The sequence below is a fragment of the Leuresthes tenuis genome, unplaced genomic scaffold (genome assembly GCF_036924035.1).
Source record: "Leuresthes tenuis unplaced genomic scaffold, fLeuTen1.0.hap1 SCAF_50, whole genome shotgun sequence".
NCBI lineage: Eukaryota > Metazoa > Chordata > Actinopteri > Atheriniformes > Atherinopsidae > Leuresthes > Leuresthes tenuis.
In genome coordinates this window covers 446,608-507,555 of record NW_027325404.1, presented here as the reverse complement: position 1 = coordinate 507,555, position 60,948 = coordinate 446,608, and the positions used below count along the sequence as shown (strand labels likewise).

Sequence of the window (60,948 nt, the reverse complement as noted above, 5' to 3'; positions counted from 1 at the left end):
CAGGCTGATGTTTTACAGATAAAGTTATTATTTTCCTTGTTTCTTTTGGGTTGATTAATATAATGGTATTATTATAATCAAAAGGGAGGAATGTAATGGAAAATAATTCTTATATGCATTGTATTGAGTGTTACTGTGTATAACCTGCAAATGACCGAGCTGCAAGGTACCACCCTGCCCTGTTTTCTTAAATTCCTCTTTACAATGGTGGGCTTGTTATTATGAGATAGCTGCACTTTAGGGGGGACAGGGTTAGGCTGGTATTTACGAGTGTGTCTGGGTAACCTCAACTAATGGTTGGGGAGGAAAGTTAGAAGAACAATCAATTATACCCAAAAACAGATGACGTGATGAGTGGGCAATATAACTGTGTGTTTTTGCTTCAGTGGTCAGAGCAACTCTGTATTCTGTACTGTGTTGTTCTCTCTTGCAAGATATTATTATTAAAGCCTCTTATCTCCTCAAAAGAAAATAACTGACTCCCCAAGTGCAAGTGTCAGGACAAATGATCAAACTTCTCCAAGCTTCAGTCTGCAGAGAGGTACAAGACAGGGTTGCCCACTTTCGCCCTCACTTTTTGCTATTTTCATCGAACCTTTAGCAGCTGCTATCAGACAAGATAGAAATATTAAAGGCATCCAACCCCAAAATATTGAGCATAAAATAAGTCTTTATGCTGATGATGTATTACTTTTCCTTCAGAACTCACAGACGTCTCTCACTCACACGATCACACTCATAAATAAATTCTCAGCACTTTCTGACTACTCTATCAATTGGTCTAAGACCACAGTTCTGCCCATTAACTATAGGGACCAGAATATACCTTCGATCACTTTACAGTCAGGAAATATTAGATATTTAGGCATAAACATTTCCTCCAGGCTCTCAGGGCTAACAAAGCTAAATTATGTGCAATTATTAAAGACAGTAGAGGACGATCTCTCTCGTTTGAAGTCCTTACCTATATCACTTATGGGGAGAGTTACAACCATTAAAATGATGATACTACCAAAAGTTAACTATTTGTTCTCAATGATCCCCATAAAACCATCTGCTACTTGGTTTAAGTCACTAGGTTCATGCATCTCCAAATTTCTGTGGAAAAACAAACCACCACGTATTAGTTTAAAAACCCTACAGAAGACCAAGGACAGTGGTGGATTAGATTTACCTAATTTTCAGCACTATTCCTTAGCCAATAGGTTACAGTATATATCAAAATGGTTTAAACCTAGCCCAATAGATGAACCATGGATAAATATAGAACAAGCATTGTGTGATAATCTGGAAATCTCTGACCTGCCACTTATTAGTCAAAACGTAAAAAATCACAAATGTTTCAAAAGCATTAACATCAGCACCTCTCTGACAGCCTGGTGGGAATTTCTTAAAATAACAAAGTCTTCACTTGTCCCGTGTAAGCTTACACCCATCTGGAACAATCCTGACATCCTGCAAAACAAAAAAATGCTAAACTTTACTCTGTGGAAGATCAAAGGAATCAAACATCTGGAACATATAATCCAAAATGGACATTTTATTTCATTTGATGAGCTCATATCACAACATGAGATAGGCAGCAATAAATTCCTAGAATATCAACAACTTAAGTCTATAATAACAAAGAAATATATCCTCCACCAACCAGACTTACAACTCCTGATTAGGGTAGTAGAATTTCTAAGCATCTGCACCCCAAAACTACTATCAAAAATATATAAATTATTGTCTAAGATAGATGACACAATGTCTCTACCGTCCTCAAAATGGGAGGCAGATTTATCCATCAGTTCTAGTCATAGCTTCTGGCCACATATATGTTTGAACACCTTCAGAATGACTCGAAATCCTAATTTACAGCTCATACAATACAAAATTCTTCATAGAACACACTATACAGGACAAAGGATGTTCAGGATGGGTCTAACACACTCAAACATCTGCTCACATTGCACAGATAACACACCTGATGATTATGCACACGCTTTGTGGTTTTGTGCGCCTGTCCAGAGGTTCTGGCTTGAAGTCTTTGCGGACCTATCAACATGACTAAAGTGTAGCATTCCTGCATGCCCCACACTGTGCATACTGGGTGACTTAGACAACATCAATGTGGAATTTAGCTTAGCACACATGATCCTCACAGTGTTATGTATAGCAAAGAAAACTATTCTCATGAACTGGAAAGCGAAGAACAATCTGTGTATTAACCAGTTTAGAAATTTTCTTTTAGATTATATTAGCATGGAAACAATGTTTGCTTCCTCAAAACATCAATTGGCTGAATTTAATTCTCTCTGGTCCCTTCTGATTAGCTTGATCACATAGTGGTGGTGGTGGGTTGCTGTCCCGTCGCTCTGGGCGGTTGGGTGTGTGCTGGGGGGGGCTGTGTGGCTTCGGGCGTCTGGTGGTCTCTCGGGTCGTGGGGAAATACAGCAGCCCTGTATTATTGCTTCCTGTGAAATCAAGATACAATGTGCACATGCTGGTTACAAATAAGAAAATACAAACAACAAACAGTTTCTTCCATGGTTCACAGCATGTGTATGATCATCTTCATCGCTGGTCTCAGTAAGGATGTTTCAATCTTCGGTGTCAGAGGTTACTAGCACTTAACACACCGGTGGAGTACAGCTTTTACTGCTGACTCTTATCTTTGTCCTTCCGGGCGTGTTGGTTAGGCTGATGTATGTCAGGGTGGAAGTCATCTACTGGTTCTGGTACCTTCTTACAGTGACTGGCATGAATCCAGGTTGCTCTCTCTGCAACTTTAACAGCTGTGTGAGTGACCAGTAGCACCTGGAACGGGCCTTGCCAACGTTTGGACTTCCAATGTTTCCTGCGAAGTTCCTTCACCACCTGTCATCTGGTTGGAGTGGTGTGTTTTCTGTGGCTGGAAGGGCTGCTTTTACTGCCTGTGAAACTTGAGATAGAACAGTGGAAAGGTTTCGACAGTAAGACAACATAGCATCATCACAAACAGTTGTGGAAGGGAGGGGTCTGGTTACAGGTCCCAATCCCAGGTTAGGAGGTCTGCCAAATAAAATTTCAAATGGGCTGAGATTCACTTGAGCTCTGATTCTCATTCTCATGTAGATAAGCACAATAGGTAATGCTTTTGTCCATGGCAGACCTGTTTCTTCACAACATTTGGCTAACTTGGACTTTAATGTACCATTTTCTCTTTCCACAGCACCTCCACTCTGTGGATGATAAGCACAATGTGTGCGCAAGGTTATTCCCAGGAATTTACCAACCTCAGTCAATGCAGTGTTTTTAAAATGTGTGCCATTATCACTGCTGATCTTCTCTGGAATGCCCCATCTAGGAATGATTTCTGTTTAGCAGTGCTTTAGTCACTGCATTACTGTTTGCATGTTTTGCAGGGAAAACTTCAACCCATTTACTAAACACGTCCACTATTACTAGTGCATATTTCTTTCCTTCAGCTGGTGTGAGTTCAACAAAATCCATCATCAAATGTTCAAAAGGTTTCTCTGGTGGAGGGTGTGCAACTTGCGATGTGTGTAATGCCTTTCCTACATTATGTGTGGCACAAACCATACATGACTGACAGTATTTTTGCGCATATGAACTGAACCCTTTTGTGAACCACTGAGCAGTGAGTGCATTCAGCATCCCCCCTTTTGACACATGGTTCAACCCATGTGTCAATTTTGAAAAATGAGGAAAAAAATGTTTAGGTAGACAGGGTTTACCATCAGGTCCCATCCAAACACCATCCGTATGAGTTGCACCCACAGAGGACCAAATGCGTCCAGAGGACCAAATTTCATCTGCAGAGGCAAAAGTTTGCAAAGCATGGAGATCTGTGAGGGAGTCTTCTGCCTGCAAAGAGAGGGAAGCGAAAACAGGAAAAAAATTAGCTGCTTGCTTAGCTGCAGCATCAGCTCTGGCATTGCCACAAGCAACAGGATCGTCTGAGTTAGTGTGAGCCGTACACTTACAGACCGAGATTGCTGTAGGCAAAAGGATCGCATCAAGAAGATCAGAAACCTGCTTGGAGTTCAGAATAGTTTTACCATCTGATTTAAGGAAATGCCTGTGTTTCCACAGCGCACCAAAGTCATGAACAACACCAAAAGCATATCTGGAATCTGTGTAAATAGTGACAGACTTACCAGCTGCCAACTTACAAGCTTCAGTAAGTGCAATAAGCTCAGTAGTTTGAGCAGAGAAATGTTTAGGAAGAGAACCAGACAACAAAGTGTCATGTGAAGAACATACTGCAAACCAAACACAGTTTGTACCTGTGGCTGGATCACGCAAAGCTGATCCATCTACAAAAAGAATCATGTCAGAGTTTGGAAGAGGAGTCTCTAAAAGATCAGGTCGGGGTGTACAAACTTGTTCCAAAACAGCTTCACAGTCATGAGGCTCCCCATCCTCAGGAGTCGGAAGCAAAGTAGCAGGATTCAGAACAGTACAACGTTTAACAGTGACATTTGGCATATCACGGAGCACAGAGGTGTATCTGAGCCAACAAGCAGTTGAAAGATGTGAAGTTTTCTGCTCGAGAAGAATAATGGCAACAGCATGAGGAACCAAAACAGTCAAATTAGGGTAGCCCACAATATCTTGGGAGGCCAGGACAGCTTTCTCTGCAGCTGCAACAGCACGAAGACAACCAGGCAGGCCTGCAGCCACAGAGTCCAGTTTTGCTGAGAAATGAGCCACTGGCCTTTGCCTGCCCCATGTTCCTGCATAAGAACAGATGTCATACAACCATGCTTCTCATCAACTGCCTGTATGAAAGGTTTATGAGGATCTGGAATGCCAAGTGTTGGTGCTGTTTGAAGAGCCAGCTTAAGCTGACTAAAGGCTGATTCAGCCTCAGGAGTCCATGGAACACGATCAGCTGACTGGAGCTGCATGTCAGAACTGCAGCTGCCTTTACCATGGATAAGAGCACCTAAGAGAGCTTCGAGAAAAGAGTAGTTAGGAATAAAGTTCCTGCAGTAAGATGTTATACCTAAGAATGACATAAGCTGTTTTTTAGTAACCGGTTTAGGAATGATCTGAACTGCAGCAACATGTTTAGGAGAAAGTGAGCGCCCATCCTTAGAAATCACATGACCCAAAAAGGTGACTTCGTCCTGTACAAACTGTAACTTAGAAAGGCTGGCTTTATGGCCATAAGAAGGAAGATGTTTCAACAGATTCACTGTCTTTTTCACACTGTTGTTTAGATGGACCACATAAAAGGATGTCATCCGCATACTGCAAAAGAGCAGAGCCTGTGGTTGATTGAAGTTAATCCAGACTAGCTTTGAGGGCAGCATTGTAAATAGTGGGACTTTCACAGTACCCCTGGCATAACCGGGTAAAAGTCCAAGATCTCCCTTCAAACTAAAAAGCAAACCAAAATGGGCTATGAGGGTGCACTGGCGACAAGTCAACCACTGAGAAAAACTGTGCATCTGATGTAATTTGAGACAAAATAGTGTGTGGGTTGGGCACAGTAGGAGCATGTGGCTGAACTGCAGCATTCACCGCTTGGAGGTCCTGTACAAAACGCCATTCATCTGGCTGGCCAGCATCTTTAATCTTTTTAACAGGAAACAATGGAGTAAGCACAGGTGAATTTTCAAAAGGAACAATAACGCCTGTTTTCTGAAAAGATTGAAAAACAGGTTTAATCCCTTTAATTGCTTCAGGCTTAAAAGGGTATTGTTTTTTACATGGACAAAAGTCTGATTTAGGGGTGACAATTACTGGTTCACAGCCTTTTATCAACCCCACATCATATTTGCTCTTAGCCCAAAGATCATTGGGCACTTCAGCCAACATGGGTATCGAAGACAAATCTGTTTCAGATAAAAAACATGCTTCAAAATGTGATTCTGTGGTAGGAATTAAGTCCACAGTTCTTTGACAATGCATTGTACTCAAAAATGTTTTTTTGTATGCTGACAATCGTTCAGAAAACATCAAATTTGGATCAGCAGGTGAAACAGTCCACTCCATTTCTTTTTGACATGTAGCAACAAACTCTCCCACACCTTGTCACTGCCAGTGTGTACGTTTGGCCAAGGAAATGTGAGGGCGAGTACCACAAACATTAAAAAAATCAAAGTGCTCTGGAGTCAATAAAGTAGGCGCACATATTTTTTCACTTCTTCTCATAGTCATTGTCAGGCCCCAAAGAAATGTGTGATGTGCAGTGCAAATCAGTAGGTTGCATGAAATCAGAAAGGGGTGAAACTAACGCTTTTTCTTCTTCCACTAGTTGTTGTGAAAAAGGAGAGCTGGGAAGTTTCCACTCATAAGCATATGTAAGTGCCGATGAATCAAACTGCACTGCTGTGAAAAAAGGCTGTAACATAACCTTAACACCCTCTGGTGTAGAAGTTAAAATAATGCCTAATTTACACATGAGATCACAGCCCATCAGGTTAATGGGACACAACTCTGATAACAAAAATGAGTGTTTGAAGGAGAGCTCATCGGGAGTGACAACACGCAATGGGCATTGTCATTTTTTCCTTCACAACCTGGCCTGATGCAGACATACAGTAAACGTGGTTTCCACTTAACTTTGGAGGACAATCAAACTCCCCTGACGTCACTACTGATGAACATAAGTTCCTATATTCTGAGAGAAATATCTTTGCTCTAGGACGGAAATAGCATGCAAAACTTTACTACGTGAATCACAGTCGGCAAGCGTTGCTTCACTACACAGAGCAGGAAGAATGTGTGAGTGTGTTTGTGCTATCACCCATTAGTGGAGGCTCCGCTGCCGCGTGACGTCCAGAACCTGCCTCCCACCCTCAGTCAGCCTTTTGCCCAATTTCATCACTGTTTAGCTGTGGACAGTCCTTCTTCCAGTGTCCAGTCTGGCCACAGTAAAAACAAATATTCGGATCATAGCTCTGGCGTGGCCCATTTCGACCTCCTCTCCCACACGTCCACGTCTTCGACTTCGGCCTCGTCCTCTGTTTACACCAACTGCGTAATACATGGTCATGGTTGCCAAATGCAGCTCCTTTTCACACTTGTCCCTTTTGGTTGTCTTACGCGTCTCAACTTGGTTCTGAGCATGGCGAGCATATCGGCGAACGTCAGCCAAACGAGGACCCTCACACCATCCCACGTAAATGTTCTTTACTTCAGTGGCGACATCTATATAATATTGTCTGGGTCCCGTTAAAACATGTATTTTTCCCATCTAATTCCTTGTTTGCTTTAAAAAGAGTATTCCCCATTTTCTATCCCTTCAGTTGCCAACCAGTTTGTATGGAGTACACTGGAGCAACTTGACTGATCAGTAAAACACTGCTTTTGTTGTCACCGCAAGGCTTCCCCCGTCGGTTGGACACTACTGAGTAACTACAACTCAACACAGTTTATACACATAACATTCATATACATACTAACAAACAAACAAACAATAATTTATCGCAATTTTCTCATCTCTGTTTGAACGTACACCCAGGTAAATATTCCTGTAGTCTTCTCATACCGACTATGGACCCATTCATTGTTTAACTTCACTGTTTTGCAAATCCTAATTGAATATTACACATTGACATTGAACTTTACTGGATAAGCAGGTCTTCATTGCATTCAGCAGCCTATATGTGAGCATCTATGTGTAAGCTGTTCTTCTTTGCATTTATCAGCAGCAAGCAATTCTTCACTGCACATGCATATGTAAATAGTAAAACAATTCCAATGTGTTAGCGAAACCTCCTATATCACAGTGGTTTCTAAGATCTATTTTAAGTTCTTTGCCATCAGTGAGATGACATAGTTTACAAAGTGTGTCAAATTATCACTGAAGATCTTTTCAGGAATTTCAAATCTAGAAATGAGTTATTTTACGCGTGATTTTGCTACTGAGAGTGCATCTGCTTGTGCACATGGAAATATTTCAGACCATTTGGTAAAAACCTCTGTTGTCACTGAGCAGAATCGTTTCCCTTAACATTAATTTAGTTCAATGAAATCTACACAATAATGAAATAATGAAATACAAACAAATATGTTGAAAAAGATACACTGGCTTAGGGAATTATCTTCGTTTTGGTCTTAGATTGCCCTGTGGAATGTATTTTGCACATATTTGACCTGCTAGACAAAACTTTATTAATTTATTTATTCTAAAAAAAAAAATTCAATAATTAGTAAAACCATATGCTGTAAAAACCTTGTTCATTATTGCTTCCATCCCTCCTGTTGAGACATGACATGGTCCGTGGCTCAATACTGCAGCATATTTAAACAAATTCTTTGGCAGTATGGTTTTCCTTCCGGTCATTCATACGAGTCTATTATAGATGGCAATTGAATAACATCTAATAATGCTAAAATATTTGTAGTTTATACATTTAGCTGTGGATGTCAACATACCTGTTTTTCCAATGCTGTGTTAACACATGTACAGTTGAGAAGGCATACTGACTGTCAGTGTAAACGTTAACAACCTTTTTGTTATTTAATTTACAAGCTTCAGTTAAAGCTACCAATTCGACTGCTTGAACAGAGTAATTTTTTGGTAGTGGTTGTTTTAAGAAAACTTCAGTTTCTGTTACTACTGCAAATCCTGTAGCATTTGTGCCATCAGGGTTTTTTGCTTGACCTGTTGAATAAATATAGTTATTTCTGCATTTTCATAACGTATATCAGTTAAGTCTGGCCTGGGTAAAACACTGATGGTTATTTCTGACATGCAATCATGAGGCTTTCCATCTGTGGGGTAGGTAGCAGTGTGGATGGATTAAGTGTAGCACATCTCTCGACAACAAGGTGTGGCTGTGAAAGAAGAACTGTTATGTAGGAGAGATGTCTGGTAAAGATATTTTGTTAAGTAACCATATCACAGCCACTGCATGAGGTACCTTAAGTGTTAATGGGTGAAATAACACCATTATTGTTGATGCCTGCACTGCCAATGGCTTCTGGCCATTGATTCAAAAGTACGATCTCGTCCCTGTTTCCCCCTTTCAGTGGACACTGGCCCCTAATTACCGCAATTCAGCAGGGGGTCTTTCATTAGGAGTACTGGACTCCCCCGTGCACGGTTTCAGCTCCGACCCTGGAAAGCGGAAAAAACGTTGAGATCTGGTTTGAGGACCCAATTGTTGAGAAAAGTCTCTCAATGAGACTCAGAGTTGCTGGAGTCAGTTAATGCAAATGTTTAATCTTGCAGCAAGTTCAAGAATGTGTGTGTGTATGGGTGTATGTGTGCGAACGTGTGTGAGTTTGTGTGTGTGAGAGTTTAAAGAACCTGTTATCCACAGGCAGGTCTTAACTAGTATGGCACAGGTCCAGCCTGTCTCATCTTTTTTGGAAGGTCCAGCGCTCGGCCGTAACCCTTCTGTCTGTTTGGACTCTCACATACATTCGGTTAATCATAGAAAAACGAGAACAAAACTTTTTAGCCCCTTAAATTCATAAAACAGACATGGTGCAGTTATTTCCATTCTAGAAAATAAGAGTAATCACCACCATTCCTATAAATTCTGGATATTCTAACAATCTGAATCTTTTTTAAATGTTCGATGAAGCCCTTTGCTGTTCTGTTTAGAGACTCAGCTGATCATAAACCAAGTTTTGCTCTTGAACCAAGCTTCTAAACTCTTCACCTTTTTCATTTCTCAGTTAGTATTCACTTTAAAACTGATTAAAAGAAAAATTAAATGAATGCCTATCAACAAATGTGGGATCTAAACTCTAGTGCTTTCTCTAAAATAATTTCCTTTCTCAATTCAGAAATGTGTGTGTGTAAGTCGCAACACCCGTGACACCAAAACGGCTTTCTTTTCTCTCTTTTCTCTACACTCTGCACTGTGAGCACACACACCAAATCAGAAAGGCTTTTTTCTCTCTTTTCTACATTATGGACTGTGGGGACAGTCCATAATGTGTGCCAGGGCGTTGTCTCACGTATTAGATTATGCTTAAGATACGAATGGGTTTATCAGTCACATCAGAATCCATACATACTGATCCTCCCGTAATAAAATGGTCGGATCTTATCAAACACACTTTGTTTCTTGTGACAAGTCAGCGAAACAGCGTATACACGTCAAGACACTGAATCAAGTTTGCCACAAGAACTCATAAGTTTGGCAGTATTGCTCTGCCGTCAGCAATCATACACCCATTTTATTTTCATGAGACATGTGCAGGCACCTGTTCATCTACTGTTCTATCACTATGAATTAGTTTATCTATTATCAATAAGGATACTTCTACAACTACTATCAAAGTATGTCCAGACTTCTTATGTTGTCAGTTGCTATATATGAATAAGTGGGTTGCTACTGAAAAGCATTAAGCATGTCACACAGCCCAAACATATAACATTTCAGGACACACCACACAGTTAACAACCACAGTGAAGCGTGTCAAAGCCCAAACATGTAACATTCAACAGGACACTTACACAACACATTCAAATCAAACAGTCAGACAACATACAAGAACATATACCCCAGCCGGCATTGCTCCCTGCCTATTTTCCTACAACTCACTATGTGTGCGCACACCTTTATTCACAAACTCTTCAACTTATACTCTTTTACCGAAGCTGCTACAGCTCGATTGGCCAAATACCCTTAGATCCTATTTCGGTGAATTTGACATCTGCCTTGTATGTAACAGATTAGCGGTTTAGCAGTTTTAATTTAGTTTGAGTGAAGGAATTCATTTTATAGCAAAATCCGAAATCGTGAAGAACTCATGAAAGTAAGCTTATTCTCGGATTCCTGAAACTTTAGATTTGCTCTTTCTTTTACTGCAAAGTACAACGTTGAGCAGCACTAATGAGTTGTTTCTATTTTTGGCAGGCTTTACCTTTGCGGATGAAGCCCTTTCTGTCTGTGCAAAAGAAATCTTGTTACTGTGCAGAGTGACTTCTCTGAGTAGAGTCGCCTTACTTGTTGCGACTGTGCCGATGTTCGAAGCTGGAGTGCAAAGTTGTTGCTTGAATGGTGCTCGCTGGAGCGTGTGGTAGTGTAAAGTTATACCATTTAAAAGGGCTGAAGAGTGCTCAGTGCAGCGGGTGGGCGGAGGTGCAAAGTGACACTATGGCCATAAAAAGAACACCGCTACAAGTGCGCATTGTGCCAGGAAGGGCCCTCGGACGTGAACCAGTGGACAGTTATCGCTTCTCGGCCTTTTGGCTAAGATCAAGTGTAGTATCTGTTCTTATCAGTTTAATGTCTGATATGTCCTCTATGCGAGGACTACATATTAAATGGATTTTTATCAATAGGAGTTGAAAAAGGAGCTTGCTCCGTTCACTCCAAGCATCGACCCGGTACTGCAGTGCCGCTGGGAACGGTGCGCTCTCCTCTGCTCTTGTGAAAAAGCAAACAGCGGTGCAGGATGGAAGTTTCTTTTAATCTGCTGAGAAAAGAGAGTGAATGCGAAGCAGACTTTAACACGGCTCTGGGAGCGAGCCGAGTGCGGGCTAACCGGGACAATTGCTTGAAAGAAACGCGACACAAAATGAGCAGTCAGAACAAAGCCTCAATACGGTGTTCCTGTGTTGTTTGTGGCTGCCTTGTCTTTTGCACAGAGTAAAAGACAAGGCAGCCATCGAATAGGGCCCGATTGTTCCTACTTGGTCAGCCGAGGAGCAAGGGGGGGAGCAAGCGTCTCAACCAAGCAAAGCTCACCATGGGGAAGGTGGCTATGCCAACTAGCCTGATGCCATGCTCCCGCAGTGATGGATAATCGTACACTGGTTTCTCTTCATAATGTACAAGTCTTTCGCCTTTTACTAAAGACTTCCGTGGAGAGCAGCACTAATGAATTGTTTCTATTTTTGGCAGGCTTTACCTTTGCGGGTGAAGCCCTTTCTGTCTGTGCAAAAGAAATCTTGTTACTGTGCAGAGTGACTTCTCTGAGTAGAGTCGCCTTACTTGTTGCGACTGTGCCGATGTTGCTTGAATGGTGCTCGCTGGAGCGTGCGGTAGTGTAAAGTTATACCATTTAAAAGGGTTGAAGAGTGCTCAGTGCAGCGGGTGGGCGGAGGTGCAAAGTGACACTATGGCCATAAAACGAACACCGCTACAAGTGCGCATTGTGCCAGGAAGGGCCCTCGGACGTGAACCAGTGGACAGATATCGCTTCTCGGCCTTTTGGCTAAGATCAAGTGTAGTATCTGTACTTATCAGTTTAATATGTGATATGTCTATGCAAGGACTACATATTAAATGGATTTTTATCAATAGGATTTGAAAAAGGAACGGTGCGCTCTCCTCTGCTCTTGTGAAAAAGCAAACAGCGGTGCAGGATGGAAGTTTCTTTTAATCTGCTGAGAAAAGAGAGTGAATGCAAAGCAGACTTTAACACGGCTCTGGTAGCGAGCCGAGTGCGGGCTAACCAGGAGAATTGCTTGAAAGATACGCGACACCGAATGAGCGGTCAGAACAAAATCTCAATACGGTGTTCTTGTGGTGTTTTTATAAAATGCGGTGTAAAAAAAGGTGTGAATGCCCCATAGAAAACTAAAAGGTGGAGCGGAAGTGTTCGGCTGCAAGAAGGTGTGAATGTCCGACTATATTTGGTGAAAAGCAGGTGAAGCAAGGTCTGAATGCCCAACCTTACATCATCAAAAGCGAGATAAGAGGTTTTTGGCTGCAAGAAGGCCATAGTTTGCCAAAAGCGGGTAAGGTGCGAATGATCGGCTAAATATCAACAAAAGTGGGGGCGGAGGTCTTCGGATGCAAGTGGGTGTGAATATCCCACCATACAAGTATGGTGGAGAGGAAGCTGTGAATGGCCGACCATAGTTTGCAAAAAGCGGGTGAGAAAAGGTGCGAATGTCCAACCATACATGATCAAAACAGGGAGCGGAGGTGTTTTGCTGCGACAAGGTGTGAATGTCCACCCATAATTAATGAAAAGCGGGCAACAAGTAGGTTCGAATGCCCAACCATACATCATCAAAAGCAGGAGTGGATGTGTTCGGCTACAAGAAGGTTTGAATGTCCGAGCATAGTTTGTAAAAAGCGGGTAAGAAAAGGTTCGAATGCCCGAACATACACCATCAAAAGAGGGAGCGGAGGTGTTCCGCTGAAAGACGGTGTGAATGTCCGACCATAGTTGGTAAAAAGCGGGTAAGAAAAGGTTCGAATGCCCGAATATATACCATCAAAACGGAAGCGGAGGTGTTCGGCTGTAAGAAGTTGTGAATGTCCGACCAAAGTTTGTAAAAAGCAGTTAAGAAAAGGTTCGAATATCCAACCAAACATAATCAAAAGTGGGAGCAGAGCTGTTCGACTGCAAGTAGGTGTGAATGTCCACCCATAATTCCTGAAAAATGGGTAAGAAAAGGTGCGAATGCCCAACCATACATCATCAAAAGAAGAAGTGGATGTGTTCTGCTACAAGAAGGTTTGAATATCCGACCATAGTTTGTAAAAAGTGGGTAAGAAAAAGTTCGAATGCCCGAACATACACCATCAAAAGAGGGAGCGGAGGTGTTCCGCTGTAAGATGCTGCGAATGTCCGACCATAGTTGGTAAAAAGCGGGTAAAAAAAGGTTAAAAAACCCGACTGTACACAATCAATAGCGGAAGCGGAGTTGTTCGGCTACAAGAAGGTGTGTAAGTCCACCAATAATTACTGAAAAATGGGTAAGAAAAGGTGTGAATGCCCAACTATACATCATCAAAAGCAGAAGTGGATGTGTTCGGCCACAAGAAGGTTTGAATGTCCGACCATAGTTTGTAAAAGGCGGGTAAGAAAAGGTTCGAATGCCCGTACATACACAATCAAAAGAGGGAGCGGAGGTGTTTCGCTGCAAGAAGGTGTGAATGTCCGAGCATAGTTTGTAAAAAGTGGGTGAGAAAAGGTTCGAATGCCAGAACATACACCATCAAAAGAGGGAGCGGAGGTGTTCCGCTGTAAGAAGGTGTGAATGTCCGACCATAGTTGGTAAAAAGCGGGTAAGAAAAGGTTCGAATGCCAAAATATACACCATCAAAAGCGGAAGCCGAGGTGTTCGGCTGCAAGTAGGTGTGAATGTCAGATCATAATTTGCAAAAAGCTGATGAGAAAGGTGTGAATGACCGACAATAATTGCTGAAAAATGTGTTAGAAAAGGTAAGAATGCCGGACCATTCATCATCAAAAGCGGGAGAAGAGGTGTTCGGCTGCAAGAAGCTGTGAATGTCCAGCCATAATTACTCAAAAACGGGTAAGAAAAGGTAGTATTGCCAGACCATAAATGATCAAAAAAGGGAGCGGAGGTTTTCCGCTGTAAGAAGGTGTGAATATCCGACCATAATTGGTAAAAAGCGGGTAAGAAAAGGTGCAAATGCCCGACAATGTATGATCAAAAGAGGGAGCGGAGGTTTTCGGCTGCAAGAAGGTCTAAATGTCCAACCATAATTTGTAAAAACCGGGGAAGAAAAGGCTCCGAAGCCCAACTATACACCATCAAAAGCGGGAGCGGAGGTGTTCAGCTGCAAGAAGGTCTGAATGTCCATCAATAATTGCTAGAAAACATGAAAAAAAAATTTCGAATATCCAACCGCACATGATCATAAGTGGGAGAAGAGGTGTTCAGCTGCAAGAAGGTGTGAATGTCCACCCATAATTCCTCAAAAATGGGTAAGAAAAGGTGCGAATGCCCAACCATACATCATCAAAAGAAGAAGTGGATGTGTTCTGCTACAAGAAGGTTTGAATGTCCGACCATAGTTTGTAAAAAGTGGGTAAGAAAAAGTTCGAATGCCCGAACATACACCATCAAAAGAGGGAGCGGAGGTGTTCCGCTGTAAGATGCTGCGAATGTCCGACCATAGTTGGTAAAAAGCGGGTAATAAAAGATTAAAAAAACCCGACTGTACACAATCAATAGCGGAAGCGGAGTTGTTCGGCTACAAGAAGGTGTGAAAGTCCACCAATAATTACTGAAAAATGGGTAAGAAAAGGTGTGAATGCCCAACTATACATCATCAAAAGCAGAAGTGGATGTGTTCGGCCACAAGAAGGTTTGAATGTCCGACCATAGTTTGTAAAAGGCGGGTAAGAAAAGGTTCGAATGCCCTTACATACACAAATGAAAAGAGGGAGCGGAGGTGTTTCGCTGCAAGAAGGTGTGAATGTCCAGCCATAATTACTCAAAAACGGGTAAGAAAAGGTAGTATTGCCAGACCATAAATGATCAAAAAAGGGAGCGGAGGTTTTCCGCTGTAAGAAGGTGTGAATATCCGACCATAATTGGTAAAAAGCGGGTAAGAAAAGGTGCAAATGCCCGACAATGTATGATCAAAAGAGGGAACAGAGGTTTTCGGCTGCAAGAAGGTCTAAATGTCCAACCATAATTTGTAAAAACCGGGGAAGAAAAGGCTCGGAAGCCCAACTATACACCATCAAAAGCGGGAGCGGAGGTGTTCAGCTGCAAGAAGGTCTGAATGTCCATCAATAATTGCTAGAAAACATGAAAAAAATTTTTCGAATATCCAACCGCACATGATCATAAGTGGGAGAGGAGGTGTTCAGCTGCAAGAAGGTGTGAATGTCCACCCATAATTCCTCAAAAATGGGTAAAAAAAAAGGTGCGAATGCCCAACCATACATCATCAAAAGCAGGACTGGATGTGTTCGGCTACAAGAAGGTTTGAATGTCCGAGCATAGTTTGTAAAAAGCGGGTAAGAAAAGGTTCGAATGCCCGAACATACACCATCAAAAGAGGGAGCGGAGGTGTTCCGCCATAAGAAGGTGTGAATGTCCGACCGTAGTTGGTTAAAATACCCGACTGTACACAATCAATAGCGGGAGCGAATGTGTTCGGCTACAAGAAGGTGTGAATGGCCGACCATTTTTTGTAAATAGCGGGTAAGAAAAGGTGCGAATGCCCGACAATGTATGATCAAAAGAGGGAGCGGAGGTTTTCGGCTAAAAGAAGGTCTGAATTTCCAACCATAATTTGTAAAAACCGGGGAAGAAAAGGCTCGAAAGCCCGACTATACACCATCAAAAGCGGCAGCAGAGGGGTTCAGCTGCAAGAAGGTCTGAATGTCCATCAATAATTGCTAGAAAAAATGAAAGAAAATTTTCGAATATAAAACCGCACATGATCATATGCGGGAGAGGAGGTGTTCAGCTGCAAGAAGGTGTGAATGTCCACCCATAATTCCTGAAAAATGGGTAAAAAAAGGTGCGAATGCCCAACCATACATCATCAAAAGCATGTGTGAATGTCAGATCATAATTTGCAAAAACCTGATTGTGTGCAGCTGAACACCTCTGCTCCCGCTTTTGATGGTGTATAGTCGGGCTTTCGAGGCTTTTCTTCAACGGTGTTTACAAATTATGGTTGGAAATTCAGACCTTGCAGCCGAACACCTCCGCTCCCTCTTTTGATCATACATTGTCGGGCATTCGCACCTTGTCTTACCCGCGTTTTACAAACCATGGTCGGACTTTCACACCTTCTTGTAGCTGAACAACTCCGCTCCCGCTATTGATTGTGTACAGTCGGGTATTTTAACCTTTTCTTACCCGCTTTTTACCAATTATGGTCGGACATTCACACCGTCTTACAGCGGAACACCTCCGCTCCCTCTTTTGATGGTGTATGTTCGGGCATTCAAACTTTTTCTTACCCACTTTTCACAAACTATGGTCGGACATTCAAACCTTCTTGTAGCAGAACACATCCACTTCTTCTTTTGATGATGTATGGTTGGGCATTCGCACCTTTTCTTACCCATTTTTCAGGAATTATGGGTGGACATTCACACCTACTTGCAGTCGAACAGCTCTGCTCCCACTTTTGATTATGTTTGGTTGGATATTCGCACCTTTTCTTAACTGCTTTTTACAAACTTTGGTCGGACATTCACAACTTCTTACAGCCGAACACCTCCGCTTCCGCTTTTGATGGTATATATTCGGGCATTCGAACCTTTTCTTACCCGCTTTTTACCAACTATGGTCGGACATTCACACCGTCTTTCAGCGGAACACCTCCGCTCCCTCTTTTGATGGTGTATGTTCGGGCATTCGCACCTTTTATTACCCACTTTTTACAAACTATGGTCGTACATTCAAACCTTCTTGTAGCCGAAAACCTCCACTCCCTCTTTTGATCATACTTTGTCGGGCATTCGCACCTTTTCTTACCCGCTTTTTACAAACTATGCTCGGACATTCAAACCTTCTTGTAGCCAAACACATCCACTCCTGCTTTTGTTGATGTATGGTTGGGCATTCGAACCTACTTGTTGCCCGCTTTTCATTAATTATGGGTGGACATTCACACCTTGTCGCAGCCAAACACCTCCGCTCCCTGTTTTGATCATGTATGGTTGGACATTCGCACCTTTTCTCACCCGCTTTTTGCAAACTATGGTCGGCCATTCACAGCTTCCTCTCCACCATACTTGTATGGTGGGATATTCACACCCACTTGCATCCGAAGACCTCCGCCCCCACTTTTGTTGATATTTAGTCGGTCATTCACACCTTACCCGTTTTCTTGCCGCCAAACACCTCTGATCTCGCTTTTGATGATGTAAGATTGGGCATTCAGACCTTGCTTTTCCTGCTTTTCACCAACTATATATATAACATTCACACCTTCTTGCAGCCGAACACTTCCGCTCCACCTTTTAGGTATCTATCACACCTTTTTTTTCACCGCATTTTATAGATTATGGTTGGAAATTCTCAACCACTCATCCGAAGACCTCTCCTCCCGCTTTTGTTAATATATTTGAACTTTAGTCAGACATTCACACCTACTTGCAGCCGAACACCACCTCTCTAGCTTTTGATGATGTATGGTCCGGCATTCTTACCGTTTCTAACACATTTTTCAGCAATTGTGGTAGGACATTCACACCTTCTTGCAGCTGAACACCTCTCCCACTTATGATCATGTGCGGATTGATTTTCGAAAATTTTCTTTCATGTTTTCTAGCAATTAAAAATGGACATTTAGACCTTCTTGCAGCTGAACACCTCCGCTACCGCTTTTGATCATACATTGTCAGGCATTCGCACCTTGTCTTACCCGCTTTTTACAAAATTTAGTCGAACATTCACACCTTTTTGCAGCCGAACACAGTTTTTTGCAGCCGAATTTGGGCATTCGAACCTTTTCATACCCACTTTTTACCAACTATGGTCGGACATTCACACCGTCTTACAGCGGAACACCTCCGCTCCCTCTTTTGATGGTGTATGTTCGGGCATTCGAACCTTTTCTTACCCGCTTTTTACAAACTATGCTCGGACATTCAAACCTTCTTGTAGCCGAACACATCCACTCCTGCTTTTGATGATGTATGGTTGGGCATTCGAACCTACTTGTTGCCCGCTTTTCATTAATTATGGGTGGACATTCACACCTTGTCGCAGCCAAACACCTCCGCTCCCTGTTTTGATCATGTATGGTTGGACATTCGCACCTTTTCTTACCCGCTTTTTGCAAACTATGGTCGGCCATTCACAGCTTCCTCTCCACCATACTTGTATGGTGGGATATTCACACCCACTTGCATCCGAAGACCTCCGCCCCCACTTTTGTTGATATTTAGCCGATCATTCGCACCTTACCCGCTTTTGGCAAACTATGGCCTTCTAGCAGCCAAAAACCTCTGATCTCGCTTTTGATGATGTAAGGTTGGGCATTCAGACCTTGCTTCACCTGCTTTTCACCAAATATAGTCGGACATTCACACCTTCTTGCAGCCGAATACTTCCGCTCCACCTTTTAGTTTTCTATGGGGCATTCACACCTTTTTTTACACCGCATTTTATAAAAACACCACAGGAACACCGTATTGAGGCTTTGTTCTGACCGCTCATTCGGTGTCGCGTTTCTTTCAAGCAATTCTCCTGGTTAGCCCGCACTCGGCTCGCTCCCAGAGCCGTGTTAAAGTCTGCTTCGCATTCACTCTCTTTTCTCAGCAGATTAAAAGAAACTTCCATCCTGCACCGCTGTTTGCTTTTTCACAAGAGCAGAGGAGAGCGCACCGTTCCCAGCGGCACTGCAGTACCGGGTCGATGCTTGGAGTGAACGGAGCAAGCTCCTTTTTCAACTCCTATTGATAAAAATCCATTTAATATGTAGTCCTCGCATAGACATATCACATATTAAACTGATAAGTACAGATACTACACTTGATCTTAGCCAAAAGGCCGAGAAGCGATATCTGTCCACTGGTTCACGTCCGAGGGCCCTTCCTGGCACAATGCGCACTTGTAGCGGTGTTCGTTTTATGGCCATAGTGTCACTTTGCACCTCCGCCCACCCGCTGCACTGAGCACTCTTCAACCCTTTTAAATGGTATAACTTTACACTACCGCACGCTCCAGCGAGCACCATTCAAGCAACATCGGCACAGTCGCAACAAGTAAGGCGACTCTACTCAGAGAAGTCACTCTGCACAGTAACAAGATTTCTTTTGCACAGACAGAAAGGGCTTCACCCGCAAAGGTAAAGCCTGCCAAAAATAGAAACAATTCATTAGTGCTGCTCTCCACGGAAGTCTTTAGTAAAGGGCGAAGGACTTGTACATTATGAAGAGAAACCAGTGTACGATTATCCATCACTGCGGGAGCAGGGCATCAGGCTAGTTGGCATAGCCACCTTCCCCATGGTGAGCTTTGCTTGGTTGAGATGCTTGCTCCCCCCCCTTGCTCCTCGGCTGACCAAGTAGGAACAATCGGGCCCTATTTGATGGCTGCCTTGTCTTTTACTCTGTGCAAAAGACAAGGCAGCCACAAACAACACGGGAACACCGTATTGAGGCTTTGTTCTGACTGCTCATTCGGTGTCGCGTTTCTTTCAAGCAATTCTCCCGGTTAGCCCGCACTCGGCTCGCTCCCAGAGCCGTGTTAAAGTCTGCTTCGCATTCACTCTCTTTTCTCAGCAGATTAAAAGAAAGTTTCATCTTAGGCTCCCTGAAACTTCCATCCTGCACCGCTGTTTGCTTTTTCACAAGAGCAGAGGAGAGCGCACCGTTCCCAGCGGCACTGCAGTACCGGGTCGATGCTTGGAGTGAACGGAGCAAGCTCCTTTTTCAACTCCTATTGATAAAAATCCATTTAATATGTAGTCCTCGCATAGAGGACATATCAGACATTAAACTGATAAGAACAGATGTTACACTTGATCTTAGCCAAAAGGCCGAGAAGCGATAACTGTCCACTGGTTCACGTCCGAGGGCCCTTCCTGGCACAATGCGCACTTGTAGCGGTGTTCTTTTTATGGCCATAGTGTCACTTTGCACCTCCGCCCACCCGCTGCACTAAGCACTCTTCAGCCCTTTTAAATGGTATAACTTTACACTACCACACGCTCCAGTGAGCACCATTCAAGCAACAACTTTGCACTCCAGCTTCGAACATCGGCACAGTCGCAACAAGTAAGGCGACTCTACTCAGAGAAGTCACTCTGCACAGTAACAAGATTTCTTTTGCACAGACAGAAAGGGCTTCATCCGCAAAGGTAAAGCCTGCCAAAAATAGAAACAACTCATTAGTGCTGCTCAACGTTGTACTTTGCAGTAAAAGAAAGAGCAAATCTAAAGTTTCAGGAATCCGAGAATAAGCTTACTTTCATGAGTTCTTCACGATTTCGGATTTTGCTATAAAATGAATTCCTTCACTCAAACTAAATTAAAACTGCTAAACCGCTAATCTGTTACATACAAGGCAGATGTCAAATTCACCGAAATAGGATCTAAGGGTATTTGGCTTATCGAGCTGTAGCAGCTTCGGTAAAAGAGTATAAGTTGAAGAGTTTGTGAATAAAGGTGTGCGCACACATAGTGAGTTGTAGGAAAATAGGCAGGGAGCAATGCCGGCTGGTGTATATGTTCTTGTATGTTGTCTGACTGTTTGATTTGAATGTGTTGTGTAAGTGTCCTGTTGAATGTTACATGTTTGGGCTTTGACACGCTTCACTGTGGTTGTTAACTGTGTGGTGTGTCCTGAAATGTTATATGTTTGGGCTGTGTGACATGCTTAATGCTTTTCAGTAGCAACCCACTTATTCATATATAGCAACTGACAACATAAGAAGTCCGGACATACTTTGATAGTAGTTGTAGAAGTATCCTTATTGATAATAGATAAACTAATTCATAGTGATAGAACAGTAGATGAACAGGTGCCTGCACATGTCTCATGAAAATAAAATGGGTGTATGATTGCTGACGGCAGAGCAATACTGCCAAACTTATGAGTTCTTGTGGCAAACTTGATTCAGTGTCTTGACGTGTATACGCTGTTTCGCTGACTTGTCACAAGAAACAAAGTGTGTTTGATAAGATCCGACCATTTTATTATTGGAGGATCAGTATGTATGGATTCTGATGTGACTGATAAACCCATTCGTATCTTAAGCATAATCTAATACGTGAGACAACGCCCTGGCACACAATCAAAAAAAAAAGAGAGAGAGCGGTTTTGTGTCCCCACAGTCCTTTCTGATTTGGTGTGTGTGCTCACAGTGCAGAGTGTAGAGAAAAGAGAGAAAAGAAAGCCGTTTTGGTGTCACGGGTGTTGTGACTTACACACATACATTTCTGAATTGAGAAAAGAAATTATTTTAGAGAAAGCACTAGAGTTTAGATCCCACATTTGTTGATAGGCATTCATTTAATTTTTCTTTTAATCAGTTTTAAAGTGAATACTAACTGAGAAATGAAAAAGGTGAAGAGTTTAGAAGCTTGGTTCAAGAGCAAAACTTGGTTTATGATCAGCTGAGTCTCTAAACAGAACAGCAATGGGCTTCATCGAACATTTAAAAAAGATTCAGATTGTTAGAATATCCAGAATTTATAGGAATGGTGGTGATTACTCTTATTTTCTAGAATGGAAATAACTGCACCATGTCTGTTTTATGAATTTAAGGGGCTAAAAAGTTTTGTTCTCATTTTTCTATGATTAACCGAATGTATGTGAGAGTCCAAACAGACAGAAGGGTTACGGCCGAGCGCTGGACCTTCCAAAAAAGATGAGACAGGCTGGACCTGTGCCATACTAGTTAAGACCTGCCTGTGGATAACAGGTTCTTTAAACTCTCACACACACAAACTCACACACGTTCACACACATACACCCATACACACACACATTCTTGAACTTGCTGCAAGATTAAACATTTGCATTAACTGACTCCAGCAACTCTGAGTCTCATTGAGAGACTTTTCTCAACAATTGGGTCCTCAAACCAGATCTCAACGTTTTTTCCGCTTTCCAGGGTCGGAGCTGAAACCGTGCACGGGGGAGTCCAGTACTCCTAATGAAAGACCCCCTGCTGAATTGCGGTAATTAGGGGCCAGTGTCCACTGAAAGGGGGAAAAAGGGACGAGATCGTACTTTTGAATCAATGGCCAGAAGCCATTGGCAGTGCAGGCATCAACAATAATGGTGTTATTTCACCCATTAACACTTAAGGTACCTCATGCAGTGGCTGTGATATGGTTACTTAACAAAATATCTTTACCAGACATCTCTCCTACATAACAGTTCTTCTTTCACAGCCACACCTTGTTGTCGAGAGATGTGCTACACTTAATCCATCCACACTGCTACCTACCCCACAGATGGAAAGCCTCATGATTGCATGTCAGAAATAACCATCAGTGTTTTACCCAGGCCAGACTTAACTGATATACGTTATGAAAATGCAGAAATAACTATATTTATTCAACAGGTCAAGCAAAAAACCCTGATGGCACAAATGCTACAGGATTTGCAGTAGTAACAGAAACTGAAGTTTTCTTAAAACAACCACTACCAAAAAATTACTCTGTTCAAGCAGTCGAATTGGTAGCTTTAACTGAAGCTTGTAAATTAAATAACAAAAAGGTTGTTAACGTTTACACTGACAGTCAGTATGCCTTCTCAACTGTACATGTGTTAACACAGCATTGGAAAAACAGGTATGTTGACATCCACAGCTAAATGTATAAACTACAAATATTTTAGCATTATTAGATGTTATTCAATTGCCATCTACAATAGACTCGTATGAATGACCGGAAGGAAAACCATACTGCCAAAGAATTTGTTTAAATATGCTGCAGTATTGAGCCACGGACCATGTCATGTCTCAACAGGAGGGATGGAAGCAATAATGAACAAGGTTTTTACAGCATATGGTTTTACTAATTATTGAATTTTTTTTTTTAGAATAAATAAATGAATAAAGTTTTGTCTAGCAGGTCAAATATGTGCAAAATACATTCCACAGGGCAATCTAAGACCAAAACGAAGATAATTCCCTAAGCCAGTGTATCTTTTTCAACATATTTGTTTGGATTTCATTATTTCATTATTGTGTAGATTTCATTGAACTAAATTAATGTTAAGGGAAACGATTCTGCTCAGTGACAACAGAGGTTTTTACCAAATGGTCTGAAATATTTCCATGTGCACAAGCAGATGCACTCTCAGTAGCAAAATCACGCGTAAAATAACTCATTTCTAGGTTTGAAATTCCTGAAAAGATCTTCAGTGATAATTTTACACACTTTGTAAACTATGTCATCTCACTGATGGCAAAGAACTTAAAATAGATCTTAGAAACCACTGTGATATAGAAGGTTTCGCTATCACATTGGAATTGTTTTACTATTTACATATGCATGTGCAGTGAAGAATTGCTTGCTGCTGATAAATGCAAAGAAGAACAGCTTACACATAGATGCTCACATATAGGCTGCTGAATGCAATGAAGACCTGCTTATCCAGTAAAGTTCAATGTCAATGTGTAATATTCAATTAGGATTTGCAAAACAGTGAAGTTAAACAATGAATGGGTCCATAGTCGGTATGAGAAGACTACAGGAATATTTACCTGGGTGTACGTTCAAACAGAGATGAGAAAATTGCGATAAATTATTGTTTGTTTGTTTGTTAGTATGTATATGAATGTTATGTGTATAAACTGTGTTGAGTTGTAGTTACTCAGTAGTGTCTCAGTGAAACAACCGACGGGGGAAGCCTTGCGGTGACAACAAAAGCAGTGTTTTACTGATCAGTCAAGTTGCTCCAGTGTACTCCATACAAACTGGTTGGCTACTGAAGGGATAGAAAATGGGGAATACTTGTTTTAAAGCAAACAAGGAATTAGATGGGAAAAATACATGTTTTAACGGGACCCAGACAATATTATATAGATGTCGCCACTGAAGTAAAGAACATTTACGTGGGATGGTGTGAGGGTCCTCGTTTGGCTGACGTTCGCCGATATGCTCGCCATGCTCAGAACCAAGTTGAGACGCGTAAGACAACCAAAAGGGACAAGTGTGAAAAGGAGCTGCATTTGGCAACCATGACCATGTATTACGCAGTTGGTGTAAACAGAGGACGAGGCCGAAGTCGAAGACGTGGACGTGTGGGAGAGGAGGTCGAAATGGGCCACGCCAGAGCTATGATCCGAATATTTGTTTTTACTGTGGCCAGACTGGACACTGGAAGAAGGACTGTCCACAGCTAAAAAGTGATGAAATTGGGCAAAAGGCTGACTGAGGGTGGGAGGCAGGTTCTGGACGTCACGCGGCAGCGGAGCCTCCACTAATGGGTGATAGCACAAACACACTCACACATTTTTCCTGCTCTGTGTAGTGAAGCAACGCTTGCCGACTGTGATTCACGTAGTAAAGTTTTGCATGCTATTTCCGTCCCAGAGCAAAGATATTTCTCTCAGAATATAGGAACTTATGTTCATCAGTAGTGACGTCAGGGGAGTTTGATTGTCCTCCAAAGTTAAGTGGAAACCACGTTTACTGTATGTCTGCATCAGGCCAGGTTGTGAAGGAGAAAATGACAATGCCCATTGCGTGTTGTCACTCCCGATGAGCTCTCCTTCAAACACTCATTTTTGTTATCAGAGTTGTGTCCCATTAACCTGATGGGCTGTGATCTCATGTGTAAATTAGGCATTATTTTAACTTCTACACTAGAGGGTGTTAAGGTTATGTTACAGCCTGACAAAGTTTTCACAGCAGTGCAGTTTGATTCATCGGCACTTACATATGCTTATGAGTGGAAACTTCCCAGCTCTCCTTTTTCACAACAACTAGTGGAAGAAGCAAAAGTGTTAGTTTCACCCCTTTCTGATTTCATGCAACCTACTGATTTGCACTGCACATCACACATTTCTTTGGGGCCTGACAATGACTATGAGAAGAAGTGAAAAAATATGTGCGCCTACTTTATTGACTCCAGAGCACTTTGATTTTTTTAATGTTTGTGGTACTCGCCCTCACATTTCCTTGGCCAAACGTACACACTGGCAGTGACAAGGTGTGGGAGAGTTTGTTGCTACATGTCAAAAAGAAATGGAGTGGACTGTTTCACCTGCTGATCCAAATTTGATGTTTTCTGAACGATTGTCAGCATACAAAAAAACATTTTTGAGTACAATGCATTGTCAAAGAACTGTGGACTTAATTCCTACCACAGAATCACATTTTGAAGCATGTTTTTTATCTGAAACAGATTTGTCTTCGATACCCATGTTGGCTGAAGTGCCCAATGATCTTTGGGCTAAGAGCAAATATGATGTGGGGTTGATAAAAGGCTGTGAACCAGTAATTGTCACCCCTAAATCAGACTTTTGTCCATGTAAAAAACAATACCCTTTTAAGCCTGAAGCAATTAAAGGGATTAAACCTGTTTTTCAATCTTTTCAGAAAACAGGCGTTATTGTTCCTTTTGAAAATTCACCTGTGCTTACTCCATTGTTTCCTGTTAAAAAGATTAAAGATGCTGGCCAGCCAGATGAATGGCGTTTTGTACAGGACCTCCAAGCGGTGAATGCTGCAGTTCAGCCACATGCTCCTACTGTGCCCAACCCACACACTATTTTGTCTCAAATTACATCAGATGCACAGTTTTTCTCAGTGGTTGACTTGTCGCCAGTGCACCCTGATAGCCCATTTTGGTTTGCTTTTTAGTTTGAAGGGAGATCTTGGACTTTTACCCGGTTATGCCAGGGGTACTGTGAAAGTCCCACTATTTACAATGCTGCCCTCAAAGCTAGTCTGGATTAACTTCAATCAACCACAGGCTCTGCTCTTTTGCAGTATGTGGATGACATCCTTTTATGTAGTCCATCTAAACAACAGTGTGAAAAAGACAGTGAATCTGTTGAAACATCTTCATTCTTATGGCCATAAAGCCAGCCTTTCTAATTTACAGTTTGTACAGGACGAAGTCACCTTTTTGGGTCATGTGATTTCTAAGGATGGGCGCTCACTTTCTCCTAAACGTGTTGCTGCAGTTCAGATCATTCCTAAACCGGTTACTAAAAAACAGCTTATGTCATTCTTAGGTATAACATCTTACTGCAGGAACTTTATTCCTAACTACTCTTTTCTCGAAGCTCTCTTAGGTGCTCTTATCCATGGTAAAGGCCTCCAGTCAGCTGATCGTGTTCCATGGACTCCTGAGGCTGAATCAGCCTTTAGTCAGCTTAAGCTGGCTCTTCAAACAGCACCAACACTTGGCATTCCAGATCCTCATAAACCTTTCATACAGGCAGTTGATGAGAAGCATGACATCTGTTCTTATGCAGGAACATGGGGCAGGCAAAGGCCAGTGGCTCATTTCTCAGCAAAACTGGACTCTGTGGCTGCAGGCCTGCCTGGTTGTCTTCGTGTTGTTGCAGCTGCAGAGAAAGCTGTCCTGGCCTCCCAAGATATTGTGGGCTACGCTAATTTGACTGTTTTGGTTCCTCATGCTGTTGCCATTATTCTTCTCGAGCAGAAAACTTCACATCTTTCAACTGCTCGTTGGCTCAGATACACCTCTGTGATATGCCAAATGTCACTGTTAAACGTTGTACTGTTCTGAATCCTGCTACTTTGCTTCCGACTCCTGAGGATGGGGAGCCTCATGACTGTGAAGCTGTTTTGGAACAAGTTTGTACACCCCGACCTGATCTTTTAGAGACTCCTCTTCCAAACTCTGACATGATTCTTTTTGTAGATGGATCAGCTTTGCGTGATCCAGCCACAGGTACTAACTGTGTTTGGTTTGCAGTATGTTCTTCACATGACACTTTGTTGTCTGGTTCTCTTCCTAAACATTTCTCTGCTCAAACTACTGAGCTTATTGCACTTACTGAAGCTTGTAAGTTGGCAGCTGGTAAGTCTGTCACTATTTACACAGATTCCAGATATGCTTTTGGTGTTGTTCATGACTTTGGTGCGCTGTGGAAACACAGGCATTTCCTTAAATCAGATGGTAAAACTATTCTGAACTCCAAGCAGGTTTCTGATCTTCTTGATGTGATCCTTTTGCCTACAGCAATCTCGGTCTGTAAGTGTGCGGCTCACACTAACTCAGACGATCCTGTTGCTTGTGGCAATGCCAGAGCTGATGCTGCAGCTAAGCAAGCAGCTAAATCTTTTCCTGTTTTCGCTTCCCTCTCTTTGCAGGCAGAAGACTCCCTCACAGATCTCCATGCTTTGCAAACTTTTGCCTCTGCAGATGAAATTTGGTCCTCTGGACGCATTTGGTCCTCTGTGGGTGCAACTCATATGGATGGTGTTTGGATGGGACCTGATGGTAAACCCTGTCTACCTAAACATTTTTTTCCTCATTTTTCAAAATTGACACATGGGTTGGACCATGTGTCAAAAGGGGGGATGCTGAATGCACTCACTGCTCAGTGGTTCACAAAAGGGTTCAGTTCATATGCGCAAAAATACTGTCAGTCATGTATGGTTTGTGCCACACATAATGTAGGAAAGGCATTACACACATCGCAAGTTGCACACCCTCCACCAGAGAAACCTTTTGAACATTTGATGATGGATTTTGTTGAACTCACACCAGCTGAAGGAAAGAAATATGCACTAGTAATAGTGGACGTGTTTAGTAAATGGGTTGAAGTTTTCCCTGCAAAACACGCAAACAGTAATGCAGTGACTAAAGCACTGCTAAACAGAAATCATTCCTAGATGGGGCATTCCAGAGAAGATCAGCAGTGATAATGGCACACATTTTGTAAACACTGCATTGACTGAGGTTGGTAAATTCCTGGGAATAACCTTGCGCACACATTGTGCTTATCATCCACAGAGTGGAGGTGCTGTGGAAAGAGAAAATGGTACATTAAAGTCCAAGTTAGCCAAATGTTGTGAAGAAACAGGTCTGCCATGGACAAAAGTATTACCTATTGTGCTTACCTACATGAGAATGAGAATCAGAGCTCAAGTGAATCTCAGCCCATTTGAAATTTTATTTGGCAGACCTCCTAACCTGGGATTGGGACCTGTAACCAGACCCCTCCCTTCCACAACTGTTTGTGATGATGCTATGTTGTCTTACTGTCGAAACCTTTCCACTGTTCTATCTCAAGTTTCACAGACAGTAAAAGCAGCCCTTCCAGCCACAGAAAACACACCACTCCAACCAGATGACAGGTGGTGAAGGAACTTCGCAGGAAACATTGGAAGTCCAAACGTTGGCAAGGCCCGTTCCAGGTGCTACTGGTCACTCATACAGCTGTTAAAGTTGCAGAGAGAGCAACCTGGATTCATGCCAGTCACTGTAAGAAGGTACCAGAACCAGTAGATGACTTCCACCCTGACATACATCAGCCTAACCAACACGCCCGGAAGGACAAAGATAAGAGTCAGCAGTAAAAGCTGTACTCCACCGGTGTGTTACGTGCTAGTAACCTCTGACACCGAAGATTGAAACATCCTTACTGAGACCAGCGATGAAGATGATCATACACATGCTGTGAACCATGGTTCAAACTGTTTGTTGTTTGTATTTTCTTATTTGTAACCAGCATGTGCACATTGTATCTTGATTTCACAGGAAGCAATAATACAGGGCTGCTGTATTTCCCCACGACCCGAGAGACCACCAGACGCCCGAAGCCACACAGCCCCCCCCAGCACACACCCAACCGCCCAGAGCGACGGGACAGCAACCCACCACCACCACTATGTGATCAAGCTAATCAGAAGGGACCAGAGAGAATTAAATTCAGCCAATTGATGTTTTGAGGAAGCAGACATTGTTTCCATGCTAATATAATCTAAAAGAAAATTTCTAAACTGGTTAATACACAGATTGTTCTTCGCTTTCCAGTTCATGAGAATAGTTTTCTTTGCTATACATAACACTGTGAGGATCATGTGTGCTAAGCTAAATTCCACATTGATGTTGTCTAAGTCACCCAGTATGTACAGTGTGGGGCATGCAGGAATGCTACACTTTAGTCATGTTGATAGGTCCGCAAAGACTTCAAGCCAGAACCTCTGGACAGGCGCACAAAACCACAAAGCGTGTGCATAATCATCAGGTGTGTTATCTGTGCAATGTGAGCAGATGTTTGAGTGTGTTAGACCCATCCTGAACATCCTTTGTCCATTATAGTGTGTTCTATGAAGAATTTTGTATTGTATGAGCTGTAAATTAGGATTTCGAGTCATTCTGAAGGTGTTCAAACATATATGTGGCCAGAAGCTATGACTAGAAGTGATGGATAAATCTGCCTCCCATTTTGAGGACAGTAGAGACATTGTGTCATCTATCTTAGACAATAATTTATATATTTTTGATAGTAGTTTTGGGGTGCAGATGCTTAGAAATTCTACTACCCTAATCGGGAGTTGTAAGTCTGGTTGGTGGAGGATATATTTCTTTGTTATTATAGACTTAAGTTGTTGATATTCTAGGAATTTATTGCTGCCTATCTCATGTTGTGATATGAGCTCATCAAATGAAATAAAATGTCCATTATGGATTATATGTTCCAGATGTTTGATTGCTTTGATCTTCCAGAGAGTAAAGTTTAGCATTTTTTTGTTTTGCAGGATGTCAGGATTGTTCCAGATGGGTGTAAGCTTACACGGGACAAGTGAAGACTTTGTTATTTTAAGAAATTCCCACCAGGCTGTCAGAGAGGTGCTGATGTTAATGCTCTTGAAACATTTGTGATTTTTTACGTTTTGACTAATAAGTGGCAGGTCAGAGATTTCCAGATTATCACACAATGCTTGTTCTATATTTATCCATGGTTCATCTATTGGGCTAGGTTTAAACCATTTTGATATATACTGTAACCTATTGGCTAAGGAATAGTGCTGAAAATTAGGTAAATCTAATCCACCACTGTCCTTGGTCTTCTGTAGGGTTTTTAAACTAATACGTGGTGGTTTGTTTTTCCACAGAAATTTGGAGATGCATGAACCTAGTGACTTAAACCAAGTAGCAGATGGTTTTATGGGGATCATTGAGAACAAATAGTTAACTTTTGGTAGTATCATCATTTTAATGGTTGTAACTCTCCCCATAAGTGATATAGGTAAGGACTTCAAACGAGAGAGATCGTCCTCTACTGTGTTTAATAATTGCACATAATTTAGCTTTGTTAGCTCTGAGAGCCTGGAGGAAATGTTTATGCCTAAATATCTAATATTTCCTGACTGTAAAGTGATCGCAGGTATATTCTGGTCCCTATAGTTAATGGGCAGAACTGTGGTCTTAGACCAATTGATAGAGCAGTCAGAAAGTGCTGAGAATTTATTTATGAGTGTGATCGTGTGAGTGAGAGACGTCTGTGAGTTCTGAAGGAAAAGTAATACATCATCAGCATAAAGACTTATTTTTTGCTCAATATTTTGGGGTTGGATGCCTTTAATATTTCTATCTTGTCTGATAGCAGCTGCTAAAGGTTCGATGAAAATAGCAAAAAGTGAGGGCGAAAGGGGGCAACCCTGTCTTGTACCTCTCTGCAGACTGAAGCTTGGAGAAGTTTGATCATTTGTCCTGACACTTGCACTTGGGGAGTCAGTTATTTTCTTGTGAGGAGATAAGAGACTTTAATAATAATATCTTGCAAGAGAGAACAACACAGTACAGAATACAGAGTTGCTCTGACCACTGAAGCAAAAACACACAGTTATATTGCCCACTCATCACGTCATCTGTTTTTGGGTATAGTTGATTGTTCTTCTAACTTTCCTCCCCAACCATTAGTTGAGGTTACCCAGACACACTCGTAAATACCAGCCTAACCCTGTCCCCCCTAAAGTGCAGCTATCTCATAATAACAAGCCCACCATTGTAAAGAGGAATTTAAGAAAACAGGGCAGGGTGGTACCTTGCAGCTCAGTCATTTGCAGGTTATACACAGTAACACTCAATACAATGCATATAAGAATTATTTTCCATTACATTCCTCCCTTTTGATTATAATAATACCATTATATTAATCAACCCAAAAGAAACAAGGAAAATAATAACTTTATCTGTAAAACATCAGCCTGCATTTGCACACAACGTGAGTTTAAAATGCAGGCATCATAGTGATAAAGGGTCCAATGATAAACAATCAAAACATGAACAATTAAATATGATTATCTTCATCCCTCTCTAAGTCAGCGTCACTAGAGGAAAAATTTTGAAAGCAAAAAAGTTCTTTGAGTCATTTGAATCATTTGGTGAGATACATACAATGAGGCCTTTCACACAGGGAAAAATACAGCAGCCCTGTATTATTGCTTCCTGTGAAATCAAGATACAATGTGCACATGCTGGTTACAAATAAGAAAATACAAACAACAAACAGTTTCTTCCATGGTTCACAGCATGTGTATGATCATCTTCATCGCAGGTCTCAGTAAGGATGTTTCAATCTTCGGTGTCAGAGGTTACTAGCACTTAACACACCGGTGGAGTACAGCTTTTACTGCTGACTCTTATCTTTGTCCTTCCGGGCGTGTTGGTTAGGCTGATGTATGTCAGGGTGGAAGTCATCTACTGGTTCTGGTACCTTCTTACAGTGACTGGCATGAATCCACGTTGCTCTCTCTGCAACTTTAACAGCTGTGTGAGTGACCAGTAGCACCTGGAACGGGCCTTGCCAACGTTTGGACTTCCAATGTTTCCTGCGAAGTTCCTTCACCACCTGTCATCTGGTTGGAGTGGTGTGTTTTCTGTGGCTGGAAGGGCTGCTTTTACTGTCTGTGAAACTTGAGATAGAACAGTGGAAAGGTTTCGACAGTAAGACAACATTAGGGGTAAGCACAATAGGTAATGCTTTTGTCCATGGCAGACCTGTTTCTTCACAACATTTGGCTAACTTGGACTTTAATGTACCATTTTCTCTTTCCACAGCACCTCCACTCTGTGGATGATAAGCACAATGTGTGCGCAAGGTTATTCCCAGGAATTTACCAACCTCAGTCAATGCAGTGTTTACAAAATGTGTGCCATTATCACTGCTGATCTTCTCTGGAATGCCCCATCTAGGAATGATTTCTGTTTAGCAGTGCTTTAGTCACTGCATTACTGTTTGCATGTTTTGCAGGGAAAACTTCAACCCATTTACTAAACACGTCCACTATTACTAGTGCATATTTCTTTCCTTCAGCTGGTGTGAGTTCAACAAAATCCATCATCAAATGTTCAAAAGGTTTCTCTGGTGGAGGGTGTGCAACTTGCGATGTGTGTAATGCCTTTCCTACATTATGTGTGGCACAAACCATACATGACTGACAGTATTTTTGCGCATATGAACTGAACCCTTTTGTGAACCACTGAGCAGTGAGTGCATTCAGCATCCCCCCTTTTGACACATGGTTCAACCCATGTGTCAATTTTGAAAAATGAGGAAAAAAAATGTTTAGGTAGACAGGGTTTACCATCAGGTCCCATCCAAACACCATCCGTATGAGTTGCACCCACAGAGGACCAAATGCGTCCAGAGGACCAAATTTCATCTGCAGAGGCAAAAGTTTGCAAAGCATGGAGATCTGTGAGGGAGTCTTCTGCCTGCAAAGAGAGGGAAGCGAAAACAGGAAAAAAATTAGCTGCTTGCTTAGCTGCAGCATCAGCTCTGGCATTGCCACAAGCAACAGGATCGTCTGAGTTAGTGTGAGCCGCACACTTACAGACCGAGATTGCTGTAGGCAAAAGGATCGCATCAAGAAGATCAGAAACCTGCTTGGAGTTCAGAATAGTTTTGATGGGGTTTTTCGTTCTTACTAACGAAGTCCCACCTTAAACAGAAAGAACCACACAAGAGATCAATATAAAGTTCAGCTTTTGCAAAAGGGGAGAGCCGTCGCTGCTTCAGCCACAGGTGTATGTGTCTAAGCAACCTACAACAATCTCCGACTCTCTCCTTGCAGCAGCCTGGTTTTATTCAAAGATTAGAAAAGGGGAAGAGTTTTACAAAACAAAAGGCTGCATAGAAATTTCAGAGCGTGTGACTCTGTCTAACATTTAGGTATGGAGACACATCTGTAACTTCAGAGTGTGAGACCTTGACGATAATCATTCAAAGAGATACATCTACAAACTAGTTTGAATCAGGCATTGTGCGTTGTAGTTTGAACTCAGTTAAACTCAGTTGACCTCCGGAAGGCTCTGTCCTGAAGCATCTCCCTTTGTTCATACTCACACACACATTTCATCATCACATGATTAGAACTAATGTAGTATAAGATCCATACATCACACATATGATTTTTATGGTATAGCATATAAGTGCAATTAAAGCACAGGAATATAATTGTAAAACAGGGTATATCATGAGATAACAATTAAAAACTCTAACATTTCCCTCCTGTTTATCGAATGAGATACAAAAAACAAAAACATATGCAATAATTTTAATGCGAAGCAAGCAAAGTTTCTTGTGGTTCACTGTGGTAGGCAGAAACAGTACATCAGTCTACATCACTTGTTTTGGACATTTTCAATGTAGAGGTCATTGTTAGTTTCTTTATGCTTTACACATGTGAAGAACAGTTATCAGAGTCATCACTAAAATCATCACTAAAAGCATCATCATCATCAGCATCTTCTGTGGGTTGGCGGAGCAGTTGTAGGTTCACCATGGTGGAAGTAGCCGTCTTAGTGATCACAGACTTGAAACAGGGAATCACACAAGTCGTAAACACACAGAATAAGATCAATACACCAAAGAGGGGGGTCACGATCTTTAATATTGGTTGCCACCAGGTGCCGGTCATCAGCCATGCGAGAAAGTTCCATTGTTGTTGCGCTTTCTCTTGTGACATGGTTTGTTGCAGGTTGAGCAGGGAGGCCATTGCTTCGTTTATGTGGGTGTCATTTTCTCCAGGGATATAGGTACAGCAAGAAGTACCTATAATGTGACACACACCACCTTGTGCTGCGGTGAGCAAGTCCAGAGCCATTCTGTTCTGGAGAACCATCAGCCGTGTGGCTTGGAGTTCACGATTCTGGCCATTTTCTACCTGCAAAGAAAAGTTGACAAAAGACTGGAAGCGATAATTCAGAGTTTCAATATACAGTGCATGTTTTCCAATACCATCCCAAGGGAAGAGGGAATGTATAACTTTTGAGCCTGTGCTCCAAACATCCCATACGACATCCAAACCAGATGTCGTATGGGACATCTGAGCCCCAGATAGGATTGTGTGGTTTGAAGATTGCGACACTTCTCTGTTGTCGCTTATGAAGGGAGGGCAGTTGGCCACGGTAGATCTTATAGGTGTGGTCGGTGACCCACACCGGTGCACAGACTCCCGTCCAGTTCATGGGCAACATCGGATATACATTATGTCCGCATAACCACCACCCGTTCTGGATGAGGTACGTCCCGTTCGATGGTGCGGACATGTTGGTTGGGGAGCCTTCTCCAGTTGCTGTGGCAATCCCGTCTTGGCACTCAGAAGTGATGTTTAGAGCTCCCATCCAGGCTCCTCCCTGTGGGCAGCCCTTGCTTTTGCACAGATGCGTCTCATTTCCTTGAGTGAAGCAAGTGAAGTTCTGCCCTTTGGGAATGTGGAGATATGCTACTTGTGGTGTGGGTTTTCCTTTGATTGTAATGTTCATGCTAGCCCAGAACAATGTACTGCATGTCCTGTTTTCTACTCCCCAATGGGAATCAGAGTCATTGATCACAATGTTACCATGTTGAAACCCAATACCTGCCATTGAGGCCATACATTTCGCTTCAGTTTCATTCATCCACTTGGCTGCAAGATGGGTCTGCGTAGAGGAAGGGGGAAGTTTGGATCACACATAACATCCCTCAGCTCCGTCAGGTTGTCCCACTGTGGATTTCACATACCTGTACCAGGTATTTGTGTCGAATGGATGTTTCGGGTCCCATGTCCAGTCCTTGTAGTCCACATCATGGGTCCATCTCTTTTCCCGGTTTGGTTTGGGATTACTTTGGACACCTAGGATGAATACAGACAATACACACGCTACAGCCGCAGCGCAGCTGAGTAACACCTTTTGTGTTCCCATTGCTGCTCAGTTATCAGAGATGCAGGTGCACCCTTGGCCTATCAGAGTGAGGATCAGTTGGTTTCTTCACTGACGTTGAGACACCTCACTCTAAACAATGAGGTCCCTTTGTAGTCAGGCTTCCCCACCACTCTGAAATTAGGGGTCCAACACTCTCTGTAACTTACAGTGGCTGAGGTGGATCCAGCTGGGTCTTTCAGCAATCTTCACTGCAGTGGGTGTGGTCAGGAGCACTTGGTATGGTCCTTCCCACCGTGGGCTGGCCCAGTTCTTCCTTTTGATGACTTTGATGTACACCCAGTCACCTGCTTTGATGGGACTGTCAACCTGTGGAAGAGAGGAATCAGAAGGCAGTAAATTTGCATAGGACACGTCTTTCTGGTTTAGTGTCCTGATCATATAATCTGCCAGAGTCTGTTCTTCCTCTGCTTTCTGTAAGTCTGATGAAAACACTGGTAACCTATATGGTCTCCCATGGACTATCTCAAACGGAGTTAATCCTTCTGATGTGGGAGTGATTCTCATATAGAGTTTCACCAGGTCCAAGCATTCTGGCCATGGACGGCCAGTAGTTTCCATGCACTTTTTCAATCTGATTTTGATAGTGCCGTTTGTTCTTTCCACAAGGCCTGCACTTTGAGGGTGGTAGGCACAATGATTTTTCAAATCCATTCCCAAATGCTCTGCCATTTTCTGAACTACTTTATTCACAAAGTGTGGTCCATTGTCACTGTAAATGGTTTGTGGGATGCCGTGGGCTGGGATGATAGTTTTGCAAATAGCCTTAGCTACTGTTAGTGCATCAGCTAGCTTTGATGGAACTATCTCAACCCATTTGGAAAAAGCATCGACCATCACTAAACAGTACTTGTGAGGTCCACTTTGTGTAAGTTCAATGAAGTCCATGTGCATTGTTTGAAACGGGTAAGAGGGTTTTGGAAAAGAGCCTCTTTTTGGTCTCATGTTTCCTTGGGGGTTATGCTTCACACACACAAGACATGCTTTACAAAAATTTTTTAAGTAGGAATTTAATCCGTACGTTGTATAGTGTTGTTGTATGATAGCACTCATCCCTCCTGTTGACACATGGCAAGGCCCATGTGTCACAATTGCTGCTGCTTTGAAAAGAGATTTAGGCAGAACTGGTTTTTCATTCACTTGAAAAATCCCATCAGAGTTTTGTGTGGCACCTTTTGTGGCCCACATCTGTTTTTCTTGTACTGATGCATTTTGTTGCATATCTGTTAGTACAGTTTGGTCAATAAGTTGTTTATCATCGGTGTGTGATAAAAATTTGTCATGTCCATGTTTTCCTGTAGCTGCTTCTTTTGCTACTTGGTCTGCAAATCTGTTGCCATTGGAGACTTCATCTTTGCCTGTAGTGTGTGCAGCACACTTGCACACTGCTAATTTGGCTGGCAACTGTATAGCTTGAAGGAGATCAGTCAGAAGGGAGGCATGTGTTACAGGTTTACCTGTAGATGTTGTCATGCCTCTGCGTTCCCATTGTTTTGCAAAATAAAACAAGGTTGAGAAAGCATATTGGCTGTCAGTGTAGATTGTTACCTCATGTCCTTCTGCTAATTTGCATGCTCTAGTCAGTGCAATAAGCTCAGCAGCTTGTGCTGACATTTGGCTAGGGAGTTTGGCTGCCTCTACCACTCTGGAGGGCAGTTGGACTATTGCATAGCCACTTCGATTGTTACCTTGTGGGTCTTTGGAACATGACCCATCAACAAACCATTTTTCTCCTACAGTGAGAGGTGTATCACTGAGGTCTGGTCTTGGTAACTGCAAATGTTCTGTTGTTTCCAGACAGTTGTGTGGTGTACCATCTTCAGGTAATGGAATCAATGTTGCAGGGTTTAAGACAGTACATCTTTTCACCACCAGATGGGGCTGAGACAGCAGTGTGGCTGTGTATGATAGATGTCTGGCTGGTGAAAGGAAATTCATTTTGCTTTGCAACAACAGCACGTCCACAGCATGTGGGACCAAAAGTTCCATTTTATGAAACAACACGACATCTGCTGATTGGGTGACTGCAAGAGCAGCTGCACAAACAGCTTGGACACACTCAGGTAAAGCTTGGGCCACTGGGTCCAACTTCTTTGAGTAGAAAGCTACAGGTTTCAATCTGCCACCATGGTTCTGCAACAACACTGAAGTCATGTAGCCATTTTTGCAGTCCACTGTCTGAACGAAGGTTTTACTGTAGTCTGGTAACACGAGAGTTGTGGTTTCCATCAAAGCTTGTTTTAAAACTACAAATGCTGTCTCAGTTTCAGGGGTCCACTTGATTTTATCAGACATTGTCATGGGGACACCGTAAATGAGATTCTGCAAAGTGTGAGTTTTTTCTGCATAATGTGGAATCCACGCTCTGCAGTAGTTGCAAAGTCCTAGGAAGGACATCATTTGTTTCTTTGTCTCTGGTTTAGGCACGTCAGCTATAGTTTGTTTTCTAGCTGTTTGTATCTGCCTGCCTGCGGCTGACAGTGTGTGGCCCAAATAGTTCACCTCTTTTCTCACCCACTGGAGCTTATCTTTTGATACTTTGTTTCCAGTTCTGCAGAGGTGCTGCAACAGGGCAAGAGAGTCTTCTCTGCATGCTTCCTCTGTTTCTGATGCCACCAAAATGTCATCCACATACACAAGCAACTGGCTTCGCTCGGGCATGTGAAAATCTGCCAAACAGGCCATTATTGCTTGGGTAAAGATAGTGGGGCTGTCAGCAAACCCTTGTGGCAATCTGGTGTAGGTGTATCCTTGACCCTCATATGTGAATGCAAACCAGAACTGAGAGTCTGGGTGAATTGGGACTGAGAAAAAGGCGTTACTGAGGTCAACTACAGTAAAGAACTTTTTATCAGGCTTTAGAGAGTTCAACAATGTGTGTGGATCAGGTACATTTGGAGCTCTTGTTTCAACTGCTTCATTTACAGCACGTAGATCTTGAATCATACGCCAGTCTTTACCATTTGCTTTTTGCACTGGAAAGATTGGTGTATTACATGGGGAATCTGGGCATGGTCTGATTATTTCCCCTTTGTTAAGGTCTGTTACCACTGGTGAGATGCCCTTCACTGCCTCATGTTTCAGAGGGTATTGTTTTACTCTGGGCCTCCAGTCTGATCGAGGTTTAATTTGTACTGGAGGTATGGATGTTAAAAGTCCAACATCAGAAGGACCCTTTGACCACAGTTTTTCTGGGATCTCTGCCAATTCAGCTTCTTCTTTGGCAGTTAGAAAAACGTCAGTTTGTCTTGGGAGGGGGTGCACTTGTGCTTCGCACGTTGCTGCACCACCGAAAGGTTGTCTCCACATGTCACAGCTGGGACTGTAACTCCAGTTTCCGTCACTGCTCTCATAATCATTTGCAACTGCTGCCATTTTCGTTCTCATGCCAGCATCTGTCCAAGTTATGTTCTCAGGCTTGAACAGAGAGATATGAGGGGTAGCTGATAACCTGTAGCTGGATGCTCGATCCACAGGGAGGAGTACAGTCACAGCAGCAAATGACCTTCGGTCAGTGTACATGTGAAGCAATCCCACTACAACAGGAGACATTTTGCCAAATTCTTTGACGTATGTGTCATGGGGATCAGTCAAAACATTCATGGTGACATGTAATTGACTATGCGTCATTTCTGTCTCTGGATTTAGTAGTTGTTCACGTGCTTCTTGTAGCATTCTGCTAGGAAGGTGAGAATCAAACTTTGGGCTCAAATCATATGAACAATACACACTGTTGTCATCTGTGCAGGATGCATAAACGTCAACATCTCTGACTCTGCAAGCCTTCATGCCGTTTTTAATTGGGACGATGGCGATGCCCAGCCGGGTCATCAAGTCTCTTCCCAACAGGTTAACGGGGCATTTTGGTGAAATCACTACAGAGGCTGAGATAGTGAGTTTAGCTTCTTCATCTGCAACAGTCAAAGCTTTAGAAAAATACTCTTTGTGTGTTTGCCCATCTGCTGATTTAACCCAAATGCTATTTTGAGACTGTTTTAAACCTGGGACATGTGTTTTAAGAACTGTTTTGCATGCACCACTGTCACATAGAAACTCTGTAGGTTTACTATTTATTTTCAACACTATATAGGGTTTCTCTTTGAGTGCATTCAAAACGTCCCAAGCTGCATGGACATCAACAACCATCTCATCTGTAGGATTAGAGGAGTCAGAGGTTTTCATGTCTAGTCAGGAGTTAGACCTTCCTCTGTCTCCTCTTCCTCCTTTGTGATCATCTTGTTTTTTCTTTGGACAATTTCTGGACCAATGTCCCTGTTCTCCACAGTTCCAGCATTCGTCAGAATTTCTATCAGATCCAGATTGGAAGGGCCTTTGGCCTCTTCCCCTCCCTCTGTTTTTTCCTCGACCGCCACCTCTCTGGCTGCCGCGGAAGAAAACAGTGGAGCTGCTGGATTCCAAACCATCGGTGTAAAACACATCTGAATTTCCTTCTTTCTCATTTACCACTCTCTCAGCATGTCTGGCCCATTGCATGGTCTGGCCGACTGTGCTTTCAGCGGATTCAACATGATGTTTTCTTATCCAATTTCCAATCTCAGGGCGGAATCCTGTGAGGAGACCATTTTTCAGCTGTTGCTGATAAGTAGAACGATCGTTAATATTAACCTCGATACCGCTATGTATTCTGAATTCTTTTTCAAATCTCAAACGGAAATCTTCAACATCTTCATCACTTTTCTGTTTTATTCCCGCCAGGCAGCCATAATCTGCCCGTCTGCGGTACAATGTTGCCACTCTTCCTGTGAGAGCGTTCCACTGAACCTGAAACTCAGCACCGAGTGTGGCTGGCTCATCATTTGGGGCAGGAAAGGGCACGTGATTATCACGTGCGCCAGTAAAATCTCCTCTGACTCGGGCCCAATCCTTCCCGAGTGAAGTCATGGCTGCTTGGCCTGCTTCAAGCCCATTTAATCTATATGAAAGGATGATTCCTAGCATGTCCTCAGCCCACTGGGCAGGATCCTCTTTTGCAGGTGTGCATCCTTCCACAGCTCTTCTGGCTTCTTCTAAAGTCCACGGCCTGTACACATACATGTGAGCAGCCTGTCCTTCACCAGGGTTAGGATTGGCCACTTGAATCATTGGATAATGTTCGACTGTGTTCTGAGGAGGCATTGTTTCTTTTTTAGAATGACTTCTAAGCCACATAGGGGAGACGAAGGGGTTTGTGGGACTTGGGTAAAACGTGAAATCAGGCACAGGTTTGCTCAGATTAGGATACAAATCAGAGGTATTCGCTAACTGAGTAGGGGGTGCAGTGGGAGAAATAGCCTCTGCCCCTGCAGGGGGCGAGCACCCGTCAGCCGGTGTTGGGGGTACTGCAGCTTGAGGTGGGCGCTTGCTAGCCTGTGTTTCATTATCTTCTGGTCTTACAAACAAGCTTGCTGTTTTATTATCTCCCGAATTTCTCTGTTTTGCCTTCTGAATCTGCTCTCTCCTTTCTTCAGATGCCTTCAACCACAAGTTAGCGTACTGCAACTCTTTTTCCTTTCTCTCCCTCTTTGCTCCACGCTTTGCAGCTACGCTTCCTTCCAGCATCACAACCACTCCTTTCCACTGATCAACTTTCAACTTTTTGTCAACACCAAACTTCTTCTGCCACTTTGACATATAACGTAGACAACCAGGAAATTTGCCAACCATATATTTTTCATCACCTTCGGCACCTCTGGGGGAGGATTTACTGGTTTGATTACCCATTTTTTATTTTAACTTAATTTAGTACTCTGCGTATATTTTTATTAATATATGTCCTTAATACAGATTAAACTGACCTACTTCAACAAACTACTGGTTTGTGTTAACACCGTTAGGTTTCCACCAGTAATGCTGATTCAGTCAGTGTACTCTGTCATTCACACTCTCATTCACTCGTATTTACACAGCAGCAAGTATTTTGTACAGCACAAAGCACAAATTCTTTCCCTGCTACTCAGAAGCAAACCTTCGACAAGGAACTACTTCTGACAAAGAGCAGACTTCTGCAGCAGTCTCTCTCACTTGGGACTCAAGGCCACTGCGTACAGAGCCTCTGACCCTTTACTTTCTGGGACTCAAGGTTTTTAGCCTCTGACCCTGTACTCTTTGGGACTCAAGGCCTCTCTTCTTACAGAGCCTCTGACCCGTAACACAGCGCTTTTCACTTACTTGATCTTCTCTGTTGGTTCGTTTCACTCCGTCCGGATCCCGTCAATCCACCGTTGGCAGACGAAGTCGGACCTATGACGCTGGCCCAGCGAAGAATTTACCCCCCAGGACTTTCTTCCAGGTCCTGTTGACACTGGCCGTGCACGGATTTCAGCGCGTCGTCCTCCGTCCGCCAGCGGTCAGGTATGTTGGGATCCGGGTCACGGCACCAAGTTGATGGGGTTTTTCGTTCTTACTAACGAAGTCCCACCTTAAACAGAAAGAACCACACAAGAGATCAATATAAAGTTCAGCTTTTGCAAAAGGGGAGAGCCGTCGCTGCTTCAGCCACAGGTGTATGTGTCTAAGCAACCTACAACAATCTCCGACTCTCTCCTTGCAGCAGCCTGGTTTTATTCAAAGATTAGAAAAGGGGAAGAGTTTTACAAAACAAAAGGCTGCATAGAAATTTCAGAGCGTGTGACTCTGTCTAACATTTAGGTATGGAGACACATCTGTAACTTCAGAGTGTGAGACCTTGACGATAATCATTCAAAGAGATACATCTACAAACTAGTTTGAATCAGGCATTGTGCGTTGTAGTTTGAACTCAGTTAAACTCAGTTGACCTCCGGAAGGCTCTGTCCTGAAGCATCTCCCTTTGTTCATACTCACACACACATTTCATCATCACATGATTAGAACTAATGTAGTATAAGATCCATACATCACACATATGATTTTTATGGTATAGCATATAAGTGCAATTAAAGCACAGGAATATAATTGTAAAACAGGGTATATCATGAGATAACAATTAAAAACTCTAACAAGTTTTACCATCTGATTTAAGGAAATGCCTGTGTTTCCACAGCGCACCAAAGTCATGAACAACACCAAAAGCATATCTGGAATCTGTGTAAATAGTGACAGACTTACCAGCTGCCAACTTACAAGCTTCAGTAAGTGCAATAAGCTCAGTAGTTTGAGCAGAGAAATGTTTAGGAAGAGAACCAGACAACAAAGTGTCATGTGAAGAAAATACTGCAAACCAAACACAGTTAGGACCTGTGGCTGGATCACGCAAAGCTGATCCATCTACAAAAAGAATCATGTCAGAGTTTGGAAGAGGAGTCTCTAAAAGATCAGGTCGGGGTGTACAAACTTGTTCCAAAACAGCTTCACAGTCATGAGGCTCCCCATCCTCAGGAGTCGGAAGCAAAGTAGCAGGATTCAGAACAGTACAACGTTTAACAGTGACATTTGGCATATCAAGGAGCACAGAGGTGTATCTGAGCCAACAAGATGTTGAAAGATGGGAAGTTTTCTGCTCGAGAAGAATAATGGCAACAGCATGAGGAACCAAAACAGTCAAATTAGCGTAGCCCACAATATCTTGGGAGGCCAGGACAGCTTTCTCTGCAGCTGCAACAGCACGAAGACAACCAGGCAGGCCTGCAGCCACAGAGTCCAGTTTTGCTGAGAAATGAGCCACTGGCCTTTGCCTGCCCCATGTTCCTGCATAAGAACAGATGTCATACAACCATGCTTCTCATCAACTGCCTGTATGAAAGGTTTATGAGGATCTGGAATGCCAAGTGTTGGTGCTGTTTGAAGAGCCAGCTTAAGCTGACTAAAGGCTGATTCAGCCTCAGGAGTCCATGGAACACGATCAGCTGACTGGAGCTGCATGTCAGAACTGCAGCTGCCTTTACCATGGATAAGAGCACCTAAGAGAGCTTCGAGAAAAGAGTAGTTAGGAATAAAGTTCCTGCAGTAAGATGTTATACCTAAGAATGACATAAGCTGTTTTTTAGTAACCGGTTTAGGAATGATCTGAACTGCAGCAACACGTTTAGGAGAAAGTGAGCGCCCATCCTTAGAAATCACATGACCCAAAAAGGTGACTTCGTCCTGTACAAACTGTAACTTAGAAAGGCTGGCTTTATGGTCATAAGAAGGAAGATGTTTCAACAGATTCACTGTCTTTTTCACACTGTTGTTTAGATGGACCACATAAAAGGATGTCATCCACATACTGCAAAAGAGCAGAGCCTGTGGTTGATTGAAGTTAATCCAGACTAGCTTTGAGGGCAGCATTGTAAATAGTGGGACTTTCACAGTACCCCTGGCATAACCGGGTAAAAGTCCAAGATCTCCCTTCAAACTAAAAAGCAAACCAAAATGGGCTATCAGGGTGCACTGGCGACAAGTCAACCACTGAGAAAAACTGTGCATCTGATGTAATTTGAGACAAAATAGTGTGTGGGTTGGGCACAGTAGGAGCATGTGGCTGAACTGCAGCATTCACCGCTTGGAGGTCCTGTACAAAACGCCATTCATCTGGCTGGCCAGCATCTTTAATCTTTTTAACAGGAAACAATGGAGTAAGCACAGGTGAATTTTCAAAAGGAACAATAACGCCTGTTTTCTGAAAAGATTGAAAAACAGGTTTAATCCCTTTAATTGCTTCAGGCTTAAAAGGGTATTGTTTTTTACATGGACAAAAGTCTGATTTAGGGGTGACAATTACTGGTTCACAGCCTTTTATCAACCCCACATCATATTTGCTCTTAGCCCAAAGATCATTGGGCACTTCAGCCAACATGGGTATCGAAGACAGATCTGTTTCAGATAAAAAACATGCTTCAAAATGTGATTCTGTGGTAGGAATTAAGTCCACAGTTCTTTGACAATGCATTGTACTCAAAAATGTTTTTTTGTATGCTGACAATCGTTCAGAAAACATCAAATTTGGATCAGCAGGTGAAACGGTCCACTCCATTTCTTTCTGACATGTAGCAACAAACTCTCCCACACCTTGTCACTGCCAGTGTGTACGTTTGGCCAAGGAAATGTGAGGGCGAGTACCACAAACATTAAAAAAATCGAAGTGCTCTGGAGTGAGCGACACAGCCAATAAAGTAGGCGCACATATTTTTTCACTTCTTCTCATAGTCATTGTCAGGCCCCAAAGAAATGTGTGATGTGCAGTGCAAATCAGTAGGTTGCTTGAAATCAGAAAGGGGTGAAACTAACACTTTTGCTTCTTCCACTAGTTGTTGTGAAAAAGGAGAGCTGGGAAGTTTCCACTCATAAGCATATGTAAGTGCCGATGAATCAAACTGCACTGCTGTGAAAACTTTGTCAGGCTGTAACATAACCTTAACACCCTCTGGTGTAGAAGTTAAAATAATGCCTAATTTACACATGCGATCACAGCCCATCAGGTTAATGGGACACAACTCTGATAACAAAAATGAGTGTTTGAAGGAGAGCTCATTGGGAGTGACAACACGCAATGGGAATTGTCATTTTCTCCTTCACAACCTGGCCTGAGGCAGACATACAGTAAACGTGGTTTCCACTTAACTTTGGAGGACAATCAAACTCCCCTGACGTCACTACTGATGAACATGTTCCCATATTCTGAGAGAAATATCTTTGCTCTAGGACGGAAATAGCATGCAAAACTTTACTACGTGAATCACAGTCGGCAAGCGTTTCTTCACTACACAGAGCAGGAAAAATGTGTGAGTGTGTTTGTGCTATCACCCATTAGTGGAGGCTCCGCTGCCGCGTGACGTCCAGAACCTGCCTCCCACCCTCAGTTAGCCTTTTGCCCAATTTCATCACTTTTCAGCTGTGGACAGTCCTTCTTCCAGTGTCCAGTCTGGCCACAGTAAAAACAAATATTCGGATCATAGCTCTGATCCCACACGTCCACGTCTTCGACTTCGGCCTCGTCCTCTTTTTACACCAACTGCGTAATACATGGTCATGGCTGCCAAATGCAGCTCCTTTTCACACTTGTCCCTTTTGGTTGTCTTACGCGTCTCAACTTGGTTATGAGCATGGCGAGCATATCGGCGAACGTCAGCCAAACGAGGACCCTCACACCATCCCACGTAAATGTTCTTTACTTCAGTGGCGACATCTGGCATGAGGCCTTTAATTATTGCATTGCATGCAATACTCTCCCATGGTCCTGATTCATTACCCAAATCCCTTGGTCTCTGATGACCGCTGTGCTTGCTGACTTCCTCAAGGATGCTTTGTATAAAATCATCAGTCACTTCACCGGGTTTCTGTTTGCAGGTGTAAATGTGGGACATATTGATTTTGGTTGGAAATTGAGTGGTGATGGCTTGACACAGTCTTTGGTTGGCTGCTTCATATTGAGCGTTATCATTATGTCCTCGTTCACTGTTGGTAGGTCGCAAATCCAGTTGTAGCATACTGGCCTCTATTTTGCAGAGGTCGGACGGTTTGAACTTTTTTGCTAATATGCGACGCAATTCAACCCCAGTCGGGCAGAATTGTGCGCAGAAATCTCGCAACTCGTCAGCAAAATGGGGTCCAGAAATCTCTGGATCTGGTAAGCATTGTTATGCTTCCATGATGTCAGTCTCAGTCCAGGGTCGATAAACCAGTAATGGTCCAGTGGGAACTGCAACTTTAACCATAGGCATGGTTTGAATCTGGTTTTGTTTTTTCTCACGTTTAGATCTCTGAAGTCCAGATTGTGGGTAAAGGATTTTTGTCACTTGCGTTAAAAGTTCTTGGGCAGGTACGCTGGAGAACCAAACGTCTTCCTTTTCCTCATCATCAGACCTATGTAGCTGATGTTGTGAGAATGATGGAATTTCTTCCCGAGGGAGGATGGAAGAAGTCCCTTCTTCCCGAGAGCCAGAGGCTTGTGGCAGGGCTGGCTGTTGTTGTTGCAGGCGTCGTGGAGGGCAGGAGTCCAGGTCTGGATCCGGCACAGCTAATACTAAATTATTATCATCATTCCGTCATGGCATTTGTTTAACATTTTCCTTTCTTTCTCTTAATACACTTTATTTTTTCCAAAATTCTATACCTTTCTTACTTCTTATTTAAACTTAATTTTCTTTTTTTTTGCTTCATCTCTTTCTCATATTTGCAAAACTTTTCTTCTAATTTTCTTATTTCTAACATACTAAAAGAACCTTCTGGTGGAAAACCTCTGGACCATATGTCTTTTTCATTTCATCATGCTTAGGTCCCCCGGTAGGGTCAAAAGTCTGAGACCTACTGTTTCCCATTCTCAGACTTGGAATGGGGAAATATATTCCTTCACTCAAAGGACGTCTCCAATGAGGACCTTAATCTGTACTCACACTTCTTCGGAGTACTTCACACTTCTTCGGACTGCTTCAAAAGTTTCACTTACCCATGAAATCTCTGTCTCACTAATGACACAACCGGGAAACCCTCTTTTATTCAAATAAAAACTAAAAAGCAGTCCTATCGTCTCAGACTATCATATTTCAAAAATGATCCCAGCGCTGGTATTCAAGAAAAGGACCTGCCAGTCCTCTCTCTCAGAAAAGGCCTTGGAGGTATGAGGCTGGAACAGCTACTTCAGTCCAGGCTGGCCATGCACTGCGATCCGGTCCAGAGACACCAGTCGAGGGATCCTGTTCGTGACGCCAAAATTGTGGTGGAAATTTAGTAACGCACAGAGTCAGTTATTTTCTTCTGAGGAGATAAGAGGCTTTAATAATAATATCTTGAAAGAGAGAACAACACAGTACAGAATACAGAGTTGCTCTGAAGCAAAAACACAGTTATATTGCCCGCTCATCACGTCATCTGTCTTTGGTTGATAGTTGATTGTTCTTCTAACTTTCCTCCCCAACCATCAGTTTAGGTTACCCAAAAGGAGTGTATTGCTCCATCACAAGTATGCTTCTTTTTTTTTATATTTTATATCAAAATCCGGAATTGTGTAGAACTCGTGAAAAGAAGCTTATTCTTGGATTCCTGAAAAAATTTAGTGTTGTTGTTTCCTATCCTGAAAAGTACTACGTTCGTTTTTGTTTAAAGGTATTTAGACATGGATAAATATGAAGGACAAAGCAGTTTTAACTTGGTTTGAGTGAAGGAATTAATTTTATATCAAAATCCGATATTGTGTAGAACTCGTCAAACGACGCTTATTCTCGGATTCCTGAAAAGGTTTAGTGTTGTTCTTTCCTATCCTGCAAAGTACAACGTTCTTTTTTGTTTAAAGCTATTTGGACATGGATAAATATGAAGGACAAAGCAGTTTTAACTTAGTTTGAGTGAAGGAATTCATTTTATATCAAAATCCGAAATTGTGTAGAACTCGTGAAAATAAGCTTATTCTCGGATTCCTAAAGGTTTAGTGTTGTTGTTTCCTATCCTGCAAAGTACAACGTTCTTTTTTGTTTAAAGCTATTTAGACATGGATAAATATGAAGGAAAAGCAGTTTTAACTTGGTTTGAGTGAAGGAATTCATTTTATATCAAAATCCGGAATTGTGCATTATGGCAGCAGAATTGTAGTCTGAATACCTTTATGCCAAACAGATTTGCTTTGCCAAGGGAAGTTTTATAATTGTTTATTGTTTATGTTTATAATATATAAACTAGCAGAGTAATTAATTCATCCTCCTGGTCCCTCCCACCCCGGAGAGGGCAGCCAGAGACTGGCTGCAATAGGCATCCCCGCTACCTGGGACCCAACACAGGGCAGGAGGGCCTGATGTCCACCAGGCTCGGGGCCTGCAGTCACCATATTCCGGGAGCTACTGTACCCCCAGAAGGAACCCATCCCGCCCCACCCCACTCAACCCAACCCCACCCCGGAGGACCTCTACAAAAACAAACAAACAACAACAAAAATCAAACAAACAAACAAACAAATCACCCGGTTACACCAGTCGCAGCAGCCCGGGCCTGAGACCCACCATCACCCAGGCCCCCCCAGGCCCCCCCCAACAGGGGAAAAGCACACCCCCATACAGACCCCCTCCTCCTCACCGCACGCCCCAACACCCTAAAAAAAATAACCACCTGCGGACACCTTGGAGTTCCCAGAGCAACAAGGCCGGCACCAGGACCTGCACCAACCCACGCATGCTGTGGCATGTCCAGGGCAACCCAGACCCTCCAGGCACAGGCAGGGCCCCGCCCCGGGCACAAGGCAGCGGCAAGCCACCAGGTCCAGGCCCAGCTCCACCACCCACGCCAGAGCGGCCCCGTCACCCGGTACAGAGCCAGCAGCCACCACCCCAAGGCCCATAAGGGACCCCGCCCCACACCGCAAGACAGCCCCACCCGCAAGCCCCCAAAACTGCCCTCCAAGCCCGACACACAGTCCCCCCAGCAATGACCAACCGCCCAGAGCGACGGGACAGCAACCCACCACCAACACTATGTGATCAAGCTAATCAGAGGGGACCAGAGAGAATTAAATTCAGCCAATTGATGTTTTGAGGAGGCAGACATTGTTTCCATGCTAATATAATCTAAAAGAAAATTTCTAAACTGGTTAATACACAGATTGTTCTTCGCTTTCCAGTTCATGAGAATAGTTTTCTTTGCTATACATAACACTGTGAGGATCATGTGTGCTAAGCTAAATTCCACGTTGATGTTGTCTAAGTCACCCAGTATGCACAGTGTGGGGCATGCAGGAATGCTACACTTTAGCCATGTTGATAGGTCCGCACAGACTTCAAGCCAGAACTTCTGGACAGGCGCACAAAACCACAAAGCGTGTGCATAATCATCAGGTGTGTTATCTGTGCAATGTGAGCAGATGTTTGAGTGTGTTAGACCCATCCTGAGCATCCTTTGTCCTGTATAGTGTGTTCTATGAAGAATTTTGTATTGTATGAGCTGTAAATTAGGATTTCGAGTCATTGTGAAGGTGTTCAAACATATTTGTGGCCAGAAGCTATGACTAGAACTGATGGATAAATCTGCCTCCCATTTTGAGGACGGTAGAGACATTGTGTCATCTATCTTAGACAATAATTTATATATTTTTGATAGTAGTTTTGGGGTGCAGATGCTTAGAAATTCTGCTTCCCTAATCGGGAGTTGTAAGTCTGGTTGGTGGAGGATATATTTCTTTGTTATTATAGACTTAAGTTGTTGATATTCTAGGAATTTATTGCTGCCTATCTCATGTTGTGATATGAGCTCATCAAATGAAATAAAATGTCCATTATGGATTATATGTTCCAGATGTTTGATTGCTTTGATCTTCCAGAGAGTAATGTTTAGCATTTTTTTGTTTTGCAGGATGTCAGGATTGTTCCAGATGGGTGTAAGCTTACACGGGACAAGTGAAGACTTTGTTATTTTAAGAAATTCCCACCAGGCTGTCAGAGAGGTGCTGATGTTAATGCTTTTGAAACATTTGTGATTTTTCACGTTTTGACTAATAAGTGGCAGGTCCGAGATTTCCAGATTATCACACAATGCTTGTTCTATACTTATCCATGTTCATGTATTGGGCTAGGTTTAAACCATTTTGATATATACTGTAACCTATTGGCTAAGGAATAGTGCTGAAAATTAGGTAAATCTAATCCACCCTGTCCTTGGTCTTCTGTAGGGTTTTTAAACTAATACGTGGTGGTTTGTTTTTCCACAGAAATTTAGAGATGCATGAATCTAGTGACTTAAACCAAGTAGCAGGTGGTTTTATGGGGATCATTGAGAACAGATAGTTAACTTTTGGTAGTATCATCATTTTAATGGTTGTAACTCTCCCCATAAGTGATATAGGTAAGGACTTCAAACGAGAGAGATCGTCCTTTACTGTCTTTAATAATTGCACATTGAGGCGGCCTGTTGCCACTGCGGGTTCTTTCAGAGAGACACAGAGACAGAGGACGGTTCAACGTATAGTTTATTTAACCCTTTTTCATGAATGTGGAGTCGTTCGCAGGCCTTCCCTCCCGGTTCGTGCTGCCGACTCCACTTCAATCCTCCTTACAGCTCTGAGTTTTTTAAAGAGGAGAGTGATTAGACAAGTGACTGCCGGTGTACTAATCACTCACCTAGTCCTGCTCCCCAGAGCTCTCTCCACAGCTCTCTCCTGCAGCTGATGCACCACGCCCCCTCCACATACCTCCACCGCCTGACCTTGGCCGGGGAGCGGTCCGGCCTAACCTACTCTCTCCCCCCCCCACCTCGCCATGCGAGCTGTAAAGGAAGTCGGCTACCGCTAATCGGTGCCCCCGGCCTATGGACCACTTTGAATTTAAAAGGCTGTAGTGCCAGATACCAGCGGGTGATCCGTGCATTGACATTTTTCATTCGATGGAGCCACTGGAGGGGAGCAAGGTCCGAGCAAAGGGTGAATGGGCGCCCCAGCAAGTAATACCGCAGAGCGCCGACCACCCACCGGATGGCCAGGCACTCCCTCTCCACCGTGTTGTATCTGGTCTCCCTCTCAGATAGTTTCTGGCTGATGTAAAGCACTGGGCGGTGAACGCCCCGCACCTGCTGGGACAGAACAGCCCCCGACCCCCTTCCCGATGCATCAGTCTGCAGGACAAATGGGAGAAAGGAGTTAGGTGTGTGGAGAAGAGGCTCCCCACAGAGGGTCTGCTTTACCCTCTCAAGTGACACCTGGCACTGCTTCGTCCACCGGACCGGATCAGATGCACCTTTTCGCGAAGTTGGGAATAAATCGCCGGTAATATCCGGCCAGCCCCAAAAACCGCCTCACCTCTTTCTTGATCTTAGGTTTTGGGCAGGCTGCAATCGCTGCTGTCTTGTCTACCTGTGGACGCACCTGTCCGCCGCCCAAGTGGTACCCCAGATACCGTACCTCCCTCCATCCAACTGCACACTTCTTTGGGTTGGCCGTGAGCCCCGCCTGCCGCAGTGACTCCAGCACTGCCGCCATCTGCTGAACATGCTCCGCCCAGCTGTTGCTATGGATGATGACGTCATCCAGGTAAGCGGCAGCATACGCAGGAACTTACATCATGAAAAGCGAGATCAGAGGTGTTTGGCTGAGAGAAGGCCACAGTTTGCGATGCAATAATTAAAGGCCTCATGCCAGATGTCGCCACTGAAGTAAAGAATATTTACGTGGGATGGTGTGAGGGTCCTCGTTTGGCTGACGTTCGCCGATATGCTCGCCATGCTCATAACCAAGTTGAGACGCGTAAGACAACCAAAAGGGACAAGTGTGAAAAGGAGCTGCATTTGGCAGCCATGACCATGTATTACGCAGTGTGTGTAAACAGAGGACGAGGCCGAAGTCGAAGACGTGGACGTGTGGGAGAGGAGGTCGAAATGGGCCACGCCAGAGCTATGATCCGAATATTTGTTTTTACTGTGGCCAGACTGGACACTGGAAGAAGGACTGTCCACAGCTGAAAAGTGATGAAATTGGGCAAAAGGCTGACTGAGGGTGGGAGGCAGGTTCTGGACGTCACGCGGCAGCGGAGCCTCCACTAATGGGTGATAGCACAAACACACTCACACATTTTTCCTGCTCTGTGTAGTGAAGAAACGCTTGCCGACTGTGATTCACGTAGTAAAGTTTTGCATGCTATTTCCGTCCTAGAGCAAAGATATTTCTCTCAGAATATAGGAAATTATGTTCATCAGTAGTGACGTCAGGGGAGTTTGATTGTCCTCCAAAGTTAAGTGGAAACCACGTTTACTGTATGTCTGCATCAGGCCAGGTTGTGAAGGAGAAAATGACAATGCCCATTGCGTGTTGTCACTCCCGATGAGCTCTCCTTCAAACACTCATTTTTGTTATCAGAGTTGTGTCCCATTAACCTGATGGGCTGTGATCTCATGTGTAAATTAGGCATTATTTTAACTTCTACACCAGAGGGTGTTAAGGTTATGTTACAGCCTGACAAAGTTTTCACAGCAGTGCAGTTTGATTCATCGGCACTTACATATGCTTATGAGTGGAAACTTCCCAGCTCTCCTTTTTCACAACAACTAGTGGAAGAAGCAAAAGCGTTAGTTTCACCCCTTTCTGATTTCATGCAACCTACTGATTTGCACTGCACATCACACATTTCTTTGGGGCTATGAGAAGAAGTGAAAAAATATGTGCGCCTACTTTATTGGCTGTGTCGCTCACTCCAGAGCACTTCGATTTTTTAATGTTTGTGGTACTCGCCCTCACATTTCCTTGGCCAAACGTACACACTGGCAGTGACAAGGTGTGGAAGAGTTTGTTGCTACATGTCAGAAAGAAATGGAGTGGACCGTTTCACCTGCTGATCCAAATTTGATGTTTTCTGAACGATTGTCAGCATACAAAAAAACATTTTTGAGTACAATGCATTGTCAAAGAACTGTGGACTTAATTCCTACCACAGAATCACATTTTGAAGCAAGTTTTTTATCTGAAACAGATTTGTCTTCGATACCCATGTTGGCTGAAGTGCCCAATGATCTTTGGGCTAAGAGCAAATATGATGTGGGGTTGATAAAAGGCTGTGAACCAGTAATTGTCACCCCTAAATCAGACTTTTGTCCATGTAAAAAACAATACCCTTTTAAGCCTGAAGCAATTAAAGGGATTAAACCTGTTTTTCAATCTTTTCAGAAAACAGGCGTTATTGTTCCTTTTGAAAATTCACCTGTGCTTACTCCATTGTTTCCTGTTAAAAAGATTAAAGATGCTGGCCAGCCAGATGAATGGCGTTTTGTACAGGACCTTCAAGCGGTGAATGCTGCAGTTCAGCCACATGCTCCTACTGTGCCCAACCCACACACTATTTTGTCTCAAATTACATCAGATGCACAGTTTTTCTCAGTGGTTGACTTGTCGCCAGTGCACCCTGATAGCCCATTTTGGTTTGCTTTTTAGTTTGAAGGGAGATCTTGGACTTTTACCCGGTTATGCCAGGGGTACTGTGAAAGTCCCACTATTTACAATGCTGCCCTCAAAGCTAGTCTGGATTAACTTCAATCAACCACAGGCTCTGCTCTTTTGCAGTATGTGGATGACATCCTTTTATGTGGTCCATCTAAACAACAGTGTGAAAAAGACAGTGAATCTGTTGAAACATCTTCCTTCTTATGGCCATAAAGCCAGCCTTTCTAAGTTACAGTTTGTACAGGACGAAGTCACCTTTTTGGGTCATGTGATTTCTAAGGATGGGCGCTCACTTTCTCCTAAACATGTTGCTGCAGTTCAGATCATTCCTAAACCGGTTACTAAAAAACAGCTTATGTCATTCTTAGGTATAACATCTTACTGCAGGAACTTTATTCCTAACTACTCTTTTCTCGAAGCTCTCTTAGGTGCTCTTATCCATGGTAAAGGCAGCTGCAGTTCTGACATGCAGCTCCAGTCAGCTGATCGTGTTCCATGGACTCCTGAGGCTGAATCAGCCTTTAGTCAGCTTAAGCTGGCTCTTCAAACAGCACCAACACTTGGCATTCCAGATCCTCATAAACCTTTCATACAGGCAGTTGATGAGAAGCATGGTTGTATGACATCTGTTCTTATGCAGGAACATGGGGCAGGCAAAGGCCAGTGGCTCATTTCTCAGCAAAACTGGACTCTGTGGCTGCAGGCCTGCCTGGTTGTCTTCGTGCTGTTGCAGCTGCAGAGAAAGCTGTCCTGGCCTCCCAAGATATTGTGGGCTACGCTAATTTGACTGTTTTGGTTCCTCATGCTGTTGCCATTATTCTTCTCGAGCAGAAAACTTCACATCTTTCAACTGCTTGTTGGCTCAGATACACCTCTGTGCTCCGTGATATGCCAAATGTCACTGTTAAACGTTGTACTGTTCTGAATCCTGCTACTTTGCTTCCGACTCCTGAGGATGGGGAGCCTCATGACTGTGAAGCTGTTTTGGAACAAGTTTGTACACCCCGACCTGATCTTTTAGAGACTCCTCTTCCAAACTCTGACTTGATTCTTTTTGTAGATGGATCAGCTTTGCGTGATCCAGCCACAGGTACTAACTGTGTTTGGTTTGCAGTATGTTCTTCACATGACACTTTGTTGTCTGGTTCTCTTCCTAAACATTTCTCTGCTCAAACTACTGAGCTTATTGCACTTACTGAAGCTTGTAAGTTGGCAGCTGGTAAGTCTGTCACTATTTACACAGATTCCAGATATGCTTTTGGTGTTGTTCATGACTTTGGTGCGCTGTGGAAACACAGGCATTTCCTTAAATCAGATGGTAAAACTATTCTGAACTCCAAGCAGGTTTCTGATCTTCTTGATGTGATCCTTTTGCCTACAGCAATCTCGGTCTGTAAGTGTGCGGCTCACACTAACTCAGACGATCCTGTTGCTTGTGGCAATGCCAGAGCTGATGCTGCAGCTAAGCAAGCAGCTAATTTTTTTCCTGTTTTCGCTTCCCTCTCTTTGCAGGCAGAAGACTCCCTCACAGATCTCCATGCTTTGCAAACTTTTGCCTCTGCAGATGAAATTTGGTCCTCTGGACGCATTTGGTCCTCTGTGGGTGCAACTCATACGGATGGTGTTTGGATGGGACCTGATGGTAAACCCTGTCTACCTAAACATTTTTTTCCTCATTTTTCAAAATTGACACATGGGTTGAACCATGTGTCAAAAGTGGGATGCTGAATGCACTCACTGCTCAGTGGTTCACAAAAGGGTTCAGTTCATATGCGCAAAAATACTGTCAGTCATGTATGGTTTGTGCCACACATAATGTAGGAAAGGCATTACACACATCGCAAGTTGCACACCCTCCAACAGAGAAACCTTTTGAACATTTGATGATGGATTTTGTTGAACTCACACCAGCTGAAGGAAAGAAATATGCACTAGTAATAGTGGACGTGTTTAGTAAATGGGTTGAAGTTTTCCCTGCAAAACATGCAAACAGTAATGCAGTGACTAAAGCACTGCTAAACAGAAATCATTCCTAGATGGGGCATTCCAGAGAAGATCAGCAGTGATAATGGCACACATTTTGTAAACACTGCATTGACTGAGGTTGGTAAATTCCTGGGAATAACCTTGCGCACACATTGTGCTTATCATCCACAGAGTGGAGGTGCTGTGGAAAGAGAAAATGGTACATTAAAGTCCAAGTTAGCCAAATGTTGTGAAGAAACAGGTCTGCCATGGACAAAAGCATTACCTATTGTGCTTACCTACATGAGAATGAGAATCAGAGCTCAAGTGAATCTTAGCCCATTTGAAATTTTATTTGGTAGACCTCCTAACCTGGGATTGGGACCTGTAACCAGACCCCTCCCTTCCACAACTGTTTGTGATGATGCTATGTTGTCTTACTGTCGAAACCTTTCCACTGTTCTATCTCAAGTTTCACAGACAGTAAAAGCAGCCCTTCCAGCCACAGAAAACACACCACTCCAACCAGATGACAGGTGGTGAAGGAACTTCGCAGGAAACATTGGAAGTCCAAACGTTGGCAAGGCCCGTTCCAGGTGCTACTGGTCACTCACACAGCTGTTAAAGTTGCAGAGAGAGCAACCTGGATTCATGCCAGTCACTGTAAGAAGGTACCAGAACCAGTAGATGACTTCCACCCTGAAATACATCAGCCTAACCAACACGCCCGGAAGGACAAAGATAAGAGTCAGCAGTAAAAGCTGTACTCCAACGGTGTGTTAAGTGCTAGTAACCTCTGACACCGAAGATTGAAACATCCTTACTGGGACCAGCGATGAAGATGATCATACACATGCTGTGAACCATGGAAGAAACTGTTTGTTGTTTGTATTTTCTTATTTGTAACCAGCATGTGCACATTGTATCTTGATTTCACAGGAAGCAATAATACAGGGCTGCTGTATTTCCCCACGACCCGAGAGACCACCAGACGCCCGAAGCCACACAGCCCCCCCCAGCACACACCCAACCGCCCAGAGCGACGGGACAGCAACCCACCACCACCACTATGTGATCAAGCTAATCAGAAGGGACCAGAGAGAATTAAATTCAGCCAATTGATGTTTTGAGGAAGCAGACATTGTTTCCATGCTAATATAATCTAAAAGAAAATTTCTAAACTGGTTAATACACAGATTGTTCTTCGCTTTCCAGTTCATGAGAATAGTTTTCTTTGCTATACATAACACTGTGAGGATCATGTGTGCTAAGCTAAATTCCACATTGATGTTGTCTAAGTCACCCAGTATGCACAGTGTGGGGCATGCAGGAATGCTACACTTTAGTCATGTTGATAGGTCCGCACAGACTTCAAGCCAGAACCTCTGGACAGGCGCACGAAACCACAAAGCGTGTGCATAATCATCAGGTGTGTTATCTGTGCAATGTGAGCAGATGTTTGAGTGTGTTAGACCCATCCTGAACATCCTTTGTCCTGTATAGTGTGTTCTATGAAGAATTTTGTATTGTATGAGCTCTAAATTAGGATTTTGAGTCATTCTGAAGGTGTTCAAACATATATGTGGCCAGAAGCTATGACTAGAACTGATGGATAAATCTGCCTCCCATTTTGAGGACGGTAGAGACATTGTGTCATCTATCTTAGACAATAATTTATATATTTTTGATAGTAGTTTTGGGGTGCAGATGCTTAGAAATTCTACTACCCTAATCGGGAGTTGTAAGTCTGGTTGGTGGAGGATATATTTCTTTGTTATTATAGACTTAAGTTGTTGATATTCTAGGAATTTATTGCTGCCTATCTCATGTTGTGATATGAGCTCATCAAATGAAATAAAATGTCCATTTTGGATTATATGTTCCAGATGTTTGATTCCTTTGATCTTCCACAGAGTAAAGTTTAGCATTTTTTTGTTTTGCAGGATGTCAGGATTGTTCCAGATGGGTGTAAGCTTACACGGGACAAGTGAAGACTTTGTTATTTTAAGAAATTCCCACCAGGCTGTCAGAGAGGTGCTGATGTTAATGCTTTTGAAACATTTGTGATTTTTTACGTTTTGACTAATAAGTGGCAGGTCAGAGATTTCCAGATTATCACACAATGCTTGTTCTATATTTATACATGGTTCATCTATTGGGCTAGGTTTAAACCATTTTGATATATACTGTAACCTATTGGCTAAGGAATAGTGCTGAAAATTAGGTAAATCTAATCCACCACTGTCCTTGGTCTTCTGTAGGGTTTTTAAACTAATACGTGGTGGTTTGTTTTTCCACAGAAATTTGGAGATGCATGAACCTAGTGACTTAAACCAAGTAGCAGATGGTTTTATGGGGATCATTGAGAACAAATAGTTAACTTTTGGTAGTATCATCATTTTAATGGTTGTAACTCTCCCCATAAGTGATATAGGTAAGGACTTCAAACGAGAGAGATCGTCCTCTATTGTCTTTAATAATTGCACATAATTTAGCTTTGTTAGCTCTGAGAGCCTGGAGGAAATGTTTATGCCTAAATATCTAATATTTCCTGACTGTAAAGTGATCGCAGGTATATTCTGGTCCCTATAGTTAATGGGCAGAACTGTGGTCTTAGACCAATTGATAGAGTAGTCAGAAAGTGCTGAGAATTTATTTATGAGTGTGATCGTGTGAGTGAGAGACGTCTGTGAGTTCTGAAGGAAAAGTAATACATCATCAGCATAAAGACTTATTTTATGCTCAATATTTTGGGGTTGGATGCCTTTAATATTTCTATCTTGTCTGATAGCAGCTGCTAAAGGTTCGATGAAAATAGCAAAAAGTGAGGGCGAAAGTGGGCAACCCAGTCTTGTACCTCTCTGCAGACTGAAGCTTGGAGAAGTTTGATCATTTGTCCTGACACTTGCACTTGGGGAGTCAGTTATTTTCTTTTGAGGAGATAAGAGGCTTTAATAATAATATCTTGCAAGAGAGAACAACACAGTACAGAATACAGAGTTGCTCTGACCACTGAAGCAAAAACACACAGTTATATTGCCCGCTCATCACGTCATCTGTTTTTGGGTATAGTTGATTGTTCTTCTAACTTTCCTCCCCAACCATTAGTTGAGGTTACCCAGACACACTCGTAAATACCAGCCTAACCCTGTCCCCCCTAAAGTGCAGCTATCTCATATTAACAAGCCCACCATTGTAAAGAGGAATTTAAGAAAACAGGGCAGGGTGGTACCTTGCAGCTCAGTCATTTGCAGGTTATACACAGTAACACTCAATACAATGCATATAAGAATTATTTTCCATTACATTCCTCCCTTTTGATTATAATAATACCATTATATTAATCAACCCAAAAGAAACAAGGAAAATAATAACTTTATCTGTAAAACATCAGCCTGCATTTGCACACAACGTGAGTTTAGAATGCAGGCATCATAGTGATAAAGGGTCCAAAGATAAACAATCAAAACATGAACAATTAAATATGATTATCTTCATCCCTCTCTAAGTCAGCGTCACTAGAGGAAAAATTTTGAAAGCAAGAAAGTTATTTGAGTTATTTGGTCTTTTTCACACTGTTGTTTAGATGGACTACATAAAAGGATGTCATCCACATACTGCAAAAGAGCAGAGCCTGTGGTTGATTGAAGTTAATCCAGACTAGCTTTGAGGGCAGCATTGTAAATAGTGGGACTTTCACAGTACCCCTGGCATAACCGGGTAAAAGTCCAAGATCTCCCTTCAAACTAAAAAGCAAACCAAAATGGGCTATCAGGGTGCACTGGCGACAAGTCAACCACTGAGAAAAACTGTGCATCTGATGTAATTTGAGACAAAATAGTGTGTGGGTTGGGCACAGTAGGAGCATGTGGCTGAACTGCAGTATTCACCGCTTGGAGGTCCTGTACAAAACGCCATTCATCTGGCTGGCCAGCATCTTTAATCTTTTTAACAGGAAACAATGGAGTAAGCACAGGTGAATTTTCAAAAGGAACAATAACGCCTGTTTTCTGAAAAGATTGAAAAACAGGTTTAATCCCTTTAATTGCTTCAGGCTTAAAAGGGTATTGTTTTTTACATGGACAAAAGTCTGATTTAGGGGTGACAATTACTGGTTCACAGCCTTTTATCAACCCCACATCATATTTGCTCTTAGCCCAAAGATCATTGGGCACTTCAGCCAACATGGGTATCGAAGACAAATCTGTTTCAGATAAAAAAACATGCTTCAAAATGTGATTCTGTGGTAGGAATTAAGTCCACAGTTCTTTGACAATGCATTGTACTCAAAAATGTTTTTTTGTATGCTGACAATCGTTCAGAAAACATCAAATTTGGATCAGCAGGTGAAACGGTCCACTCCATTTCTTTCTGACATGTAGCAACAAACTCTCCCACACCTTGTCACTGCCAGTGTGTACGTTTGGCCAAGGAAATGTGAGGGCGAGTACCACAAACATTAAAAAAATCGAAGTGCTCTGGAGTGAGCGACACAGCCAATAAAGTAGGCGCACATATTTTTTCACTTCTTCTCATAGTCATTGTCAGGCCCCGAAGAAATGTGTGATGTGCAGTGCAAATCAGTAGGTTGCATGAAATCAGAAAGGGGTGAAACTAACGCTTTTGCTTCTTCCACTAGTTGTTGTGAAAAAGGAGAGCTGGGAAGTTTCCACTCATAAGCATATGTAAGTGCCGATGAATCAAACTGCACTGCTGTGAAAACTTTGTCAGGCTGTAACATAACCTTAACACCCTCTGGTGTAGAAGTTAAAATAATGCCTAATTTACACATGAGATCACAGCCCATCAGGTTAATGGGACACAACTCTGATAACAAAAATGAGTGTTTGAAGGAGAGCTCATCGGGAGTGACAACACGCAATGGGCATTGTCATTTTCTCTTTCACAACCTGGCCTGAGGCAGACATACAGTAAACGTGGTTTCCACTTAACTTTGGAGGACAATCAAACTCCCCTGACGTCACTACTGATGAACATAAGTTCCTATATTCTGAAAGAAATATCTTTGCTCTAGGACGGAAATAGCATGCAAAACTTTACTACGTGAATCACAGTCGGCAAGCGTTTCTTCACTACACAGAGCAGGAAAAATGTGTGAGTGTGTTTGTGCTATCACCCATCAGTGGAGGCTCCGCTCCCGCGTGACGTCCAGAACCTGCCTCCCACCCTCAGTCAGCCTTTTGCCCAATTTCATCACTTTTCAGCTGTGGACAGTCCTTCTTCCAGTGTCCAGTCTGGCCACAGTAAAAACAAATATTCGGATCATAGCTCTGGCGTGGCCCATTTCGACCTCCTCTCCCACACGTCCACGTCTTCAACTTCGGCCTCGTCCTCTTTTTACACCAACTGCGTAATACATGGTCATGGCTGCCAAATGCAGCTCCTTTTCACACTTGTCCCTTTTGGTTGTCTTACGCGTCTCAACTTGGTTATGAGCATGGCAAACATATCGGCGAACGTCAGCCAAACGAGGACCCTCACACCATCCGACGTAAATGTTCTTTACTTCAGTGGCGACATCTGGCATGAGGCCTTTAATTATTGCATTGCATGCAATACTCTCCCATGGTCCTGATTCATTACCCAAATCCCTTGGTCTCTGATGACCGCTGTGCTTGCTGACTTCCTCAAGGATGCAGTGTACAAAATCATCAGTCCCTTCACCGGGTTTCTGTTTGCAGGTGTAAATGTGGGACATATTGATTTTGGTTGGAAATTGAGTGGTGATGGCTTGACACAGTCTTTGGATGGCTGCTTCATATTGAGCGTTATCATTATGTCCTCGTTCACTGTTGGTAGGTCGCAAATCCAGTTGTAGCATACTGGCCTCTATTTTGCAGAGGTCGGTCGGTTTGAACTTTTTTGCCAATATGCGACGCAATTCAACCCCAGTCGGGCAGATTGTGTGCAGAAA

The 60,948-nt window shown here is 42.9% G+C and overlaps 6 non-coding genes across 6 annotated transcripts; 3 read left to right on the top strand and 3 right to left on the bottom strand.

The window, feature by feature from the left end:
* The first annotated feature begins 11,136 nt into the window (after positions 1 to 11,136).
* Positions 11,137 to 11,327, top strand: LOC140285683 (U2 spliceosomal RNA). Its single transcript, XR_011910666.1, has one exon. It is a non-coding gene; the product is annotated as a U2 spliceosomal RNA (small nuclear RNA).
* Positions 11,328 to 11,714: 387 nt separating this feature from the next.
* LOC140285709 (U5 spliceosomal RNA) lies at positions 11,715 to 11,828 on the top strand. Its single transcript, XR_011910689.1, has one exon. It is a non-coding gene; the product is annotated as a U5 spliceosomal RNA (small nuclear RNA).
* Positions 11,829 to 12,103: 275 nt separating this feature from the next.
* Positions 12,104 to 12,289, top strand: LOC140285686 (U2 spliceosomal RNA). Its single transcript, XR_011910669.1, has one exon. It is a non-coding gene; the product is annotated as a U2 spliceosomal RNA (small nuclear RNA).
* Positions 12,290 to 18,965: 6,676 nt separating this feature from the next.
* Positions 18,966 to 19,153, bottom strand: LOC140285667 (U2 spliceosomal RNA). The gene has a single exon (XR_011910652.1). It is a non-coding gene; the product is annotated as a U2 spliceosomal RNA (small nuclear RNA).
* Positions 19,154 to 19,428: 275 nt separating this feature from the next.
* LOC140285659 (U5 spliceosomal RNA) lies at positions 19,429 to 19,542 on the bottom strand. The gene has a single exon (XR_011910644.1). It is a non-coding gene; the product is annotated as a U5 spliceosomal RNA (small nuclear RNA).
* A 411-nt stretch (positions 19,543 to 19,953) lies between these two features.
* LOC140285662 (U2 spliceosomal RNA) lies at positions 19,954 to 20,144 on the bottom strand. The gene has a single exon (XR_011910647.1). It is a non-coding gene; the product is annotated as a U2 spliceosomal RNA (small nuclear RNA).
* Between the last annotated feature and the right edge of the window lie 40,804 nt (positions 20,145 to 60,948).